Source organism: Hirundo rustica, chromosome 22 (assembly GCF_015227805.2).
Source record: "Hirundo rustica isolate bHirRus1 chromosome 22, bHirRus1.pri.v3, whole genome shotgun sequence".
Lineage (NCBI taxonomy): Eukaryota > Metazoa > Chordata > Aves > Passeriformes > Hirundinidae > Hirundo > Hirundo rustica.
In genome coordinates, this window is record NC_053471.1 from 5,297,998 (window position 1) to 5,360,488 (window position 62,491).

General features: G+C 43.8%; 2 protein-coding genes across 14 annotated transcripts; one reads left to right on the forward strand and one right to left on the reverse strand.

Moving 5' to 3' along the window:
- Positions 1 to 2,583: 2,583 nt before the first annotated feature.
- Positions 2,584 to 16,432, reverse strand: GABRD (gamma-aminobutyric acid type A receptor subunit delta). 2 transcript variants are annotated; one of them, XM_040084485.2, is made up of 9 exons: positions 16,124 to 16,432; positions 9,225 to 9,337; positions 8,611 to 8,678; positions 8,031 to 8,251; positions 7,152 to 7,234; positions 5,689 to 5,826; positions 4,620 to 4,775; positions 3,827 to 4,038; positions 2,584 to 3,509 (listed from the first exon to the last, which is right to left on the reverse strand). In XM_040084485.2, the coding sequence occupies exons 1-9, from the start codon at positions 16,189 to 16,191 to the stop codon at positions 3,210 to 3,212; spliced, it is 1,359 nt and encodes a 452-aa protein (XP_039940419.1). In that variant the 5' UTR covers positions 16,192 to 16,432; the 3' UTR covers positions 2,584 to 3,209. The 2 variants fall into 2 exon arrangements, with proteins under 2 accessions (XP_039940419.1, XP_039940420.1); XM_040084486.2 differs by having other exon boundaries at positions 4,620 to 4,772; positions 16,124 to 16,426.
- Positions 16,433 to 23,868: 7,436 nt separating this feature from the next.
- Positions 23,869 to 59,987, forward strand: CFAP74 (cilia and flagella associated protein 74). 12 transcript variants are annotated; one of them, XM_040084762.2, is made up of 39 exons: positions 23,869 to 23,915; positions 24,816 to 25,129; positions 25,992 to 26,082; positions 26,517 to 26,663; positions 26,843 to 26,941; positions 28,386 to 28,490; positions 29,601 to 29,774; positions 30,348 to 30,458; positions 31,588 to 31,690; positions 32,427 to 32,584; positions 33,082 to 33,289; positions 33,689 to 33,871; positions 34,519 to 34,689; positions 35,152 to 35,270; positions 38,058 to 38,124; positions 38,543 to 38,632; positions 38,755 to 38,928; positions 39,684 to 39,840; positions 40,747 to 40,859; positions 41,320 to 41,442; positions 42,435 to 42,556; positions 45,090 to 45,218; positions 48,128 to 48,215; positions 48,564 to 48,737; positions 49,651 to 49,784; positions 50,371 to 50,647; positions 51,089 to 51,196; positions 51,801 to 51,967; positions 53,148 to 53,282; positions 53,630 to 53,739; positions 54,099 to 54,154; positions 54,394 to 54,513; positions 54,699 to 54,851; positions 55,122 to 55,251; positions 55,787 to 55,941; positions 56,736 to 56,874; positions 57,697 to 57,818; positions 58,307 to 58,441; positions 59,453 to 59,986. In XM_040084762.2, exons 2-39 carry the CDS (start codon positions 24,844 to 24,846, stop codon positions 59,564 to 59,566), a joined length of 5,247 nt encoding a protein of 1,748 aa, XP_039940696.1. In that variant the 5' UTR covers positions 23,869 to 23,915; positions 24,816 to 24,843; the 3' UTR covers positions 59,567 to 59,986. The 12 variants fall into 12 exon arrangements, with proteins under 12 accessions (XP_039940696.1, XP_039940695.1, XP_039940697.1 ...); XM_040084761.2 differs by having other exon boundaries at positions 23,887 to 23,986; XM_040084763.2 differs by lacking the exons at positions 23,869 to 23,915; positions 24,816 to 25,129 and adding an exon at positions 25,506 to 25,681 and having other exon boundaries at positions 59,453 to 59,983.
- The last annotated feature ends 2,504 nt before the right edge of the window (positions 59,988 to 62,491 follow it).

A 62,491-nucleotide genomic window follows, 5' to 3' on the forward strand; every position in this document is an offset into this window, starting at 1 on the left:
GATATTTTTTGCCTTTTGTTTACGCTTCTGTCTACATCACTGTAGGTAGTCTGGCATTCTGGCTTTTTGGGTTTTTTGAGGAGATTGCTGCCACCTTTTAGTTTGATCAGTCACGCTGAGCTGTGCACCTTGAAGATCTGCAGTCAAACTAGAGAAAAAACTCACTGCATAAATCTTCTGGAGCAGTCAGCAGGACATGCAGCCTGTGACTGTCTCCCAGATGGAGGAGCAACTAATTTTGTCCAGTAACCCCATGTGATCAGTCAGTTGGCTGCAGTGTAAGGAGTTATGTCAGGTGCACAATTACAAACTATTACTGCTGAAGTAATTAGATTAGACATTGCCTTTATAATATCTGAAGCCACCTTCTTGCTGATTACTCTCAACCACCAGCCATTGCACACTAGAGGGACTAGAGCCATGTTTCCTTCACTGCTCTTTAACAACTTTAATTCCAAAATGATGGATTTTTTTTTTATGATTTTCGCTCCCCAGGAACTTGCTGTGAATATTTCTTCATCTGGATTTAGTCAATAATTTCGCTCTTAGCAGAAGTTACTGATATTGACAGGCTATGTAATAAACTAATAGGTGGAGAAAACAGTGGGATACAAAAGGGCTGGATTCTGCTTTCCCAGCAGAAGTTAATCTGATTTTAAACTAAAGATTATTTCTGATTTTTGCAAGTGTAACAGAGAAGGTGGCGGCACTGTGGTCTTTCTAAAAAATGTCATATTTTTCTGGTGATGGATCATGGAAAAAGGAACAACTTAGTAAGGAAAAGGAATTGTAAAGTCATGCTTCTGCTGCTTTTATTCCACTTCGCATTAAATCATTATAGAGAGCAGTAGGCTTGATTCAGAAGAAGGCAGAAGAAGTTGAGTTTCCTTGGAGAGAAAGTGATTATGACCAAAAACTTAGGGAAAAAACCAGTGTATTTCTGAAATGTAGCATTCCATCAACATCAGGAACAAACAATAAGAAAAATAAATTAGAAAGAGGAGAAGCATGAGGAAAAGAAAAGAAAAGAAGCTTGATTACCTGGATTTATTAAAGGAGATGCAGATTTTCATTAGCTTTCTATGTAAGGTGAAATTTGAGTGATACTTTTCCTTAATTCAGTATGTGAGCCTCAGAAACTATGGTAAATAGTACCATGAAAGTAGCAGTTGGACACACTTACCTAGATGGAGAATAAGAGTTTCTGCCTCTCCTGAAGGGCTTTTCTTCTGTAAAACTCAAAGATATAGGGAAGAAATCATTATAGCAATTTTTCAGACAATGCAGCGGAAGATCTTGACTGAGATTCCCCAGCAGGTCAGTGCTGAGATGTGGGAATAGAATGCAGGAGTCTCAGTCCAGGGTCAGGTTGGTGAGGACTTGTGGAATCACAGCTTGATGTCACTTGGGGTTTTCCAGCACTCTGTTGGCTGATAGCTTTTCCATGATAACAGAAACTAAAGATTGAGGTGAACCTAAGACTTACAGTGGAGCATATTTTCTATTACAGCGCAATTCAAGATCATTATTTTTTCTTCAAAGAAAAATTCTTCTTCTTCCTCTTCCTCTTACTTCACTCATACTGAACAAATCTTATTCTAAGTCATAAATCAGTGCTAAAATGTTTTATCTTTCAGTGCTGGTCATATGAAATCAAATCATAAATCACAGCTAGGTTAAGGCAGGAGGAATGTGCACATGCTCCACCGGGATCAAATCCTCCTTTCACCCTTATTGCAACAATTAGTTGTCAGCCACACGTTCTGGATTAGTCTCTCTCCATGCTCCTTTCCATTGCAGCTTTCAGCCCCTTGTTTTGCTTCCTTCTTTCCCTCTCTCTCATTTCACCTTTTCTTTTGTGCCAGTCTCTATTTTTAAAACAACCTCTCACTTTCAAGGCAACAATACCCTCAAAATAAATTTCTTTTTTGTAGTGTCTTACATTGGCTTCCTGCACTAACAATATTTCAGTTGTTTTAATCCATATTCCAATATATTTACTGTGGAGATTTTAGAGAATAATTGTGAAACTGGTTTGTTGTGAGCACTATGTTCACTTGCTGATCTCACTGAGATTATTTACAGAACAAAGTGTTATTCTGCATGAGTTGGGTGAGAGATCTAGTCCTGAAGCAGTGTGTATGAGGACCCATAAATCTCACTGCTGAATAATGGAAGTGAAGAGGTCTAAGGGATTAGGTTAGCCTCAGAATAAAAACAGCAAAAATATCCAAAGCGACAGAATAACTTAAAGACAGTTATGAAATGTTTTTTACTTCCCTCAGCTATTTAGGGACAGATTCAAAAAAGATATTTTCAGAGGCACACATGGTAGATTCTCAGTGAAAATTAACAGAACAAATTCTAAAATTCTTCCTGCAAATGGAGTCCAACATCCTTCATTATCAAGCACCTTTCAAATTTTTCCCAATCCAACACAGGAAGCCTGAACTTTCCCTGTGGTTCTAAATCACTTTTATCTGTTTTGGGGCCTATTAAACTAATAAACATTTCTGCCTTTAAGTGTTTAATCTTTCATTAGCTTAAATCTGAAATGTAATACAGTCATTATTAACAATTCAGTAGAATTTTATGTAGTATATTTTATTTCATGCTGTGCCTAAGAGCATTGAAATTTTTCAATACTTTATCCAAGACAAATAATATTTTAAGAAAAACCCTCCACACCCCTCTATTCCCTTTTACTTTGTTCATGAGATTTTTCTGATTAAAAACTCCAACTTTTAGCACTACTGTTAAACCTAGACCAGCCCACAGATGCAGAAAACCACCTGTGCAGAAGTGAGGAATGAGCTCTTTCATTACAAATAAAAAGGAAATTATCTGAGTGTGAAAAGCCAAATCTTCATTACTGATCAACCCTTGAAGTGGAGGAAAACCACGGTCATTTAAGATATAAGCTTTTGCTACAAATATGTACATATGAAAAGTTGTCTCATGGTATTACAGGAAAGAAAGAGCTGGAGTTGTTTGGCAGAGTGCAGTCTTACTGTATCAAATCAGGTCAGCAATAAATTGCTGCTTTAAGTAGGAATTCATAGCAGGATCTTCTTGACTTTGGAAGTGTCTTGAGCTCGTTGGAAAATACTTTGAGCACTGCCTCAATTCCGTTTCAGTGAGCACTTTTTAGCCTGTGGGTATTGATCAGTTTGTAGGTCTTGGGAAGAATGTTCCCTTTTTTGTTGTCTTTACATTGTGTATGCAACCCAGTATATAACATTGACTGCTGCAAAGGCTGCTGGGAACACAGCTCTGGCGTAAATGTCAATGGTGTCAGCATCAATGGGCTTAAAGAGGGACTTCAGGCCAGTCTTTTTGTCCAGTTTCATTCCCTGCTGCTGTTTTGTCTCTCCAGTTTCTATTTCTATTGTCCCATATGATCCAGGCAGGCTTCTGGGAATTCGGTGCTGCCTGTTGGAAATGGCCAGTTCCTGGTTCACACCAGCTATAGAGAGGGAAAACAGAACAATGGCATTCTTCACGTTGATCTGCAAAGGAAAGAGGAGAATAATGGCAATTTATAGGGCAAGGACAGTGTCATTCATCCAAGCTATTCATGGCACCAGCATGGTGAGACACCCATGGGATCCATAGGTGGTGAAGGATTTAGTCCTTGCTTTGGCAGAACTGATGGAAGACTGTGCTACCACATATAATTCTGGTTATGGCTTTACATGCTCTGAATTACTGAGGCACCATCAAGAACACTCTCAAAGCATTTCTTCTTAGGAAGAATTTGGAGAAAAAGGTCATGAAGCAGGGTGATTGCTTTGGCAAAGTTACTCCCAGTATCACACTTACTGACCTCTGCACTCTGCCTTCTCGCCTTGATCTTGTTCTTCTGCTTTTTCATGTAGTCAGCGTTGAAATGTGCAAAGGCGTATTCCACCAGTGCAGCGAAGACAAACACGTAGCAGATCCAGAAGTAAACGTCCAGTGCCTTGATGGCAGAGGCTCGTGGGAGTGAGGATCGGGCACTGACCATCAGTGTGGTCATTGTAAGAACAGTGGTGATACCTGCAGAGTAGCATGAGAGAGAAATACATGCACTAATATACATAAATATATTTATTAATATGAGGCTGAGGATTATTTTCACAGTAAAAGCCCCATAATACTGTGGCTTCTGAATTCCAAAACAGGGGAACTTGTAAGAAAATGCATTTGTATAACTAAGGCAGCTTCAAACAAGTTATCCTTGATTTTGTCGTAGATCGGGAGAAACAAAACCCAAAGAATTAACCCTCAAACACATTTACATCTGGACTGGCAACCCTTAGACAGAAAAACAGATCCACAAGCTCCAGGAACATTTTTTTTTTTGTTGCTGTCCCAGTTCCTTCAAATCAATTCTTTCATTTCTTTCACAGTCATTATTGCTTTTAACCCTCCCTAGGTGGTTATTTCCTGTTCCTTACTGAAGCAGCTGCTCTGATAACACGACAGAAATTAAACCAGGAGGGAAATCTTTCAAAGAACCCTCCCTTCTGCAAATGTAAACACAGTGGTCATAAATGCACCTTTATGAGGATTATCAGAGAGCACAATTACCACGGGAGCACTCCCTTTCCCATGAGTCCCCAAGCCATCTGTTTTACCTAGTGACACCCTGGCAGGCACAGCTGACTGGCTGATCCAGAAGGACACCCACGACATGGCCACCAGTAGGATGGAAGGGACATAAGACTGGATGATGTAAACGCCACGATTTCGCCGAAGGTGGAAGTGGAGACTGAGCCTGGGAAACTGACCTGCTGGAAAAGAGAGCAGGCACGAGAGATTCTGGCTGCATGAATTACAGTTAAATTGATATTAAAAATGACATTTCCTATAATGACACAGAGCTACATTCTTTAACATCTTCTGGACAAGGGTCACAAAAAGCTTTTTTGAATGCTGTTTGATTGATGCTTCATAAACCCTGCACGAGGTACTGCAGCTTTCATCAGCTAAGAATAGGTCAAATGATTTGTCTCAGGTCATATCAATGCCAGATCTGAAAATAAAATCATGAGTCTTCTCAAATAACAGTATTGCTTCAAAATGTGTACTGTCTTATCATCTGCTGTAGAAAGTCCTCCAGATACTAAATTTAGATTTTTTAAAAGGCCAAGTTAATTTCAAACTCAAAAAAGAGCTTAGAGGAGATGTGCAGCATAAATGAGAATCTGAATACATGAAAGAGGATGAAAAATCAGCAGGAAAGAAATGACTCCAATCTTGTACAAACATTGCAATAAGCCCAGTGATAGACATACACACCACTGACTTCTACAGGGTGGAATTAGACTGATCCGACTGTACGTCATAAGCTTCATAACATCAGGGCTAATGGAAATTTTTCTTGATCTGAAGTTCCAAATTAGGTCAAGAAAATGTGAGCTATACCTCAAGTGCTTTTTATCAAGTGCCGTCTGGCTACTCCACACACGGTATTTTGTCGAGCAGAGAGAGCTAAAGGACAGAACACGCTACAGTGGCTACCTGGAGACTCAGCAAAGAATGGCACTTCTTACAAGTGGAAGATGAAGGAAACTCTTATCAGAAACCTGATAGGTTCTTAAATTAATTACTTCAGAAGAAGGATTTTCTATTATAGATAGAGGAGGTTTCTCTCTGCAGGAAAAAGTCAGATTCTGTCCCTGAATTGAAGAAAGATTCTGTTACCAGATTTGAAGTTCATGATTTCTGTTGTGAACTGGTAATTGGTAATTGTGAATTGAGCAAGCTGAAGCTTATCCAGCCCATGGATCTCCTCCTGGTTTTCTGACCAGTGGTAGACAATGTCCTCTGAAGAGTAGCCATCTGCCAAAAGAAAGCTGAATAAACACAAAGTTCAAGGAAGAAATCCAAAGCTTAGAGAATTCATAGCAGAAGATCTCTAGTTCCTCTGCTATGCTGATTTCCACCACACATGTTACAAACATACTGAGATTCAGTCTGGGTACTTCTCTGTGCTGTGGAGAGGTGCAGGGCACCAGGGCCATGATAGAAAGAGGGGATCTGAATGAGAGGATTTATGTAATATGCAAATCCACAGGAAATCAGTCTTTCCTAGTTTTGCTGTTCGTTGACAGCTTGCTACTAAAGCATCCATTTGTTTAAAGAGACTTTATTTCTGTTTGTTCCACTGAAATGAAAACACTCAAATTCAATTAAAACCTTCAACACCCTCCAAAACTCCCTGTAGAACTTGCTGGGAGAGAAATTGCTGGGGTACTGTCTGCTGCCTCTGCATTTGGTGATTATGTAAGTAAAACTGTAGATTGCTATTTTTGACAGGACAAAATGGTATTGTGGTTAACAGCCTAGAAAACAAAGTCAGTGACAAAAAAGAGAATGAGAAACTTGCATCAACAGGCCAAGGGATCTGCTCAGGATCTGCTGTTCCCAGATCTTTGGAACCCTCAGGACCTGTAGGCTCCTTGATCTAAAAACCAGATTCATTTTTCCCTGATTGGGTGGTCTCTGCTTGTCAGTGGTGATTTTCATTGAGAAGAATTAGTGCTCATAGGAATTACATGCTGATCGTAGATTAAGTACAATTTGGATAAAATATAAATCCATTCTTCACCCTCCTTTGCGAGTACAAATGAATTAAGCCCATCCATGCAGTATTCTGATGGATTTCTGTGTAACAGATACACAAATGCCAAGGCAAATTAAAGAGCTATGTGAAGGTTAGTCACAATGGCATTCATTAAAAGCAGGGAATTCTTTCTTTTTCCTATTTTCTCATAAATTAAAAATAGCACATCACATTTTGCCTTTGGGCTTTTCTACTTGTTCTCACTGGATTTGATACAAACCTCAGTAATGCCAGTGACTGTCACAACTGCACAAGGTTTCACATGAAGCACAAAGTTCCAGTCATTTGTCAGCAGGACTGTACATTGTTCATCATCCCCAAATCAAATCCTAGAGATTTAGCTTGGACCAGGGTTGAACTGGTGTTGAAAAGTCCACAGTCTAATGCCCCACACAGGGAATGAAGAGATTTCTGTTCACTCTAAACCCCAAGGCACCTCTTACATTCCACTGACTAAAGCAGAATCATCCCAGCCAAGTCCAGCTATCTCAGTACAATGTATGCAGGCTTTACACAAGACACAGAGGTACTCAGCCCTTACAGCTCTCCAAATCCAACATGCATTCCTGCTCATCCATTGGATACTTGGAAAGGTCCATGTCACAGGCCACTGTTGAGGTAATCCTGTTTGGAGCAACGTGAACACCAGTTAGTTACATTCAGACAGAGCCTTTTCCTCAGAACTCAAAAGACTGAGTGGAAAACTTTGAAACCTTAATACTAACAAAGAAAACTGTTTTCAAAGTCCTGCTGGCTGCTGCCTGAGCCTGTGGGAAACCCAGAGGCAGAGAGAATTGAAAAAAAGGTCATATGATTCGTCTAACGTCAGAAGATTCTGCAGCTACTGATGATGATTAAAAGGAATTTTCTGATTCAATCTCCTCCCTTCTACTGTCCCCAAGATCACTACCAATACCTTAAGGGGGACTTTGGACATACAGTTTCAAAGGTGCACATTCATTATTTTTCAGAACATTACACAATTAACTGTCAATATAGTTACTGAGTTGAGCCACAGCCTTCTTCCAGAATGAGAAATGCTACTTTGTCTATGTGAAAGATGGGGAAGCTGAGCCTAAATCAGGCTCACAGTTCCCTTGGAAAATAGTGAAAGAGTGGAGAACAGAATCTTTGCTCTGTGTTCAGCACCTCCTTGCCTGGTGACCAAAGCCATGAGAGGCTTCTCTCCCACTGAGGGCATTCTGGACATGATCAGGGACTGTGCAGTGGAAAATGGGTTAGTGCTGCCAAAGAAACCTTCCTGACTTCTCCTTACAAAGAAAAGGATCGGGGATAGGAGCTTCCTTCCATTTTTTGACTAATAATCACTTTAGAAAATCCTCCTAGGAATGCTGAGTGACTATAGAATGTTCAAAAAGTTAACACACAACACGGTATACTTGTACTCTTTGTCACTCACCTGATGCTGTATAAAATAACTCCATCTGGCTGGAGCCTGATAAGTTTGTTTTCCACAGTCACATCATGGAACCAGGCAGACTTGGCATTGACTATGAAAGTATCTGGCAACCAGAGCTTGTCCACAAACCTGCTGTCCAAGCCCAGAGTTTCATTGGTGTGGTTGTAAGACAGACGATCGTCTCGCCAGCTCTGGTGCAAAAATACTGTCATGGTGTATTCCTGTGACAAGAGAGATCCTAATTAAGAAGTGATGCTGACAATGATAATGTATTGGAACTTAGCCAAAAAAAATCAATGTCTCAGCCTAGAAATATATTATTTGCTTTCAGTGCAAATACATATTTTTATACTTAGTCAACCAGGGAGCTGCCCAAGCATTTGAATTTTGGTCATATGCTCCTACTATGGATAAGCACAAGATATAAAAAAGTGATTCAATATCTATGTTATACATAGCACATTGCAAGACTTGCATAGGCCTTGATGAAGAAAATCAGTTTATGTAGCTCAACAAATACAACTTCTGGTTTTGAACCTTTGCTTTTTTTAAAGCAAAGCTAAAAAATCTGATACTGTACCATGTTCACTTCTGAGATGTGGTCAATGCTGGCTACTTCGATTGCCAGAGCAACATTAACAGGAGGACCTGAGAAGAAACATTTGAATGGGGTGATTTGTATCATCATTGTACCCATAAAAATATCAATGACCCCAGACTGTTAATTCTTTCATACAGAGTTTACTGAAGTGTTTTCCATTATAAAGTACATTCTTAAAGCAAGAGTTTTAAATCTTTTACCCATTGTGCCCTCAATTTCCAGCAGCACACCTCACTTCAGTGATAAGGGACACAAGATAAAAACACAACTACTGAAAATTACAGAATCCTTTCTGGAAATTACATCTAGTTTAAGACAGCATGACTTCAAGCAGATGTAGAAATTATCACCATTTAATGAAATACAAAATTCCTTCAGCTTAGATGTCAACGATTTAAGAACAGCATCAGAAGCCTGTGTTGCTGTTGAACAGTCTGTCTCTTGTCAAAATCAAGCAAATTGTTGATTGTTATTTTTTTCCAGCATCCCAGTGAAAGACTCACGACTTTTTAATCATTTCAAATATGAATTTCACATAAACATCAGAAGGATTGCAAGAATCAAAGAGACATTATTTATTCTCCAAGTCTCACCTCCAATCCCGGGCCTGAAATTTCGTGCGTAGCCTTTCATCAAATCATCCAGGTTGGGCAACCAGGAGATTTCAATGTTGGAACCTATGTAATCTCCGATGTCACTCATAGCTCTGGGTAAAGAGAATAAGTATCTTAAAATTTCCCATGTTTACAAACTGAAGAATGACAGAAAGTGGAAGTTATTGACTTATTTTACACCAGAGACCACCTACAGTAGAATCAGCTATATTGGAGATTTTTTTACAGGTAGGAAAACAATTTCAGATATTTCTGTTTAAAAATATTTCAGGCCAAACTGTGGCATCTTTAAGTAAAAGCACTCACTTTTTAAAGTTTCTTTTTCTCTAAATAAAGTAGGGAAAATAAATTTAGAAACTTAGGAAAAGCATGAGGGAAACAAAGATACTTTGTATATTGCCTAAAATACATCTGAACGCTGAAATGCAGCTGTGACAGCTTCTTACTACAGAACAGCTGAGATCAAGAAGGCTGGTGCATTGTCAAATGCGATGGGAAAACAGGAAAAACATCACATCTGGAATTTGGATAGCAGGCAGCAGGTTTTGGTTAGGAGATGCGTTGCTGTAGGATTTGTGCTCATGGCACAGCCCCTCTGAGCAGTCAGGCTCCCTCTCATGGGTGCCTCTTCTTTCCAGGCCAGTGATGTTCTTTGAAGACTTTAGCCCAGGGTGTGGTTGCCATTTCCGGCCCCTGGCAGCTGCCAGCCCCACAGCCCTGGCACAAGCAATGATGTGGGCATTCCACTATCTCTTACAAACAAAGGCAAGGTTGTGTTATCTTCATTATCTGTTAAACCTGTTAGGCTCCAGTTGAAGATCTGTGCCTGCTCACTTCGTTCCTCTCACTGCACTGAGATTGACAGGGCAGGAAGGGGTAAATGAGGGGCTGGGACAACGTCTGCCACCACCAAAGAGAAGAATTGCCAGTGGTTTGAGAGGGCCTGTGACTGAATGCAAGTACTGGATCAAAGTTGCCTGAGCACTGGTTTAGCATCTTCTACTGAGCCCAGCTATAAATGAGGCATTTGAGAGGTACCTATGACCTGTAACAGAAGAGAAGTGGTTAAATATCCACGGAAGGCTGCAGAGTGATACACCACAAACACATTCTGCCTTGGTAGTTACATAACTTTCTTAGAGTGTTCATGTGACATTGACCCACATAAAGCACATGGTTTTTCTCTCCAGAATATGCCAGCCTGGGCATTCAGCTCAGCATGAGCAGTTATTGCCAGCACAGGAACAGAGTATCCTACAGTAACCGACTCTTCTCACAGAAGACTGAAAGGAAAGCCTTTGATTGCCTTGGTCATAAAATTCATGTTCGGACTCAATTATACAAGGAAGGAGTTCTGGGATTACAATGTGTAAATGTAAGTTTTGAGCAGCAGAGACACTGAAGACTTGCATTAGCAGAGCTGTCAAAGCTTCTGTGACCTCCCAGCACAGGGACGCTGCTCCAAGTGCAACTTCATTAGTTCCCAGCAAAATGTTATGTTAAACTGCATTTAGAAGGTTTTCTTGCCATGAGCGCACTGTTATGTATTCATCTCAATTACTATCCCAGCTACTTCTCAGGTCCATCTACCTCTCCTGAAGAAGAATCTTGGAACACTCCAAGACGTGTTTTCAGCTACACAATTTGGAATAACATAATTGATTTAGACAATGGCTTTGAAGATTTATAACAGATGCCGACAGAGGTTTTTTCCTTCTTTATTGGGTCTTATCAACTGTATCAACACTTCTTTCTATCAGACTGCTGGTCTTTCAATCATCCAACCATAATTACTTACTTTAATGAAATTAGAGCTTTATAATAACTTTGTTTAAAAACATACTTATTTGTAACTCCCAAGTCTCAGCCATAGACACGGAAAGGTATCAGTAAATCAGTAAAATGTCAGAGATCCTTTCATATGTAAAGAATGGTACTCTATGTCTTTTCCTAATTAGAGTATCTAACTACAATACACTTGAATCTATCTCCTTAAAATCTCTTTGCCTTCTCAAAAGAAAGTGATGCTTTTCAGCTTCTGTTGCTAAAACAGCATGCAAGTTCAGTAAAGTGTTTTGAAAACAGAATTCAAGTCAGAAGGTGACAGCACTGGAGTGATGTATCTCATGTGCCTGATCATGTTTTGACAAAGCACTTGGAGTACAGCTGTTCTCCTGTGTCAGGATTCTATTTTAATGGCATTAAGGAAAGCTGTGGAACTCCAAGGAAGTTAAAATGATGAGAGTCGGGTTAAAGACTGAGGGCTATAGCCTGTCCTCAGTGTTTTGAGCAGATTACAATCTAGAGGGAGTTTTACTTAAATATCCATGACACAATTAAAATAAATCTTGTTTCTATTATTAAAAAAGCCTTAGGGTCAGATCATCAGTGTAACAAATGTGCTGGAGTTAGTGGAGCTATATTCATTTAATACCGGGGGGGGGTTATTAAAATATTACAGCTGAAAAAATTTTATGGCTCGATTTACCATGTGGTGATAACTCCTTTGAGTCATTCCTCTAGACTTCTTCTGCACATCACATCCAGTGCTTTAAAGTTACAAGAAGGATGATGGAAGAATTTCCTTCATCCTTGATTAGCAGTTGGGATTATATATGGCCTAAAATATTATTCATTATTGTGCTTGAAAAAAAGGAAAACCAGCATAAAAAAGATGCATTTGAAGGGATTAACTTTTCATCGTGTAAGCAGTAAGGATGAAAAGAAAGGCAACTATTATTAGTTGATTCAGCAGCTTCACTTCCCAATGTAAGCTGCTGTAAAGCTTGTTTCAGTAAGGAGAAGGACTTTTTAAAATCAAGGTATTGGTTTGTCAAATCCAAGGGGTGAAAGAGCTCCTGAAAAGCTTCTCTTCAGTTTGCACAAGGCAAGGGTAGAAAGCCTCGCTGGCTGAATGGCAACAGTCCTGGGGACTTCTGTCCCTCTGGAAGTCATTCCCAAATCTAAAGCTGAAGAAGCTGATCCACACTGACTCAGTATGTATCTCATTCCAAGTCGTTATTTTTGAGAATATATTTGTATCTGTCCATATCTGGAGCATTGGGAGAACTTCAGCTGAGCTCATTGAAAATAGATTACTGCTGTCTAAACCATGAAAGCAATAGTGAGTTCTCCTGCATAGACAAAGGGAAAGGAAATCCCCATTGATAAACTGCATAAACCTGTGGAATTCCTCTTTCCCTGATACTGACACAGGTTAGAGAAAGCGGCTCCAAGCAATGAATGTCACGTGACAGAGCAAAGAAATGTCTCTTTCAGAGCTAAGTACTAGCAGTTCTAGAATAAAAAGTACACATATCCCCAAATCCTTCCTATCCAAGTTGACATCTCCCTCCCAGCTGCTGCAGGACCATGCATCCTACATGTGGAGTGATCTGGGGGAGGAGCATCAATCAACCTGAACTGCACATCTTTAAAGGGCTTGTCAGACAAGTGAGACATTAGCCTGTCTTTGCTCTCTTCCAGAACACTGCTTGGAAACTCTTGCTAGAAGTTTATCAATATTACTAGAAAATATCTGGTATTTAAATCACACCAAAGCAAGGGGCAATCTGTAAGTTCCCTGTAAATGAGAGCACAACAGCAGCTGAGAAAGGGATAGTATTAGTAATTTCATTTTTGCCCAGCAGTGCCAAAATCCCTGGGATCAGTGCAAAAAAAGCTCAGGATCTTTAAGTCAGTGGCCACTGGCACACAGATTTAAGGCCACACTGGTCAGGAGAGTGCACTGATCTGAAAAATTAATAGAGCAGTAAGACATAGAAAATCACTTTTTGCATCTTCTGTTTCTTCTTTAGATCTGCAGACCTGATTCTCTTGGGGATTGTAACATCATTGTTATATGAATCTTTTAACCTGGTAGGTGGTAAAAACAGTTTGTCTGGAAGACTGAGATCAGTACATTTCATTTGGGGCAGATGTCCTGATGTCACCCCCACTGAGGAAAACTTTTCCTTGAGAAAAAGACAAGGAATATCCTGCAAGGTCCGTGAACAATCTGACCTCTGCCAAACTCCAGGATTATCCAGAGCAATATGTATATCCTTCCCATCTGCCATTCCTGACTCTAAGGGAAGCTCACTGTAAATATGTTTTGTATTTTGAAATGTAATTGAAAAAGCATTAAGCTTAATTCATGGCAACCTTTAGAACATCAAAGCCTCTCTGGCAGTTTTAAGCTACAGAAAATGGACCACTCTTTGCATACATTCACGTGTTAAAGCTGCTCTGTTTTCCACAAATAGAAGTAAAAAGCTTAGGGAGACACACAGCAGAATGACAATTAAATGCAAGAGTATAAAAGTCACTTAAGAGAGTAGAAACTTAAATATAAAATACACACCTATTTTAATTAGAGAATTAAAATCTCTTTCAGTGCAGGATTACAAAGTACAGACACACACCCCAAAACTCCTTCCAGAAGTGCTCTTTCCCCACACAAATGAAGAAATAGTTCCCCAAGTGTCTTTCTGCAGATGATCTCATACACTGTGGCACATTTATTATTACAGCATCCACATCATCTCAAACCCTGATAAAATAGTGGAAGCCACAGTCTTTTTCCCTAGGACCTGTCAATCATTTAAATGTCAAATCCCTTTCCACTAATCACTGTCTTGAGCAGACCAAAGACCACTATTTTTTAAAAATGTTTACCTGACAAAAATGTGCTGACTTAGGTTGAATTTGGCTCATTTTCTTCAGTCAAATAACACACATGACAGAGAAATTGCTTCACACACAGCTAGAGCACCCTGGAAGGGTATTCAGAAATGCTCTGAGGAAGTAGCCCACCTATATCCCCCACTTCCCTCCTCTGCCAAATCATAACATTATTTTCACTGGTAGTTTTGCTTTTGGGAAATCTTTTGCCTCTTTTGTCTTACTGGTGAATTTGGAAATCACCAAAATGTTCTTCCTTTTTGGATTTTTTTTTCAATATACAGTGCACAGAACTCAGGAGCAGAGAATTTAGGGGTGTTGGATGAGCTCTATCATCAAAACTCTGAATCATACTGCCTTTAGAAAACAAAATCAGAGCTTTAAAATGAAGCCATTGGCAGTTTTGGTCATTAATATGCTGCTATTCATAAAAGCAAGCATCTTGTACCAAAAATATTTTTAGTAAAGGATAAAATCTCACTTTAGTTCTGTTTAACTGATCTAAAGTACACATGCAAGCAAGGCTACTCCCTTTTTACAAGATTAAACAGTGCCCTGCCATAGCCACCCTAAATCCTGAATCCAAACAGACCAGCTTTCCTTGACCATGGAATGCCTCACACATTGGAATATTTGGAAAGCTACAACCTGAACAGTTGGAATTTCAGAAGTTAGGATTTGCCTTCCCTGAGTCTGCCATGAGTAGATTTATTCCTACCAGACAATTCATCACTATTGTGTAACTGGAGAAAGAAAGTCAATTAGGGAATTAATAATAAAAGAAATAATGTATCCAACAAACACATATCCTGGTAGTTGCTGTGCCTAGGGGCAGACCTTGAAGACAAAGGCCGAGAAGACTAACTCTTCCTTCAAATCCTCTCTTTTTTTGGTCTTATGTACTCAAACATCACTTTACAACCCACAGCTTCAATGGTAGCCCAGTTGCAGAGGGAGAAACAGGATCATTGAAATGATGGGCAAGAGCTGGGTGCCCTTAGGTAATCAGCAGTATTTCCCCTGCCTTCACTGTAATGTTGGATTTCTTCAGAGTCTGAGGATGTCAGGATCTGACCCTGGATAACAGATTCAAGGTCACAGGATAAATGATTCTGTCAATCCTGACTAAGAGCAGTTGACTTTACACTTTTCTCTGAGCAAGATTCTCTTCCTTCCCAGTGAAAAAAAAAATCAGATCTCCCTGATGAATTCCAAAACCTGTAACAACAATGTTATGTTTTACTACAGTTCCCACTTTGCCTCTTCCACTCGTCTGAAGCTAGGAAGGATGTCTGTGAAGCAGAAGATGTAAGACCCCTTTAATGCCACAAACACCCCTGCTCTGGGGGGTGTAGGCATGTTTTTACATGCAGCAAGTTCTTTTTTACTCCCCCCTCTATTTTCATTGCGTAATCATGGCAAGCTTTCTCCACATCCAGCCTCCAGATCTGGAGAGAATAAGAATATACCAAGACCGTTGCTGGTTGCCTAGCTAACACCTTTGGAGGGAATGTGACTGAAAGCTGCGAATATATATCTTTCTTTAAAAATTATTATTTTAAGAAATGGTTTGTGTCCTCCAAACATTTTTCCCCTAAGATCTCTGACAGTCTCTTCCTACTAACCCAAGTTCAGGAGACTTAATGAATGCATTAGAAAGGGATGGCTGTATTTTGGGGGTTTAATGTTACCTATGGAGGCTCTAAGCAAAGCTCTTCAGCTCATACCCCACTGATTGTGCTGGGGTTTATGGAAGAGTTTCATGTTCAAGCAGGCCCCTACAGAGCTGCTGGAGGGGCTGAGGCTGAGCTGGGATATTGCAGTGCCTTACAAAAAGTGATTGCCCCCAATTTAGAGTAGGTGCCCTGGGGAAAAGGCTTCCAGGAGCCTCCTGTTAAAAACACAGCCCTTGACCAAGCCAAGAAACTGCTGCTCAACTGGCAGAAGCGTGTTCTCAGCTAGGGAATGAAGATAGAAAAAACTGAAACACATGAGGCACATTAAGGAAACTCTTTAGTCAAGGGCCCTTTTTGATCCTGAACACTCACTCAAAGAAGTCGTGGCCCGTAAGGACAGAAAGCATCCCTGGGCAAAAGTGGGAGCCCCAGCCAGAGCTGGCATCACTCACTCCAGCTACACCGAGAGAACGGCTGCCTGAGGCCAGTCTAAGAAAGAATGATAAGATGTTTTCTTACCTGATACACCTGTGCTGTTGGGTGCACAGTAGAATCAAGGCAGGAAAAACCCAGGCAAGAAATTCCATTTTACTCCCATTTATTAGACAGCAGCGACCAAAATCCAGTTTCCCTGGCTCTTCTGGCAGCTCCAAAGCTCCAGTGGCTTTGCCATTCTTGCCTGCTGCGCTAAGTTGAGGCTGAGTTTAAAGCGATGGATGGTTGCTCAGCAGCAGCAGCCCCCACAATCTCCACAGTGCCCGGGAGCCATGCAGGCAGCCCGGCACGGGAGCAGGGAGCAGGGCAGCTCTCCTCTCCTCTGCTCTCTTCCCTCTCCTCCTCTCCTCTGCGGGTGGCTCAGTCCCGCCCGGCTCCGCTGCCCTGCTCCCGCATCCCTCCCCTGCCGCGGGCTCTTCCTCCGGCCGCTCTGCCGGCCTGCGAGGCTGTTTGCCGAAAATAACCTCCAAAAGGATAGATTAATCCCACGGAGCGGGGTGGGAGCAACTCAAAGTGCTCCGGAGCCACTAATGTCCTGCGCGCGTCGTGCCGGGGAGGAGCAGGAGGAGCCGCAGCCCGAGCCGAAGGCAGGGGCGGCCGGTCCCGGGGCGCTCGGGGGCGCGGAGCCGCTGCGGCCGCTCTGCACGGGGCATGTGAACCGCAGGCACCGCCGCCGCCGCCGCCCCCCGCCGCCCCCCCGAGCTCCCGGCAAATCCCGGCGGCACCCGGGCACCGCAGCTGCAGCCCGGCTTCCAGCATCGCTCCGAGCGCCCCGGCGGTGGAGCCTGGGACCGTGCCGAGGGAAATGCCGCCTCCCCGCTGTCTGCGCGCTGTCCCGGCCCGGCGGTACCACCGAGAGGGGCAGAGCCCGCAACACAAACTTCTGCCTCGCCGCTTTCGGGCTCCTCAGGGGCTTCTCTACAGTGAAACGCTCGGAGCAGTTCACTGCTCCATCCCGGGCTGCTCGGGCTGCCATCGTCCGGCTTCCGCCTCTTGTGCCTCGCGAACTCCCGGGACCTCGGCTGGCTCCCGGGCACCGCGGCTCCCGGCACGGGGCCAGCGGGGACCCGGCCACGGGGCTCCTCGGGACCTCGGGTTCATCCTGACTTGCAGGTCAAACTCGGTTTTCTCCTCCATATTCGCTCTTTCCTTCTCTCCTCCTCCGCCTCCTCGGCTTTTTGGTGCTGTTCAATCTCGAATGACAATTTTAAAACCAACCCACAAAGGAAACAGTGTGAAGGAGACATTTTCAAGAAATTATATCATAAAACAAAAATGATTGTGCAGGTACCTTAAGCTAATGAAAGGAAGCAGCTGGGGTAAAGTGTTGGATTCATGTTTTTGTCTTCTTAGTTCTGTATTGTTATTTAGTACCAACAATTTAAATGGCTACTGAGGGGTGGTGGGTGAGGGGAATAACAGATCCGTGAGATGCAGGAGAACAGATGTACACAATACACACGCAAACGTAATACAACAAATACAAGCATGTCATGAACCTGTGACAATGATGTAAGGGGTTATTTTCTTTCTGATCTTTTCCTCCCTCTGCCCATTTCAATGGCAATCCTGCAGCTGACATCCAAAAAGAAGGAAAAGACACAAATTTTAACTCAAGGAGTTGGATTATTGCATGAATTTTTATTTTTTTTTTTTTTAAGGAAGTAAACGAAAAGATTTTAAATGGAATTTACCTGGTGACATAGAGAACGGAATGATTTTGTCTCTCCATATAACAGAACACATTCACACCTTTTGGGATATTTTCAGTTGAGATTTTTTTTCATATTTTTCCTACTCTTAAGGCTGAGGGTCCTGTGGGCTATGTACCTGTGTTGAGAATTCCTCGGTGTTTTTCTCCTCTGGCAGGACAGCTGTCACCTAATTTACTAGTAAAAGAGAACAGTTTTCTATGTCTTCGCCATATATCTATAAAAATTGCCAAAAAAATCCACAGAGGCACTTTGCACATTTGGATTGTGTCTGAGTGGATTTTATGCATGGATGACACATGGAATTGTGTGATTGTGTGTATTTGTGTGTCGATATAAACACACCATGGTAACACATGTTCTGAAAGGACAAACCTCGCTACAGAAGTGACCATTGACACAAGTAAAAAATGCAATGGCAATCCTAAAACACATGTAAAAGTTCCCTCAGATAAATAAATTGCATTTTATCTACAATGGCCTTGATTAGATCCTCATATTATAAAAAAGAAGGACAAATGTTTGGTCATTTAGCCTTGGATTTACGTACAATATATATTTTAAATGCATATATAGATAGATAGATATAGATGTAGATGTAGATATAGATATAGATATGCACAACCCACTCAAAATAAATAACTCCTATTGCCAAAGGAAAGAGAGGAGATAAAGTAATAAAGATCAACAATATATTTAATTTCCTACAGTTCTAGCTAAATATCCCAAACTCATTACAGTCAATGACAGATTAAAATTGCTAAGACATAGATTAAGAAACTATTAAAATTGCCATTAAAACATCAAAACAAAACAAAATAAATAAGCTCTCCAAATCTTTCTCATCTAATCCTCTTGAAAATAATTAAAGCTTTCCTTTAGCTTTAGCTACCGGCTGGGAACTGTCAAATAGTCTTAAAAAGATGGCCCATGCTACTCAATGTTTCCTAAGCCTTTTTTTCACTCCAACAAAAACTGCTGCTTCTCCTCAATCCCCATGGCTGCAGGCACCAGCTTTGATGGAAAAGTCCATCCCATGCTCTGACCTTGCTTGTGGGGCTCAGCAGCATCCTTGGGGACTCTGTGGGATCACTGCAGCTCCAGCAGGACCGGGATGTCAGGTCAGAGCTACACAGCTTGGGGCAAACTTGGATCTCTGCTGTGGCAAAGCCGTAGTAGAGCTGTGAAAGCCACGCAGTGGTCCCAAAATCAGTGTTTCTGGAGTATTTGTCCATGCCAGGTCAAATGCCACGCTAATGGACTCCACCCACATCTGGACAATTTTAAAATGACATTTAATCATTACTATTTATTAAGTCATTAGTTGTTATTACTACTATATCAACAATTACTAACTCTTGAAGTATTTACCCTACTCAAACAGTAATAAAGGTCACAACTTTGAAGTACATTTTACTGTGCTGAAGCCAGATATCCTCATTTCATTATCTGTCAAGTATTTTTCTTCTGGAACATGTAACAGGTATGAATTTTCCCTGATCACGGTCATCCATACTTCTGTAACTGCTGCCATACAATCATTTATTGGGTGGCGTAATTTGATGGGATTGAGAAGCATGCTCAGTGATTTGGGCCAAAAACCAAGTTTGCAGTCATCTATTAGTCAGGATTTTGAGACTGTACCAAAAGGACATTATTTCAATTTATTTTACAGTTGCACCGCATTACCTGATATTCTTAATAGATCATTTTCTAAATAGAACAGGTGGTTTTACTGCCAACAAAATAAAGGTGTCACATTGTCACATATAATTTTTAGAGGCAAAAAATGTACCACCAGGGATAATGAGTCTCACCCTCCCATGATTCCACCTAAGCAGCTCGTGAAAGACTGTTGTGGCAACATCGCCAAATGTCTCCAGATATATAAATTACACACATATGCTTATTTTTGTAAATGAGATTTGGGAATATCAGTAGCAATTGCACGGTGGGAATATTTAGCTCATTTCAGAGGTTTCATGTACTTGCACTGTATGAACGTCCCCCAGCCCCATCACAAGTGTGTCTGTACTTAATCAGTATCTGGATAACCACAATATTAATTTCCCTTTCACCTTAAGTGCTCAGAATATAGTTTTTATCTGTTCCTAAATGTTCTGTAGAACATCTAGTTCCTCCCTCAGCCTCCATATTTACTGTTTTTTATAATCATGAAGTACACTGCAGCCAGACACTTTGCCCTCCTTTTCTTCTCTTTATGCAACAGATTTGGGATGAAATTCCCCACTTTGCCCTCAAGCCAGGGCTAATTCCAGGACCAGGATGAGAGTTTTACCTCAGATGTGTTGCTCTCAGGGGTGCACTCCCAGCTGCTGCCATCCCAGGCCATTCCTCCACAAAGTGCTCTGACAGCAAATGCCCCTCTGATTTTTTGTCCATACATCTGTAAGTATGAGTCATTGGGAAGATGTTCATCAATGTTTGCCATTATTTACAGTCCGACAAATCAATGTTTGCCATTGTTTACAGGCCAACATCGATCCCTATCAAACAACAGGGGCAGACAAGCCGTGTTATGTAATTGATATGAGCCACCCTGCCAAAATGCAGATTCCATTATTGGCACGTCTTCCTGCCTAAACGCCAGAAAGCTCCATATATGAGCTTCTGTCACCTTGGAAACGTTCGGAAGGGAAATGCCAACTGCCTGTGGAAGCGCAGTATGCAGCCATATAGCAGAGGGAAGTGGCCAGCTCTGCTGCCTTTCCAGCTGATCCTGAGGTGGTACTGCAGGAACTTCACAGAAATGCTGCCGAATTTAACCTCGTGGGAGCGAAACAGCAGGGGGTTGATCTGGTTCTGCTCACTCTGTTTCCCACTTTCTCCAAGATGGATCACTGGGGTCCAGAGCCCACAAAATCTGGAAGAGCTGAATCAACCAAAGCCTTTTTTTGTACACTTCCTGGAGCAGCTTAAATCTTAAAGATTCTCTGATTTTAAGTTGATAGACATAAGTTGTAGATTGGGAGATAAGAACCTGGCTGGGGAGCCATAACTTCCTTCAGAGGAATTGCAGATATCTTCTCCCTTCTCCTATCTATATGAAAGAGAAAAATCTACATTGTCTTTCCCTAAAAACACATCATTTGCCTGACACAAAACCATGACCCTTGTTGATGTTGTCATTATGAAAAATAATTCAAACAGTTGTAAACTGAGACAGAAAAAAGACCCTGAATAAAAAATATCACAGGAAACTGACAAACAGTGATATTTCCAGGTGTTCTTCTGAGTGTTTTCTTGAGGGGAAAATCTGTGCTTGGATCTTTTTCATCCCGACTCAAGGAGCGTGGAAACTGGCAGGTTCAGAGTTAACAGAGTTATAACTATTCCAGATCTGCAGAGAGAGCTATACAGTTAATCACTGCATATTTTTAGCCTACATCTTGTAGCTTTAATCCTGCAAATGTCTGTATGTAATTTGTTTTATGTAATATGAATAGATGCCATAAAATCAAGATTCCACCATTTATAGAGCTAAGAAAGTCCATGTATTTCTCAAGATTGAGGGCTTATAGCATAAATGTGGGACAATGAACTGGTCACTGTGAGTAATTCATACTCCATACTGTGTGTGCCACTGGAAATAAATGCTCAGATTAGCAGCATGTGCTTGTGTGCCCGCGATCAAAACCTAGACCTTACTCTCATAGCAACGATAACAATTACAGAAATATTGCTCACAATTAAGGAACGTTTTCAACTAAATAAAACTGAGAATGCATCTGTCTCTGTGTACAGATCAGGGTGTATTTTGGTGCGAATGATGTCTCAGTATTTTAATAACCGAATCCCTGTGAATCTTTGAATAGCTGGCTTTCTCTAGCACGTCATCGGGGCCTAGTGCCAAGAGCGAGGGAACAGGGATCTGCCTGCTGTGGATCCAGCTGCACTGGTCCTTGACTTTGTCTATTCTACAAGACTCCTTGACTTCTGTTCTATTCTACAAGGAATAGAACAGAAAGGAAACCCAGTTAATTACCAATTCAGAGCTAAAATCAGAACCATAGAATGGCCTGGGGTGGAAGGGAACTCAAAGCTCACCCAGTTCCACCCCCTGCCATGGGCAGGAACACCTCTCACTACCCCAGGGTGCTCCAAGCCACATCCAGCCTGGTCTTGGACATCTCCAGGGATCCAGGGGCAGCCACAGCTTCTCTGGGCACCCTAAATGTGGTACCTGAACACTTGATATCAAACACACAGGCTCAGGAGATTCCACTGCAGAAGCGAATATTCAAACTGATTCACTTTATGAACACAGACATTCACTAAGTAAATCACTGAAATATCATCTAAAGACTTTTCATGTAGTGATTTTGTGCATATTTATAACGATTACAGAAGTTCACGCAGAACCTCTGGAGCTGCAGTTGCTGCTGAAGCCAGAGGAACTGTTCAGAATGTGACATAATGGACAGCATGAGCAGTACATGATTTCTGCTGTAATAACCTTTAATTAGTAACTAGTGGTGAAATCCTTTTGTCAGGATAGTACAGGCTTACTTCTGAAAAGACATTTAAGACAGCTTTCTTTTGGACTGAAACTTGGAAACCTTCAATATCCAAACAATGTAAATCCACAGGACTTCACATTGCAGCAAGTCATCTGAATTCACAAAAAGGCTTTTAATCATAATGCCACCAGCTGCCTTAAAATTTATAAATGTATGTGAATAAACACCAAGCTGAAAGTTCACTGAGAATGTCTCTGGCTTTGGTTGCCCAAAACTACCTGAACCAGATGTGCCAGACAGGCAGCACATGTCGAGATGCTCCCACCAGGGTAATTACTGACACTAATATGATGGAATTGTTAATGCTGCTGTATTTCCAAAGTGTAAATCATTCTTTAAAAGAACGTGTCAAAAGCTCCCACGCCACCACACCCGGGCAGGAGCCATGTCAGTGGTTTGTATTTTAATCTACCTCTGAGAATAAATAATGTAAACTTATCGTCAAGCAGGAAAACACCTCAGTGAGCTCCTCGAGATGGCTCAAACTTCAAGAACTCAGTGATCTGAACAACGGTGAGATCTCTGGCCAGGGACACCGGACATCAGCCCAGGAACCCCTGCCCTCGGACACCGGACATCAGCCCAGGAACCCTGACCCTTGGAGACTGGACATCAGCCCAGGGACCCCTGCCCTCGGACACCGGACATCAGCCCAGGAACCCCTGCCCTCGGACACCGGACATCAGCCCAGGGACCCTGACCCTTGGAGACTGGACATCAGCCCAGGGACCCCTGCCCTCGGACACCGGACATCAGCCCAGGGACCCCTGCCCTCGGACACTGGACATCAGCCCAGGGACCCCTGCCCTCGGACACCGGACATCAGCCCAGGGACCCTGGCCCTCGGACACCGGACATCAGCCCAGGGACCCTGACCCTCAGACACCGGACATCAGCCCAGGAACCCCTGCCCTCGGACACCGGACATCAGCCCAGGGACCCTGACCCTTGGACACCGGACATCAGCCCAGGCATCCCTGCCCTCGGACACCGGACATCAGCCCAGGAACCCTGACCCTTGGAGACTGGACATCAGCCCAGGCACCCCGACCCTCAGACACCGGACATCAGCCCAGGGACCCCTGCCCTCGGACACCGGACATCAGCCCAGGGACCCCTGCCCTCGGACACCGGACATCAGCCCAGGGACCCTGACCCTCGGACACCGGACATCAGCCCAGGGACCCCTGCCCTCGGACACCGGACATCAGCCCAGGAACCCCTGCCCTCGGACACCGGACATCAGCCCAGGGACCCCGACTCTCGGACACCGGACATCAGCCCAGGGACCCCTGCCCTCGGACACCGGACATCAGCCCAGGGACCCTGACTCTCGGACACCGGACATCAGCCCAGGGACCCAGCCCAGTGCGGGCCGCACCACCCCGCGGCCGGGGGTGTCCCAGCGAGCCGCGCCCGCAGCGCCGCCCCTGCCCACGGCGGTTCGGGGCGGTTCGGGCCGGGCGCCCCCGCGCGCGGTGGTTGGCGCCGTTGCCGTGGCAGCGCGGCCCGCGCGGCGAGCCGGGCCCGGGCCCTGAGGAGCCGGGCCGGGGTCTGAGCGCGGTGAGCCCGGAGGGTCTGCCCGGGGTGTCCTGTGGGAGGGCTCGGGCCTCTGCCGTGCTGTGCACCTCGGCGTAAGTTACCCCAAACTTTGTTATTTGGGAGTTGGAGCCGCACAGCGTCACGACGCAGTGGTTTGGCTGAAGGCGTTGGGGCCACTGCTGCATTGGCAGCTCGTTTGATGTTTGTGCCACTTCTTAGTGCCACCAACATCCTTCAATCAGCAGCCCAGCGTAGGAATCCTGCTCGGCTTTAAGGTGGTTCCTATCATTTACTCATTCCTCCATACTTCAAGTCCTGGCGTGTGTTTTCTCTGCTCCTTAACTGGAGAAAATAGATGCTTTCTTCTTGTTGATTCTTCTTGAGTTCTGCAGAGGGATTTACATAAACGCACTCGAAGCTGAGCCACCTTCGTTAAAATTAATCATATGTACAAGTCTCTCTGTGAGTAAGATGTGAAATGCTCAACCATGTGGTAATAACTCATTCTAGATGACATGCAGAATTTACTGAATTCTAATAAATTGTGGCAATATTTGGGAACAGTTTGCTTTGCATTGGAGAACTCCCCAAGACTCAAGAGCAAACAGTGTTTGTTGGAGTTGTGTCTAAAGCATTTGGGGTAAAGTCATGGTGTAAGTGGATAAAATACATTGAGAAGGTTTGTTTTATTTCTGAGCTAATTGAAAAAAAAAAAAGGCAGAATCCTTGCTTTTTCATTAAGGGACTTATTATAGTTGATACTCAAAATGTGTAACTAGCACAGAGGTATGTGGTCGTATCCAGTTATTTCACATTCACTAAGTATGTACTGAATGCTGTGAATTAACCTCCAGGGACAGTCACCACTATTGCAAGTTGTTGGACATTTGATGGGTAAAACATGTTCTTCTTTTTATTCAGCCTGGTCAATTTGCAAAGAACTGTAAGCATGGAAGATCGTGAGGTCAGTTATAGTGAGGGAGAACAGCAAATATCTCCTCTAGTGTTTCTAGAGGAGGAAGAAGAAAAACAAGAAGAGGAAGAAGAAGAGGAAAAAGAAGAAAGAGAAGAAGAGGAAGAAGAAGAGGAAAAAGAAGAAAGAGAAGAAGAGGAAGAAAAAGAAAGAGAAAAGGAAGAAGAGGAAGAAGAACAAGAAGAGGAAGGAGAACAACAAGAAGAGGAAGAAAAAGAAGATGCAGCTGGTCAGCTCCCTGACTTTGAAGAACACTGGAAAGGTGAAAATGAATTGTTTCGATAACTCACAAAAAACTGACATTCATGTAAACTTAATGTTAGATAAATATGTTAGATCTTTGGCCAGAACCTGACCATACATTTTCCTCCCTTGTCCCTCTCCCTGTTCTTGTCTGGGATTTTCCCACATAAATGGGATTCTTGGTGACATTTCCACATGAAGGCAGAGAACATTCTCCTGTTCACTTGCAGGTGTATAATTGTGGGAGAACAGATGGAGATAGTGCTGAAGGCACTCTTGCCCCGATATATTGCAGCTGTGTTACTTACCCAAGAGTGGGAACAGCTTTGCCCTCGCAGCTGTGGGTGATAAAAGGGTGAGTTAGGTGGTGGAGCAGTCAGTTGGAGTTTGCTGGCTGTGCTGTGAGGAGGAGGGGATAGGAGGTCGTGTGAGGGGCAGGAAGGGTAAGCTATCATCCAAGGGACAGACAGGGTAAAGTGGCCGTGTGAGGGACAGGAAGCAGCGAGCGGAAACTGCAGAAGAAAGAGTCAGAGCTCTGTGGGGTTGTTCATAGGACTGCAACTTAGCAAAGGTATGGAGGGCTCTTTAAATAACATGGGGCTGCAATGTAGAGAAGGTGTTTTAGGTAGTGAGATACTGATACTTGGAGACCCCTGAAGTTTTTAAAGAAGCACTCTGGAGTGCTGTTGCCATCCTGACGACAACGATGACATATAATAGTCCTGTGTGTTTTGCTATATGATTTTTTTAATGTACACTGCAGTAATGCTATAAAATGTCATCTCAGATTCTCCACGCTGTGACTTGACAGCAAATATAGAAAGCTTTGCATTTTAAAGTTCAAAGTCTCTTTATTAAGCTGTTGTTTCAATATCTGGTAGAATATGAGCTGGAAGAAGAGCTGGGTGGTGGTGGCAAGATGGAAAACAAGGACACTTCTGAAGATGTTGGAGATGACTCTGATTCTAGCACGTAAATACCTTGTTCCAGTTCAAACAGAATTTCCTCTGTGGTGCTGAATGACCAGCTGTGTATGACATGTCTTAAGCTAGTATAAAATGTTCCTGTTAACGTTGTAAACTATTGTTCAGGAACACTAAAATTGCAAAGCCAAGGTGGGCTCTAGAGGAGCCACAGGAATTTTAAAATGAAGACACATTAGTGCTTTAAATGAGGGTATAAATGTTCAATATTAGATATCCAATACTGAAAATTCTGGCTTAAGTCCATGCATGCCGACTTCCTGTGCTGTTTGTATTCATATTGTTCTTTATTTATAATGGTCTTATTTGTAACAGTTCTGTTAGAATAGAACAGAAAGCAGGGATGTAAGGATGCCAGACAAACTTCACATAACTACAGTTTCTCATTTTGCTTCTTTGTTGGTTGTGTGTTCCAATTCAAAGGCAAAGCTCAGAGCACTCTTTGGGCAACATTGGCAACATTCAACCTCTGAAGTCTGCAGACAGAATTTGCATATCAGCCTCACTGAGAAACCTCCAATTGTTCGATGATATGGTCAGGGAAAAGGAACTGGCAGTCCAAAAAACCAGGTTAGTGTTTAAACAAACATAATCCACCAGCAAATACTGTGTCTGTTATAAATACTAGCATTTATAGAACTGTGTATCTGACAGGAATCCTGGCTGTGAATCTTGCCCCCAAAAAGAAGAGTTTCACTGGGAAGAGAAAAGAACCTACAAAACATAAATGATGTGTTTGTTTCTTGCAGCGACATGCTGAGTGCCTGTCGGCTGCAGAACAAGATGCTGGCAAAGCAGCTGGATCATGTAGACATGGAAATTGAGAGAGAGGAGGAGGCTGGCAACGTGTAGGTAGAGAGTATTTCTGGGTGCCGAGGATTACAGGCATCCTCTATGCTCATCTGTGTGTAATTAATGAGATAAGAGCAGAAAGAGGTGGAAACTTGGGAATGGGTAGGAAAGAGGCATGTCTTTTAAAATGTAACGACAAGTATTATATCAGCCTAGCCCACTGCTGTCAATTATGTCTGTCAGGGTCTCAATCTTCTATTCAGTCTGATGAATCAAGGTGCTGTGGCACTCCTGGAGGTCGTGGCTTTGCTTCTGATGATTACTCAGTCAGGATTTACATATGTGTGCGTGTATTTTTATAAACACACACATACATGCGCCATTCCTTTCTTGTGTTGCTCTGGAATGCAGGGATGCCTTTCAGGAGTAGCTCTGCATACAGGAGCTGCTCTGAAACACTTGTGCTATCAAGTGGGAGGCAATTTACTGTACTCTTCACATTTGGTTTAAATAGAAAGCAGTGGGTGGCTTGTGTACCAGGAGCCAGAGGCTTGTGAACAAACTTCGCAGCTGCATTTCTAACCTGTGTTAATCTCCAGGTTAGAGCAGCAATGAATGAGAGAAAGGAAGGCAGGTTAACTGCCAGAATGGGAGAGCTGCTTAAACAAAACTGATGAGTTGATGCAAATGAGCCTCCAGAGGTGGTGCAAATGGGAGCTCAGAGATGGTAACAAATCCCAGCAAAGACAGAAAAGCAGTGTAGTGTTTATCCTTATGATGGGTCACATGGAGAGGTCTAGATATGGAAAAAATAGCAATCCTCCCAATCTCTTACATTTAGCAAGTGACTAGTGGTGTGAGAGGGCTTGATGGATTTTTGGGTTATGAAGTTCAAAGTCTTTGTGTTTTAGCAATAATGCAAATCCTGGCTGCCATTAGCACTACCAATGCCAATTTGGAAATGTTGAATTTAGAGGAGTAGCTGCAGGTAGAAGATCCAATTTTCATTAAGAGGATGGGAGTTTACATTGAGTATAGTCAGGCCACTGTCTGTGGATCCTGTAGTACACTGTCTGCTAGTTTTCCTGGGGAGAGAAGGAAAATAACTGTGTGGGAATGCTGCAGTTGTAGGCTAAGTGTATGGAATATTGTAGTACCATTTTATAAGCAAAATCAGTCTAGGTTCTCTAGGCTCACCTACGCTTATCTTCATGAATAATACTATTCTTATCAGTTTGAGAAGTAATAGTTGCATTAAGCTACTGGTCAGTGCTTTTGAAGTTCTCATCTGTTCCTTTCAACCCATCTGTAGGAGTTTAAAGAAAGCTCTGCCTTGAGAATGGACACTTGGAAGGTTAAACAAGAGGCTGCATGAATTGCTGGGATTCTGATGAATAAATGAATAAATCTGAGCCTTAGAGCTGTGCTTTATTCTTGCTGATCTTGCAAGGGGGGCTGTGCTCACGTTTCCTTCTGACGGCTTCTCTCTGACGTTGGCAGCGCAGCCGTGTCCCGCCTGCAGGCCGTGAGCAGCCGGCTGTGCGCGGAACTGGAGACAGAGAAGGAGCGGGAGCTGAGACTTGCTCTGACACACAAACAAAACTTGTAAGTGAGGGAATGAAGAAAGTGTGAAGGGAATCGATCTTTCTTGCATTCTTCATATGCTGTTGGATGGATTCAAAAGTGAATCAATAGAGAAATTGCTTGTAAATACTGAACTGCATCATTCTAGAGCAACTTTTAGCCTGTGTGGTTCATTCCTTACAAACCTGGGTGCTGTGGCTCAGTCCCCAAGTTAACTTTATTTACACGTGCAAAAAACTTTTATTTTATTGTGAGTGGTGCATAAGTTGTAACCTAAACAGGTCTCATTTGAAATGCAGAATAAGCTGGACTAAAGTAAATCTGTCCGTGCATGAGCATAAATACTTGTAATTTATGCCTCTTAGTGTTTTTATAGGGCATACAGGAAAGGATAGAAAATGAGCGTGATGGAGACATTGTAGCAGTACTGTGTATTTTTATGCTAAGCTAACATTGTTGCTTGTAATTGGTTATTCACACATAATAAATTACTTCTTTATATCAGACAGAGTAAAACTGTCTTTTGCAGGAGGCAACAGGTGAGTGTGTTTATACTTTGGTACCACAGGTACATCAAAGGAGGAACACAGGCACGAGCTTCTAGCTGTGATTAGCTAAGTGGTTAACCAGGATACAGTGTGTTCTGCTGCAGTGTTGTGTAATAGCTTTAAAATGCTTGACTTGTTTATTGTGTGATTAGCAATACACAGAACAGATTAATGTACTCAGCTCTATCATATCTGGTTCCTTCAGCAAAGCACAGAAGAATAAAAGCTGGGGCCTGTCCCTGAAGTTGTTTATTCTTGAAGGAAAAGCTATTTTTAGAATTTTTCTTGGTTTTCATATTTTCTTCTAGGTAAATGGGAGAAACACAAACTTGAGGTTTAATTTTTTTTTACTTTTTTTTTGCCAACATATTTGATGTCTTTGAAATGGAGATGGTATTAGACATGAGCCTTAGTCTGGAACACCTGTGTCAGTAAAAGGGTTTGATTCAAAATATGTTTTAAAATAATAAAAAATGGTTACATGTTTATTTTCACCATAGAGCCTTCCCTACTCAATCTATCACCTTAAAGAGAAAGAATATCAGTATTCCAGTTAAAACAATTCACTTTTTTTTTTTTAAAGGCTTGAGCTGTGGCAGATAGAAACTGAGCAGAGAAAATATGACATCCTCCATGAACAACTTCAAAAAGATGAGGAGGAGCTACAGATGCAATACCAGGAGAAGAGAGAAGTGAGGATTTGGAAGGAAAAAATAACAGCCCTGCAAGCAGAAGGAACACGTCGGACTCGAGAGAAGTAAGAGCCTCAAAGTCAGAGCCTGCTGCCTTCTTGTTTTATTTTCAGCCAATTCTCTGCTGCAGGTGCTGAGATTAGCTAGTTCAAATACTGGTGCTACTGTGTGTCTTAGCTGGGTGTGCTTCAGGAATATTTGATGAGGAAATGGAATTAAAATAAGAATTGGCCACGGCCTTGCAGTTATGCAAGATCTCTGATCTATGGGAATAAACTTGTTAGTGAAAAAAGTACAAATCCAGGGGGTTTTATCATAGGAAATGAGGTGTATTGGGTCAGACTGATTGCATGTGTCTGCAGTGCTATTGGACTTTCTGGACTTATTGAGATTTCCTGGAGGGGAAGCAGACACCAAAGAGCACAAAAATGCTCTCCAAAAGCAGAGCAAGAGTGTCAGTCTGTGGCTTTTGTGAAGTTTATCACTCTGTCTGTAATATGGGAGATGTGGGGAGCGGACAAATGTCCTAATTTCAGCACATATTAATAAACTCCCCAACCCCACCCTGAGGTCTCGTTGTGTTGGAATCAAGCTTTCCTTAGTCCTGCTGTGACTGTTGGTCTGCCTGTGTTTTGCAGAAGAGAGGAGGAAGCCCGGAGAGAACGTGAAGAAAGAAATAAAAAACTCCTCGAGGATGCCAGAAGGAACCGTGAGAAAGCAGTCTGCTTCCTGAGGCAAAGCATGGCAAGGTGGGGCTTCACTCTTTTCCTGTGGTACATTCTCTGCTGAGCAAAACTTCATCCTCCAGTCTTTGGAAAAGAATGATTTTTATGCAAGGTGTGTCTTCTGTTGCACCTGGGAATCTCATGCCAGGTACAGTGTGGTGAAGCATTGAGATCTTACAGAGCACAAGAGGATGTGGGAAGAAGAAAATCCACTCAGTGTCCCAGCATGGCCTCCAGACTCCCTGGAGCCTTTGTTGTGAGGGCTCTGACCACCTAGAGGCATTGATAATGATTTGAAGCATTTTATATATGTGTGTGTGCCATTAACTGAAGTAGTAAAACTAAAATCCAAGTTTGAAACCTGCCCTGTGCTGTTTTATGCCCCCTCAGAAATGTAAAAAGGCATCAATGGGTTGATGGGCCATTTCTTTGTGCTCCTGTTCTCTTTCATAGGTTTATGTTATTGCTCTGCTGCTGAAGAAATGGAACATTTGTCACTTATTTTTACATATATGCAAATATATCCTAATATATAAATATTAGGACTTAATTGTAAAATGATTGAAATAATTGTACTGTTTCTGTGCTGGTTTATTTTTATTAGATGGTGTGTACAAACCGATCATAATTAAGAAAAATAAAATGAAATAGATTTTTTCCTTGACAAATATATCAAACATATCAATCTTAATTCTTTTACAGGTTTCCCATTATATTAGCTGGAATATTCCCAGGTTTGTTTCCTGCCCACATATTTCCAACTTGCAGAGTTTTTAGGGTTTATTTTTAGCGTGGGTACATGTGCTTGGCTTGTAAAACTTTGCTACATAAGGTTTAGATATTGCTTATATGAGCAACACCTGAATTCTTTATTTTAGCAGCCAGTCTTATGTCATAACATGAAACACATTCTTCATATCCAAAATTGAAAAAAAAAAATTCAAGTTGTTGAGCAAAATATTTGAAAACCTGTTGGCACTTGGAGCTCGAGCAGTGCCGTGTTTGGAGGAGTCTCCAACTGTTCCCTGTGCCCAGAGCCAGTGCCCACCAAGCAGGGGTTTCCAGCAGCAGTGCCCGGGGACCTTGGCAGTCACTCCTTGGCAGCTCACACATTCTAATACTGAGAGCCTGAAAGATTTTCCTTTGCTTACAGAATTCATGAAAAAAATGCAAAGGAAGAAGTGAAAGCTCAGGAGCATATGGAGAGAAGGATCCAAGCTGTGCTTTCCCTGAAAACCAGCATCACTTCCAACAGGGTACTGCTGCTGCTGGGCTGGGAATGAAGTCACTGACTGGGGACACTGCTGGGTTCTAAACAAGTCAGCTCAGCTTTCCTTGCAGAGCTGTGTGGTGATTTTTGATCAGATCACTGATCAAACCCCTCGAAACTGGGGAGAGTTTAACCATTAGAGGGATGGCATGATATCTGTGTGGGCAGCTTTCGACACTTCTGCTGATGCAATTTATTCTGTCAACTGTCTAGTTGTTCTGGGAGGGGAACTCTCTGGGAAATAATGCATGCTAAAAACAGTTCTCTGGAAGTTCAGCCAGAAGGATTTCCAGTTATTTGGATCCCAATGCAGAAATATTCCACATGGAGAAAACATATGGAAGAAAAAGAGTTATTTGAGAATTTAAATAGTATAAATTAGGAATTTCTGAGCTATGCTGCTTTGCTTTTCTATTTATGTTCTGTAGAATATGAGGGAATGATCTTAATTTAATCCTGATTTGTTTAGAACTGTTATCTTTTTCTATTCCTTCACTGAGCAGCATTCCAGGGGCAGGCTGGAAGGGTAGAGAAGAGTAGCCTGGACCTAATCAGAGCTTTCTGCATCTCATGACTACAGAGAATATTACAGACAACACCTTCTGCTTCACAGACATCCACCATAAGTTAATATTTGGATAAGGGAGCCAGCATTAGATGCCTTGTTTCATATTCTTTAATATGTGAATCAAATACGTAACCGGTTTGTGTGACTTTCATAGGAAAGGCTCCAAACTCTCCAGATTTTGAACAAAGCAAAGGCCTTGGAGGCAAAGAAGGAGGAGATGAAGATGAGGGAGGCCATCCTAGCAGAAGGAGGCAATGTTATCAGGGAAACTTTTCTCCATAAACGACAACAAGAAAATGAAAAAAAGAAAGAGTGAGTATCATATCCATATCAAACTCTGCCTGCTCCTTGGAGCTCAGTCACATCCTGAAGGCAGAACATCTCTGATGCCTGGAGGGAGTGAACTCCCTCTCCCACTCTGTGTGTGACACTTGCACAGTCTGTTCCTGGTGCCCTGAACTCCTGCCTTAGGGCTGCTCGGAGCACCGGAGCTCCGTGGGTGTTGTGTGATCTGCTCCTCCAGGAAGGGAGTTCAGTGACCGTAACTGGAAACCTGGAGTAACTGTCCTTCCTCCCCTGAACACTGTGAAAGTCTGTATCAGCCTTCTAAAACACTGTAACAGTATATTTAGTCTGCAAAAATGTATAAACAGCCTCTGAATCACTTGGTGTCTTGGCACGAATTACCACTGAACCCAACTTAAAGACTTGTTATTTAGCTAAAAGGCTCCAAGGGAACTGGGGTGTAGTTATTATTATTGGTAAACAACCATGGTTGGGTTAATATTTCTTACAACTTTGGATTACAGAGCTTTTAGAGAACTGCAGAAGTCGAGGAAAATGGAGATTGTGTCTCGAATTTTGCAAGAAAGAGCTTCTATTCACAAGCAGAGAAAAAGTCAGTCTCCTACTAAGGCAATTAAGCCTCGTGGTAAACTTTTGGATCCTCTACTGCAGAGTGGGGAAGCCTGGCAAAGTGAGGAGACTTGCAAACATGCAGATGGAGAGATATCACAGGTAATCAAAGGCCTAGGAACTAACTCTCTTTAGATTGTTTTGTTTTGTGTGCAGGTCGTTGAATTCTGCTTAAAATAGCACAGGCTACAACCAAACATGAGGCAATAGAGAACAAGTGGAGAGTCATTTCCCTCTCAGGTCTCTTAATATCTGTTAGCTTTCTTTTTCTTGAAGGAAATATAGTGACTTTTAACATAAGATTTTGTCTGTGTTCAGTGTTTTAAGAGGGGATTGGCCTGAGTTGGAATCTTTTGCCTCTGAGCCAGACCAAGAGGCCAAAAAGCCAAAGACCTGTCATTTTTGTGTTGAAAGATCTCCTCAGAAACTGGTAACTGTTGAAGTAGCTATTCTCTAGTAATTTCCAGCTGTATCTTCAAAACTTGTGTTCTTTCACCCAAGTCATGGCGCTCTCCATCAGCTTGTTCCTTGGCTGGGGAGGGAACTGCTCCCCAAGAAGAGAGTTCTGAGAAGAGACCCCAGGATGTGCCCTGGGAAAGTGGTGATGAGGACACAGAGAGGGACAAGACCCTCCTGGTACCAGAGTTCCCAGGACTTTGGAGTCTGCAATATGACTTGCACAAGGTAAATATTGTGATATCTCTCTTTAGAAACAGAAAGGAACCTTGCTTGAAACCAGTAATTATGTGTTTTGCAGTTAAAATGCAGACATTATTACATAAATACAGACATTTAGATGTGGGAATATCATCAGTCACTGCTGTTTGACACTGTTCTGAAGGAGTTTGTTCTCTCAAAGTACTTCAGGTCAAGTTCAGAAACCCGTGAAGACATAAACCACATTCTGTTTAATTGTTTGAGTTTAAAAAAAAAAAAAACTTCAGAATCAACCAAAAAGAAATCGTGGCAGTACATATTCCTAGACTTGCATGGAGAAGCACTGGACCACAACTGAAACATTCCAGTGAAGTCAGCTGATATTTTTCTAAAAGTTTATTAAGTTAAGGGGGAAAAAACCAAAGCTTAAAGTGCAGGAAAGCTATTTCTGCCATGAAAAACATGATGTTGTAGTGTTGGGTGGTGCTAAACTGCAGAACAGACAGCTGAGAATCTGTTAAACCCTTCATGTTGAGGTTGGGATGCTGAGTTTGACTGGAGAGAATCAACGACTGGCCAGTTGCTGGAAGATTCCATTTGCAGGAAGGAATCCTGCTGGAGCTGCAGATTCTGTGATCACACACAGATCTGGTGGTTTTCATGTTCCTTTTTAGGTGCCCAAAGCAGAAGATCCAACACAGTTGGCTATAAGGACAATGAGGAAACAAATGGCAGAGAGGAGAATGGAGGCACTCCAAACTGGAACTCTTCAGAAGCAAACTGTGCCTGGGCAGGAACATAAGAGCTGTGCTTTCCACAGCAAACCCAGCTGCATTCATTTCAAGGTCAGTGGCCACTCTGCATGGAATTGCAGAGAGATTTCTGCTGGAGGTGCATCCCAATGTCTTGATCAAAATTCTGTTGTAGCCTTTTATAAGTCTGTAGTGAAATTTGAAACAGCTCTTGGCTTTTTCTCTAACAATATCTTAGTTAAGGGATAGATTAAATAAACTAGTTAGTTTTACTATCTAAATTATAAAATACTTTGTTTTCTTAGGGGAGTTTGCGTACTATCAGAAAGATGAAACCTCCTGTTGGACTGTGTTGTGTGGTTTTTGAAGGGCAGCATGACTGGTACTTGTGTATTGTTTATAAATACATTATTACTGTAAAATAATGTCCTTAAAGAAGTGGTGATTCCCATGCAGGTGAATTTCAGTTAGTTACCAAAGCTGTTAATAACTCACTTAGACCATGAACACGACATTATGTCTCTGACATTCACCTGGTATGTTTGGCATTCCCAGGATTTTGATGTTGGTCAAACCTACAAAAAGAAGATAGTTTTGACAAATGTATCCTACAGTGTCAATTACTGCAGGCTGGTGGGAATCAGTGAATGGCTCAAGGACTTCATCAGCATCCAGTAAGTAAATTAATTGCAGACTTGTTTTAGTTTTGTACCACAAGAGCTGGAACCCAATTCTGCAGCAACTGAAATTTCTGCTTGTCGTGGGTAAATCCTGCAAGCAGAGAAACTCCACAGAGCAGCTCCTTACTCCCTCCTCAGTGGGATGGGAGAGAGAAATTGGGGGGGGAAAAAAGTCAAACTCCTGTCTTGAGATAAACACAATTTAATTGGACAGAAAAGGAAGGGGGAAAAAAACCTGATGAAATAAAGGAAATCAATCTCAGAGCAAGGAGCACTTAAATTGCAATCCTGTGGTCTTTCCCATCAATCTATTCCTGTAATCCTTCTGCCAGGTTAGGTAATGAAGCACTGTGCCTAGTTGGGAGATTGCAAATTAATCTCAGTTTAATGATACTGATAATTTTATCTCACTGTTTACAAAGAAACAAAAGGAGGTATTCACAAAATGTTTCTTTTTAAGAATTCAGGCTCCAAGCTGGACTGAGACTTTAAATATATAAAAGGCAACTTGTGGAAAGTAGTATTTCTCTAAAAAATTAAGTCATGAAAAGAATTTACCTGAATTCTGTGAAATAAACAAAAATAATTATTGTAGTCTAGCCTAAAACTGAAAAAATGCTAAAGCTCCTGAATGTATGAACTTGATGGACAAATAGGAGACATGGAGCTGAATTCCTTTAGCTTATGGAGAAAGTTCAGGTTTCAACCCTTATGCTGACCTGGAGAAGCCACCTGTGGGACAGTTTAATGGCACCCCAGGGAATAAACAAGTTGTTTCAGCACTGTAGGTGACTTCATACTTCAGAGCTCCTTTCCCAGCTCACTGCCCTCTGTCCTTGTGGGGATAAACCACACATGGAATTTCTGGGTGTCCTGATAAGGGCAGGATGGGCCAAGGTGAAGCCATTCCTTGCCCACTTGGTCCCCACAAGAGTCCCCAGGAATGTGCACAGAGTTCTCGACTGAACAACATCCCTGAGGAGCTGTAAAGCCTGGAGCCAGCTGCTGTGGGTGGATTGGGAAAGGTGAGGAGCACTTCATCCCCAGCCTGATGGAGGTGGAAAACTGGGCAGGGCACAGCAGGGACCTTCTGCTCCTAAACCTGCTCTGGTGCTTGACTCCATGGGTAGCTGGGGGTTGGTTCAAAATCACGTGTGTGGATTTAATAATGGCCCACTTACACGTGTTTAATTTCTGTGACAAAGCCTGAAGCTACTAATGTGACAAAATGAGGGTTTCCTGCTCAGGAAATACCTTTTTTAATTATTTCTATGTCCTCATTTAGTGTGTTGGACAATTGCATATGGTAAATCAGCGCCTCTGGTTTGTGAGCAAAAATTAAACAATGCTTTTTGAAAGGCCTAAGTCTTTCCTTGCTGTAATTGCCTTTCAAAGTACTCTCTAAATACAAATGAAACATCAAGAGTTGTGAATGATTTTTCAATGTCTGATAAATTAATTAACTTTTTAAAATTAAATTGGTCCCCCATACATTTGCCAGCTGGATAGCTAGCAACAATAATCCAAGATTTTAATCTCCATTGTCATGTTATTAATAATTTGACCAGCAGAGCACAGAGCTGTGGACACTGATTCCTACACTTATCTCAGGTAGAACCAAACATAAACTGTTTGTTACAAAAGAGTTTTGCCAAGTATTTTGGAAATACCCAGCACATTTAGACTGTCATGGTGTCACTGTCCTCGAAATCAGTGCACGGGTATTTACAGACATAACACTTGAGAGCTGTTAGCAGTGCCAGGCACTGTATCTGCTGATAAAAAGTTTTATTCTAGTGGTTAAAATGAGCATTATTGCACCCCATGCAGTGCAGCCTCTCCTTAGCAGGGTGGTTCTGTGTGGGTTTGTGTGTTGGGCAGTTTGTGCTCTAAATCAGAACTATTTTATCAAGGTAACATTTGAAATAAAGAACAATTCCTTAAAGTCATTCTCAGGAGAAACTGCCAGGGATCTGTTCAGGTCAGGATGCAGGTGCTTATCCCCTATCCACATTTTAAGCTGTTGAATTCTGAAGTGTTTCCCTTTCTGAAAATATTTCATTTTGCTTTGGTTTGAGTTTAATTTTGTTTTGATACAACTGTGAAGGGTGAGTGTGATCCGTGTCTCACTTGGCTTAGGGGCTCCCATGGCTGACAACACTTCCTTATCTCCTCTGACTCCTCTGCCAGGCAGAGCAGGGCTCCAGAAGTGCCTCAATAATTTCATTTACAGTGCAGCTGGGAGAGGTCTTGTCTTCTGATGGGCATTTTCCCTGCCTCACACAGACCATGAAATGAGTGACAGATTCTATTCAAGATAATTTTGACACAGCTGGCAACAAGCAGTGCATTCTATAATCACTTACAACTCCCTCCTTGGGTTTTTCCTCTTCATTTTGTGTTTGGACAGGGGAGATGTTACAGAGCAACATTAAAAAGGATAATGGGAGAAGTTGCTTCCTAATTGTCTGACAGGGCAGTTCCACCTGTTCTTGCTGATTTGGAGCCTCAGCTTCACCTCCTTGGCTACAGTCCCTGTCTTGCCTTTTAAAAGCACTTGGAGCCTTTCTGAATAAAACCTTAGTAAAGAATCAGCCTTTGTTGTTTCCCACTTGCAGCAGGGTTCTGTAGCCTTTCATTAATCTGTCACTCATTCTGACTTTTCTGATAATTAGTCCAAGTGAGTGGGAGAAAAAAAAAATCTGCCATTATTACTAGAGCAGGAGCTGGGTGTTCCATCCACAACTTTAATTTGGAGTTTTATGTTAATTATCTCCATAGTTTTGACCGGCCTGGAAAAATGTCTTCTGGGATGTCCTGTGAATTCCTGGTAACATTTAAGCCAATGGTAAGTGCACGGTGAGAAGAGTCCTAGTATCAGTCACTAGTCTGATTAAAACCATCATTAATTGCACTTCTTAACTGTTAACAAGGAAAAAAGTCTACATTTTTAGATGAGCTACTCTTGTATATGGACACATTGTACTGTGTGCGTGTTCAAGCTCTGATAAATTGTCCTAAGGCAGATTCTGAGGGCACATTTGGGAAAATGCCTCCAAATGAGAGCAAGTTTCCAAGTATTTATAATCTTGCCCAGCTGAAGTTAACCAGGCTATCACAAAGACTGCTTTAAAGTGGAAACATAGAATCAGTAAAGATACATTTCAATATGGTACTCAAAAAATGAGTGGAAATATTTTTCATCAGATTACCATAGGCTCAATCTTCTGAAATTACTTAGGGATTTTTTCTGTTTTGTTTTCTAGATAAATGAAGGGCTGGAAGGAGCAGTCATGTTTATGGCCCAGACAGGTTCTTTTTCCATCCCACTGAAATGTACAGTCAAGACCTGCGTTGTAAGGGACTTCTTTTAAGCATGTGGATAATATAATTATTATCGTTATAAAAAGCGGCTGCTCATTTAATTGACATTAGTGCTGTGTAGGCCAGTGGTAATTAATGGTTTATCTTCTCCCAGCTGGCTCTGGATAAAGAACTCGTTGACTTTGGCAGCCTCGTGGTGGGAGAGACAATTTCACGGACCATCAGCCTGACAAACAGCGGGGCTTTGGGAACCAGATTCAAAGTTCAGACGTCAGCAGGTGCCACAAGTACCCTCAGAGCAACTGTAAAAACTGCTCCTGCAGTAGTGGTGGGTTCCAAAGCATTTCTCTAAAGGAATAGAAATGTTCTGCTTTGGGAAGTGTGGTGGGGTCCTGCAGAGTCACAGAACTGCTCAGGTCAGAAAGGACTTGGGAAGATCATCTGGTCCAAGCTTTAGGACATTTGGATCAGTACAAATATCATTTGTTAGACCCAAATATTGGAAGATAAAAGCAATTCTTCTGTGAAGAGTGGGGAAACCAACAATGCTGAATTTTTAAAGTATTTTACTAATTTATGCCATGATTCCTATTTTCTCCACGTTCATGACAATTAGAAGAAAATACTTCAGTTAAAAGAGAAGATTCTGACAGAGTCATTAAAAATCTCAACTCATGGAAGGCAGAAACATGTGAACTGCTTCAAAACTAGCAATCAAGTGAGGGGTGTGATAAAGAGAGGGCTGGTTTCACCAGACTTAGTTTTGACATAGAACTGCCTGGGTTTCCACTAGAAAAATATTGGTTCTGTTATTTGTGTAGTAACTGGCGCTACACTGCATTATTCCTGTTACATTATTTACCTGTTTGGGGCAGCCAGCAAAAATTCAATCTGCTCATTGATAAAGGTCTTGTAGAATGTGCAGTTTTTGGGAAATGCAACACATTTCTCCATTTATAACGTGGAACTCTTGCAAGACAACACAAGTCTGATTTGCAGAAAACTTCTGCTGGATAGAGCTGGAGCTGGTGCAAGGCAGAGGAACAGCCACTGGAGAAAATCCCTCTCTGTGTTTCCTGTTAGGTCACTCTACATTCCAGTGCCTGTGACCCTGAAGAGGAAGGCAGCACGAGTCTCCTGGCTGCTGAGGATCCAAACCAGGAGCAGATTTGTGCTGAGCCCAGGGAGGAGGAGGTGACCCCCAGTGCAGCCCAGGAGCCTGAGAGCAGCAATGCCACAGGTGAGGTGATGCTTTGGAACACGGCCCTGCACTTCCCCAGGCACAGCTTCATCCAGCTCCAGTCTCCTGTAAAGAACTGAGCAGTTCCCTTTGCAAAGTTACTCGGTAAATCAAGTAGCTCATCACTCCAAGAGTAATGTTATATTTCTTTGTATGCCGCCTCACGGAAAATGACTAAAAATAATGTCTTGACACCATTATATCAAAGCAGCAGAGAACCTTGCTGCTCATTAGTGATCAACAATTCAGTCTCAGAAGAACACAGAACCCAACCAGCTTCAGAAATTGCAAAATTGTTAACATCATCCTTGTCTCAGCAACTGAATCCCCACTTCTCAGAATAGCAATCCACATGACAGGTTTATTTTTATAGTCTGTAATTCTAGGAACAAGGAAGCAGAAAGATGAACCTCCTCAGACATTTTCCATCTCATTCCTAATGTTTACTATGTGCTTAATAAAATCCAAGTCTCGTAGAAGAAAGACTTCCTTAATTTCTTTCTTATCTATGTTCTTTAACATTTGTTCCCAGTATTGGTCATTCCAGTTTCAGGAAGCTGGAAGTTCCATGGAAAGGTTGTGGGTGGTTTTTGCAGGTCCTTCTGGCTGCATTCCTTTATCCCACTGAAGTTGCTTTTGAAGGCCATCCCCACTTCCAGCTGAGTCTGTATTTTTGAACTATTCATGTTGTTACTCAGCAGTGGAAGGCTCAGGTGCTTCAGGTAGAATTCCAAAGGAGACTAAAGCTGGACGGCCAAACAAATATTTCCTTCCATGATGTTCCAATTTTCCCATCACTGCTATGCATGCCTGGATTTGCAATATTGACTCAAATTAATGTACTTGGTTGGATATCTTTTTTGATGGACACATCCAGCATTTTGTTTTGTTTGTTTCTTTCCCCAGAACAACTTGGTCAAGGAGAATTAAATACCAGATCAGATCTAGACACAAACAATGCAGACAATGTAGTGGAACTTTCTCCTGAGGAAATACCAATTGAAATTATGCTTGGAAAGGTAATGAATGCTCTGACATCCAGACAAGATTTCCCTAGGCTAAGCTTACATCAAATAAATGGCTGTGGTGAGAAATGCTCAAGTACATGGTCATTCCAAGCCCACTGGACATCACTGTAGCCCAGTTAATGCTTACAATGAAATCACAGCACAAGGATTTTCCCCTTTCTCTTGATCTACAGAGACACAGAGAGCTGAAAGATTCTGTGTATATTCACATTTCCCACAATTTAACTTTTTTCTGCTGTGTGGTTCTGTGGTTAAACAAAGTCTCATGGCAACACACAAGGAGGGGCATGAAGAATGTCTGGGAAATGTCAAACTTGAGCCATATTAATGTTCTGATTCTGATTTTTCCTGTGCATAGTGAGTTCAACTTAGTTACGAACCAGGTGTGTATAGTGAGTGTGTACAGCCTCTGTTTCAATGCAGTTTCTGGAGTTTCATTGTTGTTGTTCAGGTGACTGAGGGTGAGATTGGACCCTTCAGCTCAGTGAAAATCCCAATCCTGTTTGTCCCAGCTGTCCCTGGGGACGTGAGGGCAGAGTTTGTGATCGTGTTTGACAACCCAGACTGCAAACCAGTGAGTGACCTGCTTCAAAATTTGTGTAAAATTGTTTAAAACCTTCTCATTTATGCTATTCTCAGGAATTATGTATTAGTTTGATGGGAGGTAGCTTTGTAAATCATAGCTCTTATTTCTGGTACAGGATGTTTATTAAAGATGCTCATTCTCTTAATTTCTATGCAAATAATCCTGATATTCCCATTTTATCAGACATCATATTGGAAAACATCTCATATTCTGGAAACAAATGAGGAAGTATTCTCCCTTATTCCCAACCCACCTAGTTTATTTTCTTTCTGATCAATCAGAATTGGAATTATTTAGCAGGCAGTAGTGAAGCTGATGTGTGAAAGCTGGAAGAGATGACAACTTTAGTTACCACTTCAGCATACTGTGATTCTAAATTTTATTGGAAGCCAAATTCTGCTTGGAACAGTTCACAGAAGCTTGCCAAAAAACGAAGACAAGCTTCCCAGAAGCTCAGCAGCCAGTCTTGGCTGTCCCTCGGGCTGCAGAAGGAGCTGCAGACGCCTGCTGAGGCTCCCGTGGGCACCTTCTCCTCCAGGATCAGCTTTGTAGGGCTGAGCTCTGCGGGCCCTGGTGCCAAAGCCGGGTCACTGCAGGGAGCGCAGCCCTGTGCTGCCTTCCCTGCGTTTCTGTGCTGCCTGAAGGAGCTGCAGCCCCAGGGGAGCCTGGACTGGGGCCCATTCGCTTCAGCTAAAGGCACTTTAAATACTTCTTTTCCATACCATGGGCAGATGCTCTTCTTTCATGTTCCTTGTCAAGGAATCCAACCCAAAGTATAATTGTGTGTTTCTGCTGGGACACTCTAACATCTTGGGTTTACTTTGCAAATGATTTTCCTAGGTCTGCCTCATTAAAGAACCTGTTGCATTATGAATAGGAAAATATTTCACTCAGCTGAATTTACAGCAGAAATTCTTGCTGTAAGTCAGTAAGAATCTGAGACTAACAGAACTAATCCCCTGCCATTGCTGCCCTGCCAGCTGAGCTTCAGTGCCGTTGGAGTTTCTGTGGATGTGCCCATCTGGCTGCCCCAGCCCAGCGTGGACCTCAGGATCTGCCGGTACGAGGGGCTGTACCAGGACAGCGTGGAGGTGCGCAGCAGGTGAGCTGCCCTGGGGTTCCTCTGGCCCTGGCACTGCAGGACATCTGTCCTGGGCTGTCTCTGGCCCTGGCACTGCTGGGGCACATCCTGAAAGCCCCCTGAGCTCTGGAAAACCTGGGCTTCCTGCTCACCCAGACTCCCAACACCAGCCCGAGCTATGAGGTATCCACACACCTCCCCACTCCTGCCAGATTCCAGTGTTGTTCCTGTTCTTGGGGAGAGCTTTGACCCCCCTAGGGAATAGCAAACCCACAGTTTCCTCATGTAGAATTTGCACACTAAACATTTAGGGAGATAAGTACATCTAAAACTAGGTGCATATTGGGTTGATTCAGCCAGGAAATTTTATGTAAGAATATTTTGTTGTTTCTCAGCTATTTTGCATTCAATTAAGGTCCAGAGGAGGACTTAGGGTCTGGAAACCAGTTTCATGAGAGTCTTTCCAGACCTGGGATTAGATGCTGGATAAATCATGTCAGTCCTTTTGTATTCAGTCTAAAATGGCAAAGGTCCAGCTTTTCCTGACCCATGGAGGCACAAGGAAGCACAGATGCCTCTGATTACACAGGGAGTGACCAGACAGTGATTGACAGGGAAAAATACCTGGGTGTTTCAGAGTCCAAGTCAGTCACATCTGAGGGACTGGTTCTATTTGCACTGTGATATAAAGGGAATATTCCAGCCTCTTGGCTTCTGGAGGTTTCCTGCTATTAAAATTAGTTATGGGAACATTTAATTGTCTTCAGGTGCTGGGTGTCTTCCCTCCACCTAATGCAGTCACTATGGAATTCTTATTTTAACAATTTGCATTTCTTAGAGTCTATTTCAATAGGATTGGGGTGGGTTTGTGGGAGGGTGGGGGAGAGATTGGTTCTGTGGAAGGCATCCACTCTAAACCTCTTACCAGAATTACAGACTGCAGAGATTCTTCACAGTTGGAAAGAAATGAGTAAAGCTGTTATCTCAGAAGTTCAGCTTACCGATATGACAAGCACAAGTTGTTATGTAAGTGATTTTACTTGGTCTAGATAACCCAGGGATAAAACTTATAAGTCAAGAAGCAGAAAAACTCTCCTAATAAAACTTAAGAGTTCAAGGGGATCCCAAAGATAGAAGCTGTCAAATTGCTTAGGGCAAAACTTCTTAACTGAGGGAAAAATCCTGCTGATCCTTTGCCAAGTTTCACTAAATTAAGAGCACTTCATGTGTAGTAGCCTGTCCTTAGCACCTTGGCAAGTCAAGGCTTTATCATCCATTTTCCATAATTAGGATAATTTGCTGTTATACACTCAGGTGGGCTGAAATTCAGTGGATTTCATGTGCAGGAATACCATGTGTCAACTTTTCATCCTGTAAAAGTGGATGGATTTCATCATTCTGTTGTGGCCTGAGCAGTTTCTCCCTCCAGGAGCTCCTGACACTTCCCTTGGTGTGTCCAGAGGAGGATTCCTCCTGGAGCCTGCCTGTGTCCCACTGCCTGGGACTTGCAGGCTGTAGCACAAGGGGAAGATAAAATCTCCAAGTGAATCAGATACCTCTGGAACTGGAATGTCCCATCAAGCTGTGAATTGTAAAATAATGCTGATACTGGTTTTGTTCTGGGTTTTAGTTGGGTTTTTTCTGGTCATGAAGACCCTGGTAATCAGGCAGCATAAATAAGCAGCATAAAGGGTGAAAGTGTCTTATCAGAATCATGTTCAATATAAATCATTCTGAAAAGTCATTTCTTTGGCAGGTTATAATCTGCACTGATTTAATGAAGTAGTATATAATTCTCTTAGATTGTCAACAGTCAGAAATCATTGCAGGCTCCCAGCCCCACTTGCTGTAGCTGTTGATTTAGAGGAGACCATCTGGCCTGACAGCTTGGAAACCAGTCCAAGGGAAGGAGAATGACAAGCTGAAATATTTGTAAATTGCTCGGCAATTTTGCACTTAGGCATAAAATTCCAAAGCAGGGGATGATCCATGGCTATTGCCGTGCTATGACAGGGCCAGAATTCAGCAGACAGGCACAGGATTCCTGGCTTCCAATGTGCCCTTCCCAGGGCTAATTGATCCCAAGGTTTAGCAGAGGAGCTGGCAGGACCAGCTCAGCCCTGCAGAGAATCTCTGCTGGTGGAGGACAGGTCACATCTGTTTAAAGAAATCACCAGGATTCAGTCATCCTATTGATCCAGATAGAGCCAGTGTATGCTAGGAGCGAATAATCAGCTGCTCTTTCACAATAGCTTGGCTTTGGCTGCCCCTGACCTGCCTCAGCACCGTGCTGAGCTCTGACAGCTCTCTTTGGATCAGGTTGTGCACTGTTTGCTACAGCCAGGTTTGTTACAGAACCTCCAAGTCTTGTTTTCTGTACTTAAAAGAGAATACAACTGCGTGAACTTGCTGGAGCAGTTTTCCATGCCCATCATTTTCAAAGGAAGCTTGGGATTGTTCTGATTACGATGCAGGGGTGGGGGCAGGAGGGCTCAGACTGCAGAGTCACTGAAGTGGCCTCAAAGCCACCTGAGCACGTCTGATGTGTTTGCAGAGCTACAACCACGCTGCGTTTGAAGTTTGAGGTGTGCAGAGAATTGAGCAAACACATGGAGCTGCTTCCAAAAACAGGCTACATCCAGCCTCACTCATCCTTCAGTGCACAGCTCAAGTTCCTGCCCAGGTAACCAACGTTAATCCAACTCTAATCTTTCAGGATTTCAGACTGTGTCAGTGGAAAAGCTGAGCAGGGTTGTTGTTCCCTCCTGCTGTCCAGGCTGGACCTCACAGCGCTGCTGCAGCACAGGTCTGGTCTCCCCCCTGTCCCCCTGGGAGCTGCCAGATGCTCCAGGAGGAAATGGACTTGGCTGCCAGGGCCGTGAGGCAATGCCCTCCCTGTGGTGACAGCAGTGCTGTGACAATCCCAGCTCTCACAGTCCTGCTAGGCTGCTCCCGCTCTGTGGGAAGCTATTCTTGTCCAGGAGGGAGGTTGTTGAGGCAGGTGGCTGCTTCATGGATCACTGATTGAATAATTTCTGGACAAGAACTCCTGTGCTTGCTAATTAAAGTGAGAGTGGTTGGGCTTTCTTGTTCCTACCTCTCCTCCCCAGGTACATTTTTCCCCAAATGATGAAGGTATTGATCATGAATTTCACATGGTATTTTATGTAATGTCTCCTGATGCTAAAAACTTTATCCCAGGAAGTTTTGCTTCACCATTTTAAGAAACATCTACAAATACAAACATAGCTCAGTGACAGGAACCAATTCCAGTTTCTGAAAATCTAAATACCAGAGCTCCCATTGGCCACTGTTCATTTTATTTACCACATCATTGCCATCCTAAAGGATTTAGCAGGACATTTCTTTTCAAAAAATAATTAATGATGTATGGAATTAATTTTGGTGTACAACCAAATACTTCAGTGTCTTTGGTTGTGACTGCCACTGCAAACCTGCTGCTCCTTTGATGTGGGTTCCCAATCCCAGGGATGTGTGTTTGTGTTCTCACAGATGTGCTCAGCACCTCTGGATTCTACCCCGATTGCAAAATTTTCACCAGGTTGGTATTCAAAGAACTAGAAGTGTTTACAGTTCTTGCAGCATCTCAAATCCCATCAGATTACAACAGTAACATGATGACATATTCCAGTTCTGAACTTCAGCTGCTGCAAAGCAGCGTTGCTCTCTCTGAGGGGACGGAAGCAGAGCTGGGATTTAGAACCTTAATCCTCCTTTTAAAAAACAGAGAAGCTTCAGCAAGGAGATTTGATGAGATTAAGGCATTTCTGACACACAAAATGAGTATCTGGCTGTCTGAGGGTACGGATCAGTTTTAAAGACCTGGTGCTGGGAGCTGAGGGGAAGCACTGAGCCGGTGACACATTTATTTCCGTGAGGGCCTCTCAGTGAGCTGGCATTAGGAGCTCTATTAATAGAGCAGCTGTGTTACCAGTGACACCAAAGGGAAAAGAACCCCCCACTCAGCAGTGCCGGGGGAGCAGGGAGCTGCCTGAAGGCTTGGGAAGCTCTGAGTGTCCTGTGCACACAGATGTGTTCCAAAATCCAACTTCTGGGAGATTGAAGCCAACATTTTCTGTTTAGTTGAAGGCGAGTTTTCTACTCTGCTGCCTTTCAGAATTCCCGAACACCACATCCTGTAGTTCCTTGCAGTTGGAACTAGTCCTGCAGGTACTGGCAGTCTAAATCTGATTTGTCTTTTGTGCTTCTCTTTAATTGTGCCATTTGCAGAGAACTTTCTGAAGCATTCCAGGACCTTTTCCCCAAGGTACAGTAGCTAATTTAGAGTCCATCCCTGTGTCCACGCAGTTACAAGTATTTTCTTCCCCCTCTAGATTATTATGAAATAGATTAATTTCTTCTGCTATTCAGATGTCCTGTGACAAAATGCAAGCCGATGCTCTACTCCTCCCTTGCATATAACCTCAGTTCTATGTGTAAAGAACTTCCCAACACCCTTGAACATCACCCTTATTGCAAAATAACAGCAAGATTTTGGATCACCATGGTGACTGAGTGGGTGTTACTTTTATTCTTTAACAATACCATAAAGAGTTGCAATTCCATGAGTAGTAGTAGAACACGAGCACTGTGGAGACCCAAGAACAGGAAGCAACTCACTCTGGTGCTCTGAGATATAAATAGAGCAGCAGAGCTAAAAATGCTCCAGGTTTGTATTGTCTTGGCTTGAAGCTCTGGAATGGAGCTCGTGACAGCACGATGCTTCACCTACAGAAAAGCTGCATTTTATAAATTCTTAGGCTGGTTGGTAATCAGGCACTGCTGGGCTCCAGCTTTGGTCACTTCACGGCTCTGTTTTGGGACACAGGGGTTCTGCCTCAGGCTGATCATTCACCTCAGTGGCCAGAGGGAACCAGGCCCTGGTGATGTGCTGGGGCTGCAGCAGAGATGCACGTTATATTCTGATTATATATTCTGATTAGACAGTAAGCTTTTAATTTTTCAGAATTCTAAATGACTGGATGACATTTTTTAAAAAAAAGGATAAATGGATGCTGACCTCTGTGACTGCCCTTAAAATCCTGTGTGTCCAAAATCCTGTTTTTAAAAACAAAAAGCTATCCAATGTAACTGTACAAGGTCAATCATTCTGACATCACTGCCTTGCAGCCCATGGCCTCCTGCTCAGAGCATTGCCTGGGGCTGCCAGGCTGAAGGAAACCTGGAGCAAGTCCAGAATATTCTTGACCTCCCTTGGTCAGGAGCTGGGACTTCACAGGTCACTCATTTTTGATTGGCATTTTCTTCCACCATTCTTTTTCCATTTCTTTAATATTTGAATTTATCTTGCAAGAATTTTAATGAAAATTCCCTTCAGTGAAGGAGTGGAGTTGATGCTTAACCAGGTGAATCCTCCAATTTGAGGACAATTAAATGAAGATTAAAAGCTGTGAACAGTAAAACTTTCAGACCTTAAGTAACAGGATTCAGTTTGTTTTTCTTTCGGTTAGGAAACAATCTACCAAAAGTTCCTTATTCCTGTTAGTGAGAAAATAGTCAGGATATTTTAATGCACTGACTGTACTTTGGATTTGTACTTTTGGGTTTCAGGCAGTCCCTTCCCGAAGATGCAGGGAGCTATTTCAATGCAGAGACAGGAATCCTGGAGGCCCCAGTGACAATCCTGATCATGGACAAGGTCAGAGATTTTTGTGCTGCTTATGATCAGACTGACAGTTTATGTAAATTATATTAGTGAATGTTCATTTAATGGTACCTAATTTTAGATTAGTTCTTTACTAATTGAGGCTCTGTGATAATAGTAAAAGATGCTTAAAGTGCTAATACAGATTTGATCGTTTTTTCTTGTCTCATGTTTGCAATACTGGAAGTTAAATCCTTTCTCCTCAGTGCTGGTGTCATGTTACTGTCAAGGAACAGAGTAACTTTTTCTTGCACTTTTCCTTTTGAATGACATTTCATTTCAATCCTGTCCTTACAACCCACAGATGGAGGTTTTTATCCTGCGCTCTTGCGTTTGTTTCAGGCTAAAAAAGTTAATTTTACTGTCCACGCTATTGTTACTACTTCTGATTTGGAAATCAGCCCAGCACAGATCAACTTTGGATACTGCACGATCTATGAAGCCGTGCAGGCAAATGTCATCCTAACAAACAAATCCATCTTGCCACAGGAGTTTGGATTTGTGGGACTGCCAGAGGTACGGGCTTATCCCACACACACCTCCTCTGCTGTCAAAATAGATTTCAGTGTCATGGGAACGTGTTCAGTGTGAGTGTAAATAAATCATGCCTGGTTCCTGCAGCCCAGGGGATCCTGCTCCCTGTGGAGTTCTGGCCTGGCGTGTGTGACTCTCCCTGCGTGGCACCCTCTGCATTTGCCAAGCAGTGCCAACCCTGGGAGGAGGTTTTCCTCTCCCTGACCTTTTCCTATCGGAATTCCTGGGTTGTTACACCAAAAGATCTCCTAAGAGAACACCTGGGACACTTTTACCACTAAATAAAACAGGCTTGGGGCTGTGGCTGTGGCCTCAGACCAAGTGCCCAGAGGCTTTGCCTTTAAAGTGCTCCTTGGGAGCCATCCCAAGCCATGCACACTTTCTGACTGGCTGGAAGTTGATGTGGAAGCACAAATTTAATCACAGGGGCTGCTGGGTTCATGTGGGCTGGGTCTCCTGAATAATTTTTTGGACAAAGTTGTTTCTTCAAGCTCCATAATAGCAGGGTGATCACAGTGTGAAATGGTTGGGCATGTTGGAGGAACCTGGCAGTCAATTTAGGCATTATCCTGTTCTCTGCTGGCTTAGGGATTAAAATCAAGGAGCAGCTAAAGGAAATTGTTAACTTCCACAGATGGGAAAGAAGCTGGGGAAGGGATTCTCCTGAAATCTGAGTTAATGGATTTAATACCTTTAGAGCTCCTTTGAGGTGAGAAATCTGTCTCTCAGACTCTGGGCACTGACTCAGACAAAAACTTCTCTCTGGAAGATTTCTCCTTTCCTGACAGTTCCACATTTAATAAGAGTTTCTTTAAATCTTACCAGTAACATCTTATTTTAATTTATTAATAGGCTGATCATTTAACTAATAATTTCTTTTCCTGCCATTTTGAAGTTCATTGAAGTTCAACCCAGCGATGGATTTGGAACTATTCTTCCCCTGGAAAGCCTGACACTGGACATAATCTTTAAAGCCACCAAGGCAAAAGAGTACAGCTTTGAGCTCACCTGCAGGACAGAGATCAACAGGTGTGTTAATGGATGGGCAGCAGGGAAGCTGAAATCTGAATTTAACCCAGTTCAGGAATTGAATCCCTGCCTGCCTGGGGGAGGTGGGGCTGGGGTAAGCACCCGGGGCTGGTGGGAATTCTCCAGTTGCAGGAGTTGCTCAGTGCCTGTTGGTTTCATCCTTGGTTTTTACATCTGTCTTTACTGAGATGACTTTTCCCACCCCTCCTGAAGTTTATCCTTGTCCCACACCCAAGCTCCAGCCCCTCTACCTGCACTGCTCTGCTGCTTTTTCAGCACAATTACTGAAGGAATTCTTTTTTGTAGAAATGCTCTACACATTAAACCAATGCTATCGCAATAATAATGGCATAAACTTTGATTTGACTGGATGCATTTCCAGAAGTTCACAGAGGAAGAATTCAAGCAGGGACTCTGGCCAATTGTGCATTAAAAATAGATAGTATTATTGTTCATCTTTAGGCAAAATTCCCATTGCAAGCTTGAAATTCTGCTTAAATAGGGACTACAGGATTAGCTCCCTATTTTCCGGGCTGATTAAGACACTATTTTATGCTGAGACAATTTATCGTGTGTTTATTTTTAGACAATTCAAGCTGTCATGCAAAGCAGTTGGAGTCCACCCACCTCTCGAATTGTCTCATTCCTTGGTTCAGTTTGCTGCTACAGCCCTGAACTCGGTGTCTTCAGCCACCCTGGATGTGCTCAATTCCCACGTGGGTGGGAACCCCCTCACTCACGCTGTCCCACGGATTGGCACTGGGGACCCTGCCCCTGTTGGCCCCACTTCCTTTGAATTCCATGTGCCCCAAGACTGTCCCGTGAGCATCACACCTTCTGTGGGAACTGTGCTGCCTGGGCAGGTAAATCCACTTTAAATGTCGGGTGTTCTGCCAAATCTTTGATCATCTCTATCCTTACAAAGGCTGACACTTGTAAACAAAGCTCAGAACATTGATTGTTGTTAGAATAGCTGGAATGTTTTGTATTGTTTGAAAGGATGTTTTGAATCAGACAGGAGGGTTAAGCACCAAATCTGGCTAATGCCTTATGGGAGTGTTCTGTCCCCAGTGTTGTCACTGTGCTTTATGTGAAGAACGTTTAAATATCAAAAGTATTCCCAGCCCTCTGTACCATCCTGGACTTCCAGGAAAGCTGCAAGTGCCCTTATGCCGAGGATGCTGCGGTTCCCTCAGAGCAGAAGTGCCCTGGATGTGTGAAATGTGTGCTGCTCTGCGTGACACACAGGTGTCACACGTGTCTGAGCTGTGGCCTCACTCCTGTGTGTGCTCTCCCGTTCCCAGAAAAGCTCCATCCGAGTGTCCTTCAGCCCGGCGCTGTGGGATCAGCACATCAGGGAGGAGGCAGCGCGGCGGCTCGGCACAGCAGCTGTGCCGGGGCCTGGAGCACAAGTAAGGAGTGCTAAGAACAGCACATGCTGCTGGTCTGTCACTTCCAGATATTTGTTTCTCTGGGTGGTATTTTTATCATAAAATTATTTGCATATTAATGAAGCCCAAGCTCATGGTCCGTGCAGGACCTGCCTGTAAAGGATGAGAGTGTGACTGTGTGTGGCCTGTTCGCTGAGCAATAATTTAATTTCATGCGCACAATTTCCAAAGTATTCCTAGAGGGTTTTATTGCAAATGCCAACTGAAATAGTCTTTAAAAAAAAAATTTTCCTACATTTCCTGAAGATTTACAGCAACCATGGACTTTATATGCAACCTTTAGGTCAGTTAATTTGTGAGCACGTGTGGTTGTCTTTGATTATGAGATAAACAGGTAAAATCCCCATGAGATGGAGACTTTTACTCATCTGCTCCAAGAGGAGACCTCTTCTTCTAAGAGGGGGTAAAATATGTCCATTTCAACTTAATTTTTAAATTTTACACTATTGGGAACTTGTCTGTAGTCACTGCTGTGTCTGTGGGCTGTCCCCATCATCCTGTTGCCCCTTGTCCCCTGCTCTGGGTCACCTCCTTGCTCTGTGGCCTTGGCTGTGTCTTTGATCAGATTTCCAGTGATCCCCCTCAGACTCCGATGGGCAAAAAGAAGAAAGATTCAAAGAAGGAGCCAAAGAAATCGAGCGTTTCCATTTCCAGAGGACAGGATGGAAGCAGGATGAGCCTGGCTGCTGTCAATAGCCCTAACGAGCCAAAACCCAAAGAGTTAAAGCCCGAGTAAGTCAACAGAAGCATCTTGTACTACACAGACGACATTCTCTTTAGAAAGTAGTTTAATAAATCTACTAAAGCTGTAGGTAGACAAGAAAGCAAACCGGCGAGGGAACAGCTTCAGCTGTGTTGCAGAGGCTGTTTCCAAAATTAGTGCTGCTTGTGAGCCACACAGCTGTACCCTCTCATGTGAGGCAAAGAATCCCTTTATGCATCAGAAGGATTGAAGACTTCAAAGAATCTGTCAGGGAGCAGGAGCTGTGCGGGGGATGGGGCTGAGCCAACACGGGGTTTATGGAAAGGGCAACGGCAAAGCTCAACTTGAGACCAACAGAAACCACTCAAATAAACCTCTTGTGAGCAGATCTACCAGAACCAGCCCAAATCCACTGCAGGGAGTAATTGCTGGTTTTAATTTGAGGGTTTACACAGCCCTGCTCATTAGTCATGGTCAGCATCAGTGCTGGCAGGGAGATGCTGCTGGGAAATGTGCATCTGAAAGAGTTCCTGTGCAGTGTGAGCACCTCAGGGAGAGTCACATCAACAGCGTTGCTGCCTGGAGCCTGGGAGACTCACCTGCCAAATCTGGTACTCGAGGGCTCTTGTACAGCAGGTAATTCATCTTCTCAGAGCCACACTTCAGGCCAGTCTCGGGATTTTGGAAGTATTTGGAAGTAAATACATTCTGAAGCAGGCATTTTTGGCTGTACTGGATGTTTTGATATCTTTTAGTAAAATCACATGTTCATTGCAATCCATTAATTATAATTTTTAAACATTTTCAGCAGAGGTTGTAAAAATAAAATGCCTATTTTAGAAGTATTGCCTACATACTGCATTAGAGGAATGTGATTCCATGTGTTTACATGTCATTGAAATGATGTAGAAGTACTGGAAGACACTGAAATGCTTGATGTATTCAACCAAAGCAAATTGTATTGACGTTTTTGCAATCTTTAGCGTGACATCTGTTATCTGGGTTCTTAATTTTTATTCTCTTTTGGCAACAAAAGCCAAGCACTTTGTAGGGTTGGGTCCATTACTGACAGTCATTTAGTCTTTCTGTTACATTCAAATTTGAATGTTGACTAAGAAACAATAATCACAAATAGCTCTGCAGATATTTATTTGATGTTTTTCTTGCTCTCTCACTCACTGAGGTAATTCTTATTCCTGGATTCTCTAGTTCTGATGCTTATAGGGCAGCCCAGGCTTCCCTGACGAGGAGTTTCAGAGGGAGTTTTAACAAATACATCATCCCATGCTCTGTTGGAAGTGGCCAGGCCACTGGAGAGGAGGGCTCTGGGCACTTCACCTGCAGGTGGGTGCAGCTGGGTAACCCAGAGATGTGAGGGGAATGGTGGGCTTGCTAATTTATTCGTTTGGGGGAGAAATTTGTTTTCTGATCTTAATTACTTCATAGCTCAGTGGTAGAAACTCATGCTCCCAGCCCACCAGTTGGATAAGAATCAAACACATGAATATCAAAGCAGCTGAGAGAATAATTGTGTGAAAACTTTGAGGCAGCTGTAGCTCATCTCTGCTCAGGCACAGTCGGTCACCGAGCCCTGTGCTGTGCTGTGACACCCTGTGACAGGAGCACATCCCTGGCAATAATAATCATCTCTGTATGATCCCAGAGCTCTGCTTTTCTGTTCCTCTCTCCAGCCCTCACAACACCTTGTACCTGGAGCTGCACTGCCCCGCTGTAGCCCCGCCTGTTCTGATCATTTCCGACTCCGGGATCAACGCGGTCGATTTTGGGGACGTTTCTGTAGGTATGAAATTTGAATTCTGGTTTGAAGTGGTTTCTCTCTGACAGTGAGTTCTTCCCAGCAGAGTTTTGCATTTTTAAAAGTCAGGATGGAAATTAGCCCTTAGTGGGTATTTAGGTGGAAAACAAGGAGGCTCTGGCCAGCTGAGGCCCAGGGAAGAGCAGACCTGATCCCCAAACATGGACCTGGGAGCTCCAGAAGTGACTGGCCCAATCTGAAGGCGTTTTGGTGAGCTTTGAGTAGTGCCTCAGCCAGAGGCCTGGGATGAGTGTGTGGCCCAGGCAGGAGCACAAGTAGGAGGAAGGAATGGGAGGGCAGGGATGAGCATTCTTCATCTTGGGAAGCGTTTTCATTCCTTGCAGGCCACAGAATGATGAAGAGAATTGCAATAGAAAACATCTCCCCAGGGAAGCTGGAAGTATCCTTGTCTGGAGCACGTGAGCTCAGCCTTCAGCCTCTGCTTAATCAGACTCTGTCTCTGCAGGGGGAACTGCTGGACACTAAAGCATCAGCTCATCTTCTCTTGAGTTGTTGATCTCTCCAAAGCTTACAGATGCTTAGTTCAGACCTAAGACATGTCAACAATATGTAGAATCTCTTCTCGTATATTTTTTCTCCATCTTTATGAACTTCTTTCCTTGAGTTGCGCTGTTTTAGCTGGGGTTCTCAGTTCTGAATCCCAATGGCCCCTTCCTGTTGGTCAGAGCAGTTAGAACACTGGAGCCAGGTGAAAATAAACCCCTCATCATCTCTTTTTGTCCAAGTGAGGATAAATGGGTGAGTAAAAGGTACAACAGCAGTGGGGGAAAGGAGGAGAGATGTGAGAGGTGTGTAACACAGGAGTTACCAACAGGAAAAACCTCTGTTCCCTGTCTCTGTTCTGGGATGGCTCTTTGGGAGGGGTCAGCTGCAGGGGTGGGCTTCCCTCAGCAGATGGAGTAACCCAGGCACCCTCTGGGCAGTTCTTGGAAACTCTGGACGTGCAGGCGGCAAAGACCAACCTCAGGCTCCGCCTGTCCGGGCACGGGGTGCTGCCGAGCACGGAGTGCTCCGTGGGAGAGGCGCTGCACATGGGATACGTCATGGCCGGGGACACGGCGACTGCCACGGTCAAGGTACGGCCTCTGTGCTGAGCTGCAAGGCACCGCAGGAGAAGACACCAGGAGCTGTCTCCTCACAGACTGTGTCAATAACCAAAGCCTTGTGTCTGATGGGCAGTGGGGTTGGGTGTGGGCAGCACTGATTGTGTCTCTGGTGGCACCTGGGGATGCAGAGCTGCACTAATGCAGCAAAATCAATTCAGCCACTTTGCAAACTGGGGATCTTACAGGCCTGAGGATCAATTTCCTCAGTGCAAATGCTGTTGTGTGAATGAATGTCCCCAGGTAGAGAACACTTCCAGCCTGACCCTGCCCTTCTCCGTACAACTGGCGTCGCTCTCACCAACACGAGACAGAGACCGGCAGAAAATTCCATCTTTTCTTACATCCCCTCTGCAGAGAACAGAGATTGTTGGTAAACTTCCTTTTATTCTTTCCTCCTTTTCCTCTGCTAAAGACTCAGGAGGTTTAAAGCAGCATTGCTGTGTCCTCTTAGATCCACACAACTGTCAGACCTGGGGCATCACAACCCTGAAATTAAAGATTTCATTTTGCTCCCCAGTAGGAGCTGTAGTAATTCTTTCAATATGGGGAGCTGTAAATTTACACAGCCTGAGCAAATACCCACAAGTAAGGAGATATTAGTGTTTAAATCTAAATAAACCCACACAGTAATTGCATGTTAAAGATTACATTTAAAGATGTCCATCTCTGTAAAAACAAGTCAGAATAAAGGAAGAGTTGGTGATGCTGCTTCAGTTCCTCTGGAGATGAATGCATCAAACTGATGGATGGATGTATCTGGTGTTCCTAACACCCTGTTTTGTTACAAAGCCATGTATCAGCTCTTATTTATTTGCCGTTCCAACAATTAATGGGTTTAAAATTTATGAAGAAGTAAAACGGAGCTGTCCTCCTTTCTTATCTGTATCCTCATTTTTATTTACCAGGAACACAGAACTATAGTGGCTTCAGTGTGTTCAGTGTCTCTCCAACAGAAGGAAAAATTGAGGCTGGGATGAGCCAGGATTTTGTTGTTACTTTCAGTCCTGATCATGAAAGTCTCTACTACTCCGATCGTCTCAAGGTTCTGCTCTTTGGCAAGGTGAGACAATCAGGATTATGAAAATAATCTAAATATTGGACGAACTGATGTAGGGAGGAGAGGTCACATTCTGACATTTTCCAGGTTTAGATATGCAGTTATTAATTGATAAAAACAGTGACGTGGGGTCCATCCCCGCTCTCTCCCGCGGCGGTCAGGAGGGGCCGAGAGCTGAGCCCGGCTCTGCTGCAGGGAGCGTTAATGGCAGAGCAGAGGGGAGAGGGAGGCGAGCTCCGGCCCGGCAGGAGCAGGAGCGCCAGGGCGCCGCTCCCGCAGCCGCTCGGTGCCGCGCTCCGTCTGTGCAGCTGCCCGGGGATGCTCCGGCCGGATGCGCAGGTGGCCGCGCCGCGGGCAGCGCTGGGCCCCTGCCAAGACACCAAAAGTTGGTGCAGGGTGACCACTAATGCCCGACAGCAGCACTGCAAACGCGCTGGGGCTGAGCCTGAGCTGCTGCGGTCCGTGCGAGCTCTGGGACCGCGGTCGGGAGTGAAGGCGCGTCGGGATGGGCTGTGGATGAACGGACGCTCGGCCCGGGTTTGGCGACAGGAAAGTTTCGCCTCTCGTAGGGGCTCTGGGATAGTTTGTCCGGTGCCCTCCTGAGGCACATTTCCCTGTTGTTTAAAACAGAAGTGCCCGGGTGGGCAAGCCCGGGGCAGGTGCAGAACTCCCGCGTTAGAGCCCAGGATCGTTGCCGTGGGAGGCGATGCCGCGATGCTGGCGCTGCTGGGTCAGGTGCCAGCGCCATGCAGGTGACACCAGCTGTCACCGCATCCAGGACTTTCTGTCTCCCCCAGCAAACGGCCCACGAGATCCAGCTGAAGGGGGCAGCCCGGGATCACCCCATGTTTGTGGAGGGGGGAGTGCCCCTGGATGTGCCCGTGGAGTCCTTGGCTGTGACCTCACCTGTGGCACCACAGGGAGCACTGAAAGGAGGTAAAGTGCCACTGCTGTGTATTATGGAACAGGGAGGGATCACACATGGGAATGTTCATCTTCCTTTAAGGAAGAAAAAAAAAAAAAAATCATTATGTTACAGCATATATTCATTATATACAAAAAAAAAAAAAAAAAAAAAAACACACACTCCTCCCCCCCCCAAAAAAAAAAAAAAAAAAAAAACCACAAAAAAACCAAAAACACCAAAACTTAAGGAAAGATTTTCTCTCATTTTAATGCAGTTCTCTCTTAACGATCATCTTCTACTTCTGCAGTTTCCCTGCAAAAATCACTATAATGTAAAACTACTATGAAGAATTAAGATCCATTTGCTTTCTGCCACTTCTCTGAGGTGTATTAAATGTTTAAGAAATTATTCCATGTATAATCACATATCCTGGATTCTCTTGTTTGTCCTGTTATAAAACTTCCAAGCATTTGAAGTTACTCTTCCTTAATTTCTTGGGACAGGATCTGTGTTCAGAGACAGAATGCAAACAGCTCCTGACTCCTGAGCTGTAAATAAGTCCAAGCACACGCAATAAAGTACAGAGGAGGTGTGTGCCATGGGCTGGAAAATGAGACTGGAACTTGATAAACAAGTAACAGTTGCAGTTTGCAATTGCAAATTATCCAAACACTCCTTTTCCTTAATTCCTCACTCACTCTGTAAAAGGATCTCTTTATCTGTGCCAGCTCCTGAGTTTGCCACATCGCTGTTTTGAACCCTCCTGGTACGATTTGTGTTGGTTCCAAACTGCCAAAGGCTCGGCTCTGACTGTCTCAGAGCTGACCTGGTTGCTGTCTGCTCTTGTTCAGGGCCACAGGAAGCAGTGAGGTCCCTTCTCCTGCTCCTGGAGTACGTGGAGGGCTCGGCAGAGCCAGCCAGGGCAGAGATCACCGTCGGGGCCATACAAAGCTCTGTGCTGCCAGCCAAGCAGGTGAGGAAACAAAACCTGCAGGTTCGTGCCAGGTGTTCTATGGGATCCTGACAGTGTGCAAAGAGCTGCTCCTTCCTTCTGTCCAAAATTCACAAATTTTAAAAATCAGCTTTCAGAATTTCTCTGAAATGTAAATTTTACATTATACATTTTTGTATATAATGTAAATTTTACATTATAAAAGCATCAGTGTTTGAAAAGATTATTTTTTAGGGGCTAATATATGGAATCAGCATTATCATACTAAATCAGCAACAAACTTCATTAGCAGTTTGCTTCCTCAATTCTGGAATTTGGAATTTTGAGCCCAGAACTGAATTACAGTTCTAATCCTGTTATTTTACTGGAGTATTTAGTGACAAGGCGACACAATGAAACGTCACAGTGATAGCTGGAGTCTCAAGGGGCACTTCGGGCAGGGGCAGCGCAGCCTGTGCGGCCCGGGTGTGACCGTGCCGTGTGTCCGAGTGTCCGTGTGTCCGTGCCAGGCCGTGGAGTTCAGCCTGGACAGCGGCCCGGAGCTGCAGCGGGCGGGGTTCGAGCTGGACGGCCCGAGGGGAGCCCTGGAGCCCGGGCAGCTGCAGCGCATCGGCGTCTCGTGGGTGCCACCTGCCGACCTGCAGGTGAGACACGGCCCCGGGCCCCCGCGGGTGCCACACCAACGTCCTGGTGGTGTCACACAGCGCTTCTGTCGGAGCGTGGCCCAAACCTCCTGCTGGGGGTGTGACCCGCAGTTGGGATGTCACCCAGAGCTCATGTTGGATTGTCACACAGAGTTCCTGTGACCCACGGCTCCTGCAGGTCGCTGTTACAGAGCCCAAAGGCTGAAGTGCTGCTGCTGTTAACAGGCCCTGGTGCCCTGAGTGAGCTCTGGAGGGGCCTGGGGCAGAGCTGCTGCAGCCCTGCCAGCACAGAGCTGACTCTACACAGATCACTCTGCAACACATTTCTTTGCCATGGGCTGCCTTTCCTTCGGCACATTCCTGGAAGTCAGTGGGGCCTTTGGATTTTCCACTTTAGGTGCCCCATTCCCCTGGCTACTTCTGCCTTATATCGTAGAGGTTGGATATGATGTCCTAACAGCTCCACGAGGCTGTGACTGCCCTTCCTGATTCACCTCCTTGGGCATCCGTGGAGACTGGAGGCATTGACTCCAGTGTGTGGGATGGCAGAATGAGTAGCCGGTTCCAAAATGAAAAGACTTCTGCCATCACACGCAGGAAGAGGCAGCAGAGCTCATGGCAGGATGTTTCCAGCCCGCATCTGCCTCTTGGTAACCCCTGGGTCTTGCACAAGGCTGAGCACTCACTGGGGGCTGACAGGATCCGCTTCCTTCCAGCCCTCTCTGGGAGCTCTGAGGTTGCTGCTGTGCCCGGCTGCCGCGGCTGTGACGTGGGGACAGTCTCTGTGGCACTCTGGGGACAGAATGCTGAGTCACTGTCAAACCTCACTGCCTGCAGCGTGAGCATCACTTGGGGACACAGAGGAGCCAGCACAGTGACCGTAACCTGTCACCTGTAGCTGTAACTTGTGCCTTGAACACCGAGATGTGAAACACAGAGCTAGGAGGTGACCAGCTCATGTCTCCTATGTCCAAAACACCAGGCTGATTTCCTGTGTGGTTCTTTCTGCAGACCAGTGACCCCCCGCTTGTGTCAGCCCTCCTGACTGTAAAAGGTGACATTACAGAATCCTACCGAGTCCTGTTGATGGCAAGAGTTGTGTCTGCACCCGCTCCCACTGACTGAGGGATCCAGGCAAATGGAAAGGAGGATAGAGCTTACATTGCTGGGAGATCCCTGCTGAAACAGGGGAAGATTTTGAGATTGTTGCAAATAAGTGAGGGCAGCAGGGACGTGGGAAGGAAGGGCCGTGTAACATTCCTGCACTGTTTCACCCAAAGTTCTCTGTAAACTCTGGTGCCAGTAGCTTCATTTTCCAGCTGACTCTGTGACAATAATCTTGTGTTAGAAGAAAGAATTACTGAGGGTCCCAAGCAGCTCCACCTGCTGTTAATCCATGTCTCCCAAAGGTGGGCATTCCATCGGGAGGATTATCTGGTTTACATACACATAGGTGAGTTTCTATCTTTTTCCAATTTCAGATGCTTTTTGTAGGATTTGGAAAAGCCTTGACTTTTTCTCTTCTAAGAACCAAAATAAAGTTTGTTATTGAAGCCTCCTCCAAATCATTTGTGCAGTCGCTTTTACAGTGTACAGTCAAATCTGACTGGTAGCATGTGGTCGAGGGGGAATATTCCCGTGCTGTCCCTGGATATGGTCAGACACTTGCCAGACATCCTGGCTGTCCAGGAACTTTGTATTTCTGTCTTTGCCTTCTGCTGAACTGTGGCTGAGAGCAGAATCCTGTTCTGGGGAAGGCAGAATGCCCTGCAGGTGGAACTTCTGTCAGGAAGCAGCAGCTGGTTCAGGGCAAGTGCAGAGCTGGAGGATGGAGGGAGCAGGAAGGCAGCAGCCATTAGACACAGGAAACTCCTGTACATCTCTTATCACACTCTTTCCTGAGTCACAGCCAGTCTGTGGCAAAGTTCCCTCCCCACCACTCGGAGGGCGTGTTGCCCTTTGGCCCCTGTGGCTGTTAAATCCCTGATTCAGATGATGCAATCAGAACATAGAAACGTTATTTGTAAATATCCCTGTGGTAACGAGCTGGTAACTGCAGGAACAAGCAGGGAAGCAATTGTCACATGGAACATTTTAACCCCTTTGACAGAGGAGCTTTGTAACAGTGAAGAGGAGGTTCCTTGTTCTTCTAGCCAGTGTTTGATCCATTGAGATGCGTTCTCATTTAATAATGGGTCGAGTGCCTGTGGAGTCACTTAACTCTTCAGTCTAAAGACTGCAGATGCTGAAGCAATCCCAGTGTCCTGGGGAGGAGCTGGGGGTGGCAGTGCCAGCCAGGGACGGCTCTGCCGTGCTTGGAGGCCCGGGGTGTTTCTGCTGGCACAGCTGGGCGGGTGCCTGAGCTGGGCACAATGGGCTTTGTGTGCCGGCTCCCTGCAGCCCCAAAAGGGTGAGGAAATAGCACGACATCACCCCAAACCGCTGCACACAGCACTGCTCACTCAACACTGACCTCATGGGGAGCTGTCAGTAAGCAAGGAAGGGCACAGTGTGTGGGAGTGGAGGAGCTCTTTTAAGGAACTGAATTTGTGGGCATCCATTGTGCGAGGATCCTTCAGATTTCAGTCCCGGAAACCAAAAAGTGTTTGCTGACAACAAATCAGTCTCCAGGCTCTGTTTATGATAACCATACAGAGTGCTGAAAATAAGTGTAACATTATCTACCAGGGAACAACACCACTGTCTTAGAAATCTTCCACTTCACAGAGGTCAGGTACTGAGAAAAAAACATCCAGAGGAGGAGAAAATTAAAAAATGAAAGAATGATGGAAGACAGTGACATTGGTGCCCTCACCGTGTTAGTCTGGGTAAGGGGCAGCTGTCACCGAGCAGCTGCAGGCACCACTGGTACCCAGCAGCTCAAGGTGAGCAGAGGTGTCACCCACTGTACCTGCATTCCTGGGACTGGAGAACTTGCATCAATATTTTCACAGGATTGAAGTGAACATAAGGTTGTGGGTTTCTCTGGTCAAAGTCTCCACGTTTAAACTCAGTATGTGTTTGTTCTCTCGGGGGAGGGTTGGACCAGGATAACAGGAACAGGTGGTTATTTCTGGAGGACCAGAAAATAACGTAAAACTCTCCCTGTAAAACTCCAGCTGACGTTCTGTGAAGCACTTATGGAATCTGAACAGGTTTTAGTGCCTTTCATAAGAGAAAAGCCTGGTGTTTTAGCTGGGGCCTCAAAAGTGATCGTATTTGACTTCGTGGGGGCACAATGGCTGCTCAGGCAGGGCTGGGTTTCCCTCTCTTGGATTGCTTTGTTCCTTGGGGACACAGAGTGTAAAGTGCCAGCTCTCACACGGGGCAGCACTCGGGCAATGAGAGACACAGGCTGACGTGGAAGGGAAAACAAATTGCCTGATGTGGAAAAGCAGATCCATTGGGAAGGTGTGCAGGCTGTGCTGCTTCACCTGGGACACCAGTACAGCTTCAAAAGCAAAAGCACAGTCACTGTGTCTGCAAAACGTAACCCTGGATGTTCCACTGCCATTCCATTGAGAGGGACCACAACCAGAATTGTCACAATGCAAACCTGCAACGATCAGAGATGCACACCTTCAGTTTACTGAAAATGTGGGAATTCTGTGAGGATGCTCCTACGCACACCATTCTCATGTACAATGTGTGTTACGTGCAACAGCTTCCTGGTATTTCTCCAATGAAGAGAAAATCAACTGGGACAACTGAAAATGGAAACAATTCCCTGGTAACTCAGACACACAGAGCTGATCTAGAAGTAGTGGGTTTGTAGGCAATTCCTCGAGCACAGAGAGCTGAGGGTGCTGGTCTGCTCTCCTGGCATGGAGCAGTGCCCAGTCTCAGTGCCCAGCAGAAGTTCAGCACAGCTCCTGCACGTTCATCTCTCGGAAAGGCACAAACCCTGTCCAATTCTGGGCTTCCAGAGTGGGTTATCCACAGTTGTAGCACTGGGCCTTAAAACTGCCAGCTGACACTAAACATGGAACCTGGTGTTTCTGTTTCCATACTGCAAGATTCCAGTAGGGATGGAGCTGTTATTGTGAGGAC

Excerpts from the sequence above, each read along its gene's own strand:
- GABRD (XM_040084485.2), bottom strand. The coding sequence starts at position 16,191 with ATGGAATTTCTTGCCTGGGTTTTTCCTGCCTTGATTCTACTGTGCACC. Across the intron at positions 7,235-8,030 it reads GTTATTTTATACAGCATCAG|GATTACCTCAACAGTGGCCT; the intron begins GTGAGTGACAAA and ends TGCTCCAAACAG. Across the intron at positions 4,039-4,619 it reads GCCTGCCAGGGTGTCACTAG|GTATCACCACTGTTCTTACA; the intron begins GTAAAACAGATG and ends GCTACTCTGCAG.
- CFAP74 (XM_040084762.2), top strand. The coding sequence starts at position 24,844 with ATGGAAGATCGTGAGGTCAGTTATAGTGAGGGAGAACAGCAAATATCT. Across the intron at positions 50,648-51,088 it reads GAACTGTGCTGCCTGGGCAG|AAAAGCTCCATCCGAGTGTC; the intron begins GTAAATCCACTT and ends TCCCGTTCCCAG. Across the intron at positions 55,942-56,735 it reads AGGTTCTGCTCTTTGGCAAG|CAAACGGCCCACGAGATCCA; the intron begins GTGAGACAATCA and ends TGTCTCCCCCAG.